The sequence below is a fragment of the Porites lutea genome, chromosome 12 (assembly GCF_958299795.1).
Source record: "Porites lutea chromosome 12, jaPorLute2.1, whole genome shotgun sequence".
In the NCBI taxonomy this organism is placed as follows: domain Eukaryota; kingdom Metazoa; phylum Cnidaria; class Anthozoa; order Scleractinia; family Poritidae; genus Porites; species Porites lutea.
Genome location: NC_133212.1, coordinates 22,966,035 through 23,035,470, shown reverse-complemented (window position 1 = coordinate 23,035,470; position 69,436 = coordinate 22,966,035). Strand labels below are relative to the sequence as shown.

The 69,436-nt window shown below is 38.6% G+C and overlaps 5 protein-coding genes and 5 long non-coding RNA genes across 10 annotated transcripts in view; 3 read left to right on the top strand and 7 right to left on the bottom strand.

Annotated features, from left to right (window-relative positions):
- The first annotated feature begins 2,544 nt into the window (after positions 1-2,544).
- Positions 2,545-9,805, top strand: LOC140954101 (armadillo-like helical domain containing protein 1). The gene is made up of 14 exons (XM_073403503.1): positions 2,545-2,638; positions 2,845-3,036; positions 3,939-4,007; positions 4,227-4,308; positions 4,759-4,843; positions 5,290-5,378; positions 5,937-6,044; positions 6,602-6,809; positions 7,315-7,387; positions 8,164-8,209; positions 8,294-8,377; positions 8,744-8,821; positions 9,289-9,370; positions 9,611-9,805. The coding sequence occupies exons 2-14, from the start codon at positions 2,846-2,848 to the stop codon at positions 9,628-9,630; spliced, it is 1,215 nt and encodes a 404-aa protein (XP_073259604.1). The 5' UTR covers positions 2,545-2,638; position 2,845; the 3' UTR covers positions 9,631-9,805.
- Positions 9,806-12,412: 2,607 nt separating this feature from the next.
- Positions 12,413-22,977, top strand: LOC140953906 (uncharacterized). Its single transcript, XM_073403282.1, has 15 exons — positions 12,413-12,633; positions 12,882-12,929; positions 13,681-13,759; positions 14,263-14,342; positions 14,981-15,052; positions 15,386-15,450; positions 16,067-16,173; positions 16,832-17,347; positions 17,669-17,729; positions 18,032-18,167; positions 18,731-18,886; positions 19,470-19,562; positions 20,017-20,109; positions 20,208-21,606; positions 22,306-22,977. The coding sequence occupies exons 1-15, from the start codon at positions 12,511-12,513 to the stop codon at positions 22,530-22,532; spliced, it is 3,255 nt and encodes a 1,084-aa protein (XP_073259383.1). The 5' UTR covers positions 12,413-12,510; the 3' UTR covers positions 22,533-22,977.
- Positions 22,978-23,561: 584 nt separating this feature from the next.
- Positions 23,562-25,938, bottom strand: LOC140921523 (signal recognition particle 19 kDa protein-like). The gene is made up of 5 exons (XM_073371526.1): positions 25,886-25,938; positions 25,720-25,795; positions 24,852-24,923; positions 24,615-24,723; positions 23,562-23,786 (listed from the first exon to the last, which is right to left on the bottom strand). Exons 1-5 carry the CDS (start codon positions 25,921-25,923, stop codon positions 23,638-23,640), a joined length of 444 nt encoding a protein of 147 aa, XP_073227627.1. The 5' UTR covers positions 25,924-25,938; the 3' UTR covers positions 23,562-23,637.
- Positions 25,939-26,074: 136 nt separating this feature from the next.
- LOC140921299 (centrosomal protein of 78 kDa-like) lies at positions 26,075-34,620 on the top strand. Its single transcript, XM_073371291.1, has 18 exons — positions 26,075-26,499; positions 27,561-27,642; positions 27,777-27,873; positions 28,069-28,141; positions 28,755-28,858; positions 29,248-29,422; positions 29,893-30,006; positions 30,405-30,469; positions 30,614-30,726; positions 31,239-31,331; positions 31,528-31,579; positions 31,780-31,867; positions 32,096-32,136; positions 32,324-32,401; positions 32,587-32,646; positions 33,020-33,092; positions 34,057-34,153; positions 34,428-34,620. The coding sequence occupies exons 1-18, from the start codon at positions 26,238-26,240 to the stop codon at positions 34,531-34,533; spliced, it is 1,773 nt and encodes a 590-aa protein (XP_073227392.1). The 5' UTR covers positions 26,075-26,237; the 3' UTR covers positions 34,534-34,620.
- A 1,190-nt stretch (positions 34,621-35,810) lies between these two features.
- LOC140921443 (voltage-gated potassium channel KCNC1-like) lies at positions 35,811-39,815 on the bottom strand. Its single transcript, XM_073371439.1, has 2 exons — positions 38,706-39,815; positions 35,811-37,200 (listed from the first exon to the last, which is right to left on the bottom strand). Exons 1-2 carry the CDS (start codon positions 39,282-39,284, stop codon positions 36,250-36,252), a joined length of 1,530 nt encoding a protein of 509 aa, XP_073227540.1. The 5' UTR covers positions 39,285-39,815; the 3' UTR covers positions 35,811-36,249.
- A 1,574-nt stretch (positions 39,816-41,389) lies between these two features.
- On the bottom strand, positions 41,390-43,152 carry LOC140921748 (uncharacterized). Its single transcript, XR_012164037.1, has 2 exons — positions 42,919-43,152; positions 41,390-41,562 (listed from the first exon to the last, which is right to left on the bottom strand). It is a non-coding gene; the product is annotated as an uncharacterized lncRNA (long non-coding RNA).
- A 4,359-nt stretch (positions 43,153-47,511) lies between these two features.
- On the bottom strand, positions 47,512-49,268 carry LOC140953548 (uncharacterized). Its single transcript, XR_012167464.1, has 2 exons — positions 49,035-49,268; positions 47,512-47,678 (listed from the first exon to the last, which is right to left on the bottom strand). It is a non-coding gene; the product is annotated as an uncharacterized lncRNA (long non-coding RNA).
- Positions 49,269-53,787: 4,519 nt separating this feature from the next.
- LOC140922137 (uncharacterized) lies at positions 53,788-55,547 on the bottom strand. Its single transcript, XR_012164078.1, has 2 exons — positions 55,314-55,547; positions 53,788-53,954 (listed from the first exon to the last, which is right to left on the bottom strand). It is a non-coding gene; the product is annotated as an uncharacterized lncRNA (long non-coding RNA).
- A 4,358-nt stretch (positions 55,548-59,905) lies between these two features.
- LOC140953522 (uncharacterized) lies at positions 59,906-61,662 on the bottom strand. Its single transcript, XR_012167461.1, has 2 exons — positions 61,429-61,662; positions 59,906-60,072 (listed from the first exon to the last, which is right to left on the bottom strand). It is a non-coding gene; the product is annotated as an uncharacterized lncRNA (long non-coding RNA).
- A 4,123-nt stretch (positions 61,663-65,785) lies between these two features.
- The window catches only part of LOC140921589 (uncharacterized), a 3,903-nt gene continuing 252 nt past the window's right edge, over positions 65,786-69,436 (bottom strand). The window contains exons 2-3 of the long non-coding RNA XR_012164027.1: positions 66,822-67,054; positions 65,786-65,938 (exon numbers count right to left, since the gene is read on the bottom strand). This is a non-coding gene — a long non-coding RNA (uncharacterized lncRNA). The remainder of the gene's footprint in view (positions 65,939-66,821; positions 67,055-69,436) is intronic.

Here is a 69,436-nt window from a genome sequence, read left to right as displayed (position 1 = left end):
AATATATGAAAAAAGGTGTAGTATTTAATCTATCATATTTCCTTGGATACAGGTTGGGGTGGGCAGCAATAAGTCAACATCTTGTCAAAACAACCTCAGAATATGTTTATTCTTAGATCACTTTTATAGTTTTCAAAACCTTAAATCGAAAACATAGATTTTCATTCAGTCAAGCTTACACAAAATGAAAATTTTGCTTTAAAATTAAAACCAATCAGTTATTTCCTTTGTTTCTTCCAATATATATTTTATGATAATTACTAAGAAAACCTACAATAATTGAACTTATTACCACCCTTTTGTTCACGGAGCAAGATGGATAAAATCGCGACAATGAAGGTAACAACTAACAATGTTGTCCTAGTTGAATTTAGCTTCCTTTGGACCTTTTCACCTTTTTCTACTAGCCAAAGTTGAACAATGCTCCTATATTTACTCTTAATTTAGGAGATTTAAAGATTAGACTGACCAAATTTAAGCAAAGAGAATAAATAATATGATCTCAAAATTAAGTCTTCAAACTCGAACTCATGTAAATGACTGACTCATTAAATGTGACTTTCCACTACGAAGCGTGGACCAAGGAAAGTTGGTATTTTCATGAAACACAATGTTGTCTGGTGCAGTTTGGGTGGTGCTCAGCTTGGGGATTTTTATTTTGTGTATGGCAAAAGGAGGGAGTGAAATTAATCGCAAAACACTCAGCGCATACATAAGCCCTCCCACAGATATTCAAGTAATTGCTAGTCGAAGTCCATGGCTAGTCATGTCTTCTTTAAGATTTTAGATGCTGAAAACTTTTGAAGTTTGCCGATGGTTTTCAAAATATCTTTCGCCGGAAAGGAAGGCGTACTTTTTCATTTGCAGAACTATAAATAAAAAAAAAAAAACATATTTGGTTTCATGCACACAGACATGAAGTGGACAAGCTTGATATTGTTCAGGATAAAAAAAAAAGTGGGCGAGATCGCAAACTCCTCAAGGAAGTGATCACACACTTACGAGCAAAGGTTCACCAAAATCACAAAACTACAGAAATGAAGAACCCAGTCAAATAAAATGACTCATTTTATACCCTCGCTCATTCAATCCTGAACATCAGTATTTCTTGTTACGCTGCCTTAAATTTCGCTCAAAATACAGTCCAACGCGGTTTTAGCTCGCGCTAAAGAGCGCGAACCCGGCTACCTTTTGAATAATGGAAATGACAGAAGCTTGACCTATGATGTTCCTTAAAGAAACCAGTTCTCTAAAGAGTGACTGTATCATCAATAGTTCACTTAATTAAGGGTGAGTGCAAATCTTTATGCTTATACTGGTTTTCAGTGTCACGCCACTCAAAATAGATCAAAATTAAAATCAAGACCGTTCAATAGATAAATCCGAAATCTGGGAAATGAAAGAAGGTAAATATACAAAGATCCTCGCCAAGATTCAGGTCAGAAGAATATTTCGTATACGAGATATCCCAAGAAATGTTTTACCCAAACTTATAGAGATTCCCGGGGAGGGGGGGGGGGGGGGGCACTTTAGGAATTTCTGGGTGGGGATGTGCCGCTGGGAGCCTGGAACCCTTAACCTTTACCAGGGCTAGTTCAGCTGAATTTTGCTACCCTATACTAGAGTAAACTCCCCAAATCCCTAAAGTAGCTGCGTACCTAGTCTAGATAAAATCTTCAACCAACTGATCAGTTTCCTGAAAAATGATACCCTATTCTAGAGCCAAACGCTCTGATTTATATTCCCTATCCCAGAGTAAACTGCTTGAAAACCATACCCTTCACAGCGGCACATACCTATATAGACCATATATGGCAGTACACCCCCCCCCCGGGTAGAGATTTGTATGGAGACGCCATGCTGGTGCTTACCTGGATGAGCTCCAACATGGCTGACGGAAACCAACAGAAACATCTGTTGCCGAGTTTTGCTACAAAAGTGTGAATTTATTCTTCGAGAAACTAAAAAACATTAAAGTAATACTTTTTCTAATACATGAACTGTTTAGATAGCAAAATTTTCTGAAATAAGTTATTTTTTTAACCTACATGACAGCTCTCTTGGCCGTCATGTAAATGCCGCGTCACGCAAAAGCTTAGAAATTCAAACGTACTCAATCACAAAACCAAGAACCGTTTCGAAGCGAAAATTTGTACGAAAATTAGTTTTGAGCTGCTGTAATGCATCGTGAAACCAAAATTTTGGTAGGATCCATAGTTTTTAAGTGTGAATTTTAGTGACGTCATGTGAAAACCAACAATAAGTACGGGTTGGCCATCTTCCATTAAAGTAGGATGAATCTGATTCTATGGCTTTGTTCACCCTTAACCAGATAGTATGAACACCTATCCGTTATGAGAGAAAAGCGCAGAAAGCTTTTTTCCTAGTACCCTTTCCCTTTCCCCTTCGTATCTTGAATCCTGAAGCACTGAGAACGAGGTCACCAGGAAACGCGGGACTGGACTCCAAAAAGACTCGAGATCTATTTATCGGTACACTATAGGAATCATATATGAACTACTTACCTGCGTAGTTACCATTGTCTACCATTGTCAACAAATATGGCGGGCATTGAACCAAGAGCATGATCCTAGATTTTTTTTGTATTTTGAACACTTTTTAGAGGATACTTTAGCGGGTAAGATTAGTTGGTAGTTTCAATTTTAACTCTTATTCATATTTTTAAAATTTATTCCTGTAGTTTTGCAAGCGTCAGCTTTGACAGCCACTGAATCCCAACTGTTTAGTTTTAATCGCAGCCAAAAAAAGCTCAAGCTTTTATTTTTTATGTCAACTTGGCCGATCAGATCGCAATATTAAGAATGATATTTTGAATATCTTCAGAATGAAAACAGACCAAGCTGCTGTAACAAAATTACTTCAACAATGGGACCATGGATCAAAGAGTGTACGTTCAAAAATTCTGCAAGATTTTATCGCTCAAAACCAAGGAAAAACTGGCCCAGAACTGGAACTTGAATTTGCTCATGCAGCAAGTTTGTTTCTAACAAGGCTGACAGCATGGTTACGGCTAACGTATCCTTTACAAGTCTAGCGTTGGTATTGATAAGTTGTTAATAGGACATACGCACACATCGAGGGATGCAACAGGGTGCCCAGATAATCAAGATTTCTTTTTTAATTACTGTTGAAATACATTTAGTTTCAATAGACCGATTTCGATATGTTAAAATTCAAACGTGGCTTCTAGGCTTGGGTGAATAAAATGCATGAAACAACATGAAGTTCAGGAATTAATAAAAATTATTTTCCTTTTGTTTCATTTACCCGAGCCTTGTATCCAAGTTTGAATTCCAGTATACTGAAATTGGTCTTTTGCATGCCAACTACCTCTTGTGTTATAAGGTCAAGAATCGAAAGTTGATTGAAAATTAAGATTTCTACAAAGAGTGTTGTTGGAAAAATGTTATCAGGGTGCAAAGAAAGTCATTTTTGCAGTTTTCCATTTGAGCAAACTGAAGCTAGCACTTACCGGTACTAGCCCAAACTTTATTTTAACTAGCTCCAAAAACTTTTTTACGAGTAGAATTGATTTCACAGTTAAACTGTAATTGCATGTCAGTAAAGTTAAGAACAGAATTTACTAGCCTGATAGCAAAATCCACTAGCCCCTGGCTATCCGACACTACTTTTTTGCATGCAACGTCATGCAAAACTAATGTTAACCATTACCCTTAGGTCCTCACAGGTTAGTGTACAGTCAACTCCCTCTAAGATGGACACCTTGGAGACTAATTCCATGTGTGCTTCTTAGAGAGATGACCATCTTATAGAGAGTCAACTAAAAGGAGTAAAGAAAGGCAGCAATTACTCTAGGTGTTCATTTTAGTGATGTGTCGGTCTTATAGTGATGTCCATTAAGAGAACACTGACTAACATTGTTAATATCCTTGATGTACTTTCTTGCACCACAAAAGTTACATGCTTGGGACGTGTGTTCAGTTACAGCTTCAAGCCATCACTATTTTTGTTGGCTCATCAAGTGGGTGAGTCTGTCTCTACTGTCTTTTCTATATCCCAGGGAGAGTACGCAGGATTTCAAGCGATGGGGCTGATCAAATGGGGGCAAAAATCAAAACCCCAAAAAAATCCCTAGGGCTTCCAACAAAACACCAAAAAATCTCTGGACCAAAAATTAGCCCCCAAAATATTCCATGCCGAATTTCCAAGCCCAGAATAATGTTTTTTGTTTTTGTTTCTTTCAGGCATAAATTTTTGGCAGAGTTCTTGGAAGTTGGTGGAGTTTTAACTGTTCTTGAAATTCTTGGCCTTAAGCAGGCAAAGGAGGTAATATTCTTTTCCTCAATGTATATAATGTTCAAGCATGGATCCAGGAACTCAAGTGACTGTTTTTAAGTATTGCGAGCACCAAAGGGTCTTTAATTGAAGAGGCTCTAGGTCTTGCATCCCCAAGAAAGTTTTGTAAATTTTAACACTTGCAATCATCATTTCATTTTACTGTCAACAATCTAACCATTAAATCTGCACAATGGTTGAAACCATTCTTAGACTCTTTGCCTGATATATTAATTTACATAGAGAAACCCTAAAATGTTAATTAATATGGTGTTAAACTGTCTTACATATGCCGAGAATAGCAAAGCTAAAATTCATGCATTTGCAGAAGTCAAGAGCACTTCCAAGCAAGGAAAGAGCAAAGAAGGTTTTTCCTAGGCTTACCAAATGTTATCTTTGCCTTACTGTGTAGTTTTCTTACTTTCACATGTGTACATATAGGAAGACAAAGCCCAGGCATTAAAGGTGTTGATGTGTGTCTCAAACTCTGGGAGAAGATACAAAGAACTCATTTGTGAGAGCTTTGGTAAGGGACGTGTAAGAAATCCTATCATATAAATATGCAAATAGAACGAGCTTGATATTCCAGACATTCTGGTAAAACTCGTGAAGATTATGATGGATAAAAACTGCCTGGCATTGGAGGGAAGGTATAGAAGATGATCAAGGAAACTCGGAAAAAGTGATCTGTAAAAGCTGCTCCTAGAATGTAACTTCATTCCTTACAGTATCACTACCTTTTACAGAGACCTTCATTCACTTTAACTGAAAAGTTTAGACTCATGGAGATTGCAAATTATGTAAGACATTTGCTTGCCAAATATTAAAGGAAGAGAAAGAAATGGGGCATTATTGGCCCCCTCCCCAAAAAATAAAGCCCCTCCCTTCCCCCTCTTCCTCATAGATCTACTAATGGATTTGCGATCAGTGATAAGTGAGAGTGATCATGCTCTTTTAAATATTTTTTCCAAGGTATCAGGGCTGTAGCTGAATGCTTGGCAAAGTCAAATTCAGAGGAGACCCAAGATTGTGCCAGAAATTTACTACAACAACTCGCTAGTGTAAGGAATTTTCAGTTTTTATGTTCTTGAAATGGCCAATGTTAATGCAGTGTAATCTCTGTGCCTTGACCTCTTGTAAGCAACCACCTTTTACAAGTAATCACCTAAGGATCCAAAAGAGCAAAGTCAGTTTTCCATTGCTAAAGCACTTTAGTCAAAACCTCTTGAATTATTTTGAAACATTAAATGTTCCAAAATAATTCAAGAAATACTGGTACAAGTGTAAGCATATAAGTATAAGTACCAGTACCTAAGATGGTATTGAAGATGATAATGATGATTTTCAGACAATGAGAGCAAAAATCGTGTCATAAAGATAAGCAGGGTTGTCGTTAAGAGCCGGGGGCAGGGCATTTCCTGTTGCTATTGATGAGTGTGGCCCCAGGCTACTTTTACCGGAAAATAGAAGAAAAATAGAACCAAAAGAAACCCCTAGCTGTTTGATTCCCTGCCTAAGTTTTGTTGTATTTACCCGGCAACTTGAAATCTTAGAGACAACCCTGATAAGTGACTGTGATTATGATTATGATGATACGTGATAAAGATAATTTTTTCTAGGGAAACCCGAAATATGAAAGTCAAGTTTACAAAGCACTGATTGCCTTGTTAAAGTGTGTGTCTCCAAAGGCGCAACAGATGGCTGCTCAAACACTGAGAATAGTTCAGGTTGGTGTAGTCATCCTTAAGTCACTTCTTTTAAAGGTTGTAAGCTTCAGTAGTAACCAGTTTCTTATTCCATCAAGAGATATTGGTACTTCATCAAACTTACATGCCATAATAATAAAATCTAATGTGATTACCAAACATAAAAATTCTCTATAAGAAGGAATATGTTGAGAACAAAAGACGTTGGACAAGAAGCACTATCTAAACCAGCACTAGAAATTTTAATTTCCTAAAGGAATGCAGTCTTGGTGGGGACCAGTCTTTATTAATTTAAATTGATTGGCTTTTCATTGTCAACTCCCTAATTGAGACCAAAATATGGAGTTTCTACCACTAAAGGAGGCAACTAGCATCCTGTCACTTTTTTTTGGAGTTATGCCTGACCCCAGGAGATTATTACTGAACAATATTTTTGAAGTGGCTTACAAGTATAAATAATCGCATTACTTTAAGGTAAAGCATATTGTCATTTGTCAAGAGATCAAGTTTCAAGTTCAAGTTTATTTTTTATACACATGACCACATATTACTCATTAAACTATTTATTACCTTACCAGCCTGTGGTCGGAGCAGCAAACCCAACCATCGTGGAACCTGTATTGATGCTTTTAAGATCCCTGCACCTGGAAGTTCAGTATGAAGCCTGTGAACTCATCAAAGACTTAATGCAATATGATGTACAACACTCTCTGCTAAAAGGCTTAGTGGCATTACTAAAACCTACCAAGGATGAGATCAAAGACAGTTCAGAGACATCCTTCACAGGTTCGATGCGTGATCTGTACCTGGCCCATGGGTGTCACTTTGTGGCTGCCTATAAAATTATATAACCTGGGGTAATCTGCAGCTGTACAGTGAAATATCTACATTACTCTTTTACGTCCCAAGAGGGATCAATGTCAGTTTTCTCCTAACACTGGGAAACTGCCCACCTACCCCTCCCCTAAGCAAACATAAACAATTACTTCTCACTTAGGGCAAAATGATGGCTTAAGGGAGGGGTAGTTGGGTAGTTTCCCAAAAACCTAAATTGATCCAATTGTGGCTCAAAACTTATCTGATATGTGACACTCCACTTATGAGATCAATGAAGCTAAGCCTCAACTCCTTTACAGAAATCATGCCAATTTTCTCCCAGGCAATTGAAAAATCCTAGGCTTTTTTTCATATAAATCAAATGCTGGGCACCCTGGATTTCACAGGCTCAGAGCACTGGGCTTGATCCTTTCAAATTTTGACCACATAGGATACTTTTCCTTTTCTCTGATAGATCCTGATGCACCACAGCTCCAGGCCCCACTCCCTGTGTTTGTACAGCAGGCAGCAGCTGCTAAAATGATTGGGTGCGGCAAGTTATTTATAGTCGTAGTATAATAGTAATGTTGGTGATGGGGCTGAGAGTGGGGGTGGAAAAAGGAACTGTAGGGACAAATTTCCTTCATCTTTAATAAATCTGTAAGGAGATTAATTGCCTTCATTGCAGATGTTACCTAACCCCGGTTAGTAACGTCTGCGAAGCAGTGCCGATATTCTTGTTCTGTGCCCCCAACGGACTCAAACAATTACCGGAAATGTGTTTCAAATTTCCCTTCAACCTGATTGGCAAATTGACAATGGCATTTTTAACAGGCCAATTATGGCACGTACTCAAATCCTGGTACACAGGTGGGGAGCCAGAACAAAGATTTTGGCGCCGTTTTGAAGACGGACTTAACCAGAACAGTTTGGTTCCCTCTGTGGCACAGGCTAGAGATTTCCTTAAAGTTATATGGTACAAAAATAAGGTAATGCAGTGAAAGGAGATTTCTAGAATTTGTCTGCTGGTCAAAGGAAAACATGGAGACAAACTAGCATACCAGTGTATTGGGTAAATTCTTGAGTAACGTCAGATTGAATGTTTTTTTCTAAATTTATTTCAGTTAGTACTTTTAGTAGGGAATAATGCTTGGCTTTTTTATGTTGTATAAAATAACTAGAGGGAAACCGAACTAAAACCTGAGAATTCGTGTTAACGGAATCTGGAAAATTATTGATACAATCGCCGTGAGGCACTTTATTATGTATTTTACAATTTTTTCTTTAGATAATTTTGTATTGATTTTTATTACTTTCTTTTCAGAATCCTGGCTAAAGAGTCAGCAAAAACATCAGAAAGTCTTGTTCAGGTAAAAACAAAATCGGTACATTAAACATTTTTCTGTCAGTGCGAAATGTTTTTTCGCTAACGAAATTATTTGATTTCGTTAAAGCTACGAACTGTCCATGGATTGTTGTTTGCTATGGGAAATACGCTACACGCTGACAGTCAAAGACAATCAGGAATTGCTTTGGAGGTGGGTGTGGCTTTTTACTACAAGATCTCAACTCCCCTCGGGGGTAGTCAACAACGTTGTATACGGGGGAGCTTCGCCCTGGGGTCTAACCCCTTATCCTTTTATATACCATTTTTGGCAGGAGAGGCACCCCTTTCTTATACCCTCTATAGACAAATGGTACCCCTTGCGGGTGGAGCCTTCCCGTTTAGGCCATTATAGGGAGAACCACTTGGGCAACATTCTTACAACATTTGTTGTGAATATCAACTACCTTTCTTCGTCATTTAGTACAAGATCACTTTTTATAACAACAAGGAATATTTTAAGGGAGTGAATATGTTTGTGAAAAGTACATGACATTACCGATGTACTATTTTTCTACAGTTTTTCGTGCGATCCTTTCCTCTGGTGAATGATCGAGTGCGCGAAGCCCTTGGTGACACATTTTACGAAGAATTCATGGTACGTCTTGAAAATTTGAAAGGCTAGACCGTACATAGCTTGTTCTAGGTGTTCTGATAGTGGGGGCGGCGCGAAGAAAAGTGTGTAGGAAAAAAAAAACAGTGTAGGCGATGGGAGGTAGGATGAGAACGTCCTTTCACGTCCGTTTTTCCGCTTTTTTTAATCCGCTATCTTTTGCGCGACACTCTCCACTATCTGAACGCTTGAAATTAGTATACTGTTTTGTGTGTGTGGCCTGCGAGCGTGACACACAGGTCCTCGAGTGGAAACGGGAAATTGGTATCGGGGAATACGAGAAGGGCACGCGCGTATCGCGCTCGATTTCTCTTCTTCTCGATTCTTCGACTCTTTGAAAGTCTGCCACGCAAGGTTATTTAGATTGTCTTTTTAAACTTGAAATATATAAAATGTCGTATAAAAGACGAAGAAAATAATAGCTTATTTGGTTTTTATTTCCTTTCATCCAGTCGCATCCAGACAGCATGTACGTAAATATGACAGCTATACAAGCGGATGTACTAGTCTCAAACAAAGTCAATATACCTGGAGGTAAGTTAGCGGCTGAGCGGATAGGCAGCTGTACCGGTAGCTCCCAAAGATCACCCAAAGTCCGGCGGCAAAGAATTATTCTACCTAATTTTTTCTTCGTCAAAACAAACGAACCTATATTGACGGGCAACGCCTTACCGACAGTGTTTTTGTTTGTTTGTGTGTAAATATTCCCCTCTTTGTGACGACTAGTGTTAAAAATTTTGCTTACATTGTTCTTCTTTTATTTCTATCCCTCAGTTATCGAAACCAGGGAATAACTTGGTCTTGGCTCGTCAGTGGAAAACGGGAACATCGTGATGTGCGAGTGGTGTCTTCACGTTTCTTGTTTGAACTTTGTGTGGAAAATTATAAACACTACTCAACACGGCAGCACTATTTATCACATAAAATGTTTGTAAATTGTATGTTTTGAATTACAAAACGAAAACAGGATTATTGACCTTATTACTTTCTCCAGGCTTTTGTCGCTTAGAAAAGTAAAATAATAATAATCATGATAATAATAATTATGATAATAATAATAATAATTATAATAATAATGATAATCATGATAATAATAATTATGATAATAATAATAATAATTATAATAATAATAATCATCATCATCATCATCATCATCATCATAATGATTTTCAAAAAACCATACTTTATTAAACTCTTCTCAAATTGAAAATTAAATACAAATTTAGTATAACTATAGTTCAAAAAGACTTCTTGGTGGGCTGGTCGTTTTCAACAGAGCAAATAATAACAACTGTCTATAAACTAAAAAATGAAAATTTTCTAATAATAATAATAATAATAATAATAGTAATAATAATAATAATAATAATAATAATAATAATAATAATAATAACAAGTACAATCAGAGGCGGAGAGCAAGTATCGTCGACTGGCCAGTTATCGAACTATTGTGGAGTCGACAAGGTCGAAAGCTCAATGTTTAAACTTGAAAAGAATTCAGTTTTTGCGTTTGCTTTTCCCAAGGACCTTCCGTTGAGAGTTGCCTGTGAAGTGTAGGTTCCTATACACCTGTTACAGAAACTAAAGTGTTTTGGTTTCGTGCGCAGGACATGTATACCTTTTCTCATTTGTTCAACATTTATCGCTTTCTTTTTCTACAAACTACCAGCAGCTCCATTTGGTCGGAAATTTCCCTTAAATTTACGTCCGTCTCCCGTTCCATTGGCTCTGTTTTCACCCTCACACCTATTTCTTCATCACAGAGGGCATTTCTGCGTCCGTTTTCAAAGTACCTTCTAATTTTCCGAAAGAAATTTCTTTCGCCTTCTTCAGAAAGAGTAGTATAACTTGGCAGGGCTGTACAGGAGATTTGTGTTTCGTCGTGATCAAACCAAAATGGCTGGCCGACATGTGCTGCGATTTCATTGTTGTCCAAAAACATGTGAGCTCTGGGAATAACGTTATCTGAATATATACTTTCGGGACGTGTATATTTAAAGCGCTGCCAGTCGCCACCGTGTTGTGATGGAAAATCATAACTCCCCTTCACTATCTCCGTGGATTGTTCTTGTTGATTAAGATGACGAATTTTTTTGAAGGCTGGCTGACCATCTTTCATATCATCCTCGCTTTCCCGTTGAACATCCGCGCTGTTCATTTCTGAGTATGGCTGACTGTGATCGCAGAAGGACGGAAAATTATAATTAACAGTTGTTATTTTCTTCATGTTTATCCACTGCTTCCCCAGTGAAACAGACTGCCAGCTCATTCCCTTGTTGAAAAATGATGCCCGTTATCTTCTACCGAACCATCACCATAAGTCTCGCGTCTGGCCTGATGTCCTTCACAAAAAACACAGGAAAAAATAAATACGAAGAACCTTGCAAGTAATCCACTTAAAGCACCTCGCTTGTCGAACTCTGATGATTATGACAATTTCACTGCTATCAGTAACTACTTATAAACGACCTTAATTAGAAAAATATAACTTCGAACTGAAGGCCTGCCGGATACAGTTTAACTGATTCTGAAAGTAGAGCATGATATGATAATCACTTGATTAACATTGTAGCTGAAGTACGTCACACCTTAACTTGATTCTACACTACTATTGGCTTAAAGACTTTATTGACACTTGTACAATAGGCGGTTCCGAGTTCCGAAAACCCTCACTTTTAATATAAGGCCTGGAGTAAAACCTTTGATGTTAAGGCGAGCTTTATTTGCATCGGAATAAAAAAAAAATGTTTTCAAATCAAAACTCTAAAACAGAGCTGGCTAAGGGCAACTCCCAAGTAGTAGGCACAGACAATTGTTTTCCTTTCAGCAAACTACGAAATATCAGAATACTGCAGACCAAATTCGCCATTTTGGAGCAGTTTATTTTTTAGACGTCTCCTGTCCTTTGTTGCGAGCAACAAAGTAAAGCCTGAGACGTCTACACACAGGCAATTACATAGTACTTTAACTAATATGTATTTTTTTCTTTGATTTTGACTTAATAGCCCATGATTGATATATTAAAATTCTCACATGACTCCCTGGTTTTCTGGTGATTTTCAGTCTATATTTGGTTTGGTTGTGCTTAAGTCTCTTCTGGAAATGACGAGACAATCGAGTCGTGGAAAAATTTCCAATTTTATCCCTAAAGCCTCGGAGTCAGAATTTTATTTTAGAATTTTATATATCGAACGTGGGCTATTACAGTTGCCTTTTAATCATTAAAAAAAGGAAAACACAACAACAAAAAACAAACAAACAAAAAACATGTAGACTAGCAGCAGTATCAATGATGCGTTCACTTCACTCTTGTTTATTTTTTAACGTTACTAAGATGGAAGATGTTACCTGTTCACCTTACTGCGAGCAAGCCCCTCTTATGTCAGCGTAGGGGTGGGGAACAAGGGAGGGTCGAAAGAGCTTGGTTTGCCGCCTGGTTTGCAGCCTTATCACTAAAATTAAAGGCACAAACCTAACATTTCACAGCAAATAATTATTAATAATAAGAAAATAGAAACGTTTTTCCTGAAATGCCACAAGGAATCCTTCCCATTCAAGCTGCCTTAGTCCACTATCAAACAACGGGACAACCGCGCGAGGGCAAGTCGGCCTCGTTTCTGATCTACCCACTGGAGACTGGATTCTACTTGGACGGCGGGAAATCAAAAATAAATATGGCGACCAAAGGGTTTCTCGTTGGAGATCACAGCATTCGTCCTCGACGTGCTGTGAGGTACGTAGCCAATAAACAAGCAAGTAAAACGACAAAAAGAAAGAAGAAGAAACCTGAATGGGATGTGAGTAGAATATATGTGAGATACATAAGATATGAATTCATAAGTTTACGAAAAATTCCGTTCTTGGGCGGATTTTATATAAGCACAAGCTTGCTTAAGCTTATATTATTAAAAGCTCCTTTGCTTATTTGAAGATCGATCAGTACGCTAGTAGATTTTCCACGGTATTAGTTTAAGATCTTATGTAAGTTATTGTTAAGCCTACAAGAAGTAAGCATGCGTATATATTCTGTATGATAATTTTTCAGAATACAGTAAACGACCTGACTGTGCACAGGGCATCCAAGGAAGAACAGGTAGACTATGTTTCTTGTTATAGCTGTAATTGGCAAGGTTATATTGCTCTAAGAACCAATTTTTTTATATCAGAATTTCTCCTGACTAGATTTCCCAAAAAGCTTTTAATACAAAATTATGTATATTAATACGGAAGCCTCTTCGGTGAGTACGGTGTGTTAAATAATTTGGTTATTTGATGCTTGTTTACAGCCAACCCAAGTCAAGTGTACCCCCCAAGATTACGTTAATGAATTTATTATCCAAAAGTTGAATCCGTTGGTAGTTGTAGATTTCAGATTCATGTCTCCATTCTTGCTTGCGTAATGAGCCGTGAATTCACATGCGATTCAGTTACGAAATTTGTACCAGCTAAGTTTCCCTGAATTTGACATAAATGTCTTCTATGAAATTTAACCCATTTAAAGATTTTCAATCTGACCAAATACAGAGAAGTTCTCGTAAAATATTCACTGTTCAGTACGCATGCAGGAATGCTGATTTGAATTTAACACTAGTCATGGGAATGACTAACGGATTCATTTTTCAAATAATCAATTCATCAATAGAATCTTAGGGGGTACGCTTGACCTGCCTCGACTGTAAAATAGACTAATACTTTTAATGTTAATATTGTATTCTTCTCCCTGTCCTGAGATGACAAGTGCTACTAACATCATTATAATTATTATGCATGTAGGATAAGGAGCAACCTGTAAATTTAATGCGTAAATCTGAAGATAATTATTATTGATGTCTTTGTTTTTGAAGCTCAAAAGACATGAACTTCACAAATCCAAGAATACAACAAAAGTGCTGTTGCAAGGGCAACTCAAAGACTCAAGCCTAGGTAAGGGATTATGTTAGTGAAAAATCCACTTATTTACTATTTGGAGGGTAACAGCTAGCCTGAGAAAACAGCTGATATTTCATGAGGCCACCTCTGGATTCCCCGCGAAATAACGTCTAATAAACGAGTGCAGAAATTCCATACTCATGACGCGTCATTACCCAGATCTGGGTAGTGCTTCTGATTGGCTGAAGCAAATTTCTCACATGACACGACCAGTCAGAAGCACTACCCAGATCTGGGTAGTTAACTTTATCAATCTGGAATTTTTGCAAATGTTTCTCCGGCGTTACTTCGCGGGGAAACCAGTGGTGGCATTACTAAATGTCAGCTGTTTTCTCAGGCTCGGTAAAAGCTTTTAATAAAACCCTTTTTTTTCAGATGATCATTTACTTACGTTGTAGATAAGTAATTTAATACCTTTTCTCACACGTTTGTAGAGATTTTGTTAATTTTTAGTTTAACATGTAATATCAATACGCATTTATCCTTTGTATTCCCAGACTCCACATTGCAGACTCCTGATTCAGTGGAAAGACGTAAACTTGCAATCGTTCAAGAAGTTTTATATGGCCATGACAAGGTTAGCCTGAGAAACAGCCAACATTTCATGATGCCACCACTAGTTTCCCCACAAAATGATGTCTGAGCAATGACAGCAGAAATTCCATACTGGTGACATGTTACTACCGAGATCTGGGTAGTGTTTCTGATTGGATGAAGCAAATTTCTCTTGTGACATGACCAATATTATTGGAATCACTAACCCAGATACCCAGGTAGTAACAGGCCATCAGTATGGAATTTCTGCAGTTGTTGCTCAGACGTCCCTCTTTACAGACACCCACTTTTATGAGGTGTAAAGGCTTTCTTTCCCCAGGGACAAAGCAAACTGTCCACAATGAGGTGTGAGTATTAAAATACACCCACCTCATTATGGACAGTTTGCTTTGTCCCTGGGGAAAGAAAGCCTTTACATTTTCTATAAATTCAACCTGGACAACTGACACCCTGTTAATATGGACACTTTGTATGGCCCTGTCAGTGTCTATATTAACAGGGTTTGACTGTATTTTGTATACTAGTCACATAATTATGAGGGATGGGTGACTATATCTGGTATTAATAATACACTTATATTATTACTTGGCTTTTTATAAACAAGGTTTCCTCATGAATTTCTCATACACTGTAACTTATTTTTCCTTTAATGTGTTTTAGTTTCAGGATGTGCTCACAGAGTCAGATAAAGCCATGTCAGTTGTTAAAGATTTGTTTGGTGATGACCCTAAGGTAATTTATATGTTGTAGTTAATTTTTTATCTCAGGTAATTTTTGTTTTTCTTTTTTTTTGGATATGGTAAACTATGCTATAAATGAAGTTGAAACAAAGGAAAAATAAAAATTACCTGAGATAAGAAATTAACTACAACATATACACTCATGTTCACCTAACAAAAAGTATTTTGTACTACGCCAATAGCCAGACCAAATAGACGTGCTAATGTGGAATCTCCCTTGACTGAATCTTTGATTTAGCTGGCATGTCGTACCATTCTTGCTTAATATTTCATGATGGTATTGAACTAATGGTGTTGAGACTTCACTTGCTTAATTCAATTGCAGAAATACATGGGATTTCCTAATATCACTGCTGCCCCATCTCATGTTTTACGTGGCAAAGAAAACAGGTACCCAACCAAAAAATGTAGCAGTTCCATCGTTACTGATTAAGCTATTTAGATTTTCTTTAATTTATTAGCAATCATGACTTTATCCAGCCACTGTTTCTGTAGGGCAGTTGTAAATCATTTGACACATGCTAATCTATGAGTTTAGCCCATCAAGAAAGAGGAAGGGTTCTTGGAAAATTTCCTTGTTTGAAATTGAAAAGTTTATGCTCTTGTTCTTAAATCAATCTGATGGTCTGTAACATCCAGCCTGCATCGCAGATGAATTTAACCCTGGTTTAATAGTAATGTCTGTGAGGCAGTGCTGATATCCTTGTTCTGGTCCCCAACGGATTCAACAAATTACCAGGACTCAGAGTGCATTTCGAATTTCCTTCCAACCTCATGGGCAAATCAATAATAGCTTTTTAACAGGCCAATCATGGCGGGTACTCCAATCTTGGTACATTGGTGGAGACCCAGAACAAGGATTTTGGGGCTGTTTCGCAGATGGACTTAACTAATGTTTAGTTTCTTCCTGTGGTGCAGGGTAATGCCGTCCAGAGAGTTGACTGCTTTTCTTTTTGTTTTTCCATGATCATAGTAAATAAATGCATTTTTAATTCACTCTTTATAGGTTTCCAGTGGCTGAGCCTCCAGAAACACCAACTCATCTGTCCATGTTGAGTGATTCTGTCATGCGAACACCAGCATTGAATGAGCTTTCAGATGACAACAAAGAAGGTGAATATAAGCACTATTGTTAGCAAACAGACAAAATAAATAAAATAAATTATTTAATAACACTTTAGAGGGCTTTCTTATAGTTGATCGCCAAACCATCTCACCTCTTTTTATCTTACTGCACTTCTCTGTCTAATTTTTCCATCTCATAAGCCAAGGCTAGGGCATGGTTGCCACAGGTCAGGAAATGGTGTGGGAAAAAAATTCTTCAAGCTAGCCAGGTCAGGGAATTTTACTCCAAGTCAGAGAAAATTTAAATCTTTGAAAAAATATCCAGTGGATAAGTATTTAGGAAACCAATATTGCATTATCCACTGGATAGATTTTTATCCAGTGGCGCTATCCAATGGTTGAACAACCAGGGCCAGGTGGAGAGGATGGCAGTGAGGGAATGGTCGAGTCCATCATCAGGACTAATTTGTTAAATTGTTAATTCAGTTGGTCAGGGAAATCTTACATTTGTCAGGAAAAAGGCAGGGAATTTAAAAAACCTCTGGCTATGGCAACAATGCACTGGGGTGAGAAACAATATTAAAAGTGACCCTTCAAACAATATAATTACATGTACTGGGCAGTTTTCTCACTCTGCTGTAGCTTAAACAAAACATTAAAGTGACTATCAAATTTATTGTATATATTTTTACATTGCTCTTTTTAGATGATGAAATGGCACCAGGAACACCAAATTCTCATGAAATGCATCAAGCAAGATCTTACTTCCAACCGAAGCTGGATCTTCAAAGATTTCAGCAGTATGTGGCTGAAGAACAGAGTAGATATATGGAACAGCCTGAACAGCCTCATTTAAATGGATGTGGCCCTGACCACGTGGCATTAAAAGAGCAAGGCTCTGACCATCTGGCACTATATGGGCATGGCAATGACCATGTGACAGGACATGACAGCATGTTGCCTGGCTCGGCTCAGGACAAACCTGATATATATCCACATGCATCACAACCATATTGTTACCCGCAAGGAGCTGTAACTACAGTTGGTACAATAACAAATGACCAGGCCTTTGGCGCTTTCATAACTGGGCATGGCACTGACCATGTGGCTCCACCTGGCAGCGTGGCGTCAAGAACTGATCATGCTAGTCAGCAAGCAACTTTTCTCAGCCAGGAATCAGTGGAAATTGTCGCAGGATCAGGGCCTAGTGTTGTGAATCCAGGTACAGCTAGCCTTTATGTAGCATGTCACCCTACTTTCTTTTCTTGGAAAAAAAAATAATAACGACAACAACAATGACAAAAAGCTCCTACAAATTTTCCTTCCTTGTCCTTTTCACTTCAAGGATCAATATTTATTATGGAGACTCGAAATGTAGTGACTTTTGTTTCATGGGACAAAATTGTAATCTGTTGCCACTCAAAAGAGACCAACCACTCAAACATCAGGTTATCTCCTCTAGTACTATTCAATTTTTTTTAGTATTTTGTGTAAACTGAAACTATTGAGGGATTTCACTGAATCTTGATTATGTTTATTATAGTGTCCACTGCAGAATCAACTTCAAGCAACAGCTTTCCACCCAACTCAAGACCTTCATCCAGGTAATTAAAACCATGACTGTGAATGCTTGAAATGCGAAACACCAAGAAAACACTGTGAAAATGAATTATGTCCACATTGTCTACCCCTGGTTGGTCTTCTTTGCTGCCACTTGGGCTGGGGTCAAGTTGGCAACCCCAGGTTTAATCAGCTGATAGTTGTTATGCTTGCACTCAATTTATACTACTGTAGCTGCACATTATACACCTGATTCAGTTGTGCAACGCCTAGCTGTAATTTAGAGAGCATTATGGTTAAATCCTGTTTTTCTCGAAAATGGTCTTAAATTTATTTGTTCTTATAGTCACACAGAAATAACTGAGCAAAGGTCCAGAAAAATTGAGAAGGCAGCTACCAGTGCAGTGAGTCACAAACCACCACTGAATTCTTCAGCAAGTGCAGGTGCAACTACCTTACGAAGTCTTGATGACTTAAAAAAGGTGAGATTTATATAGTACACTGTTTACAGGTAGCCAGTACAACACCTGAAGGAGAATCATGAGGTTATTCGACACCCAGCCGAGAAATAGTTGGCATGGGTTCTTTTATGTCCCACTGACAAGAGCCAGATAAGATTAAGTGAAAGTGCTGTGAGAATAAAGGACCTACTTTTTTTGGTCATTATCAGAGAAGACTAGTCAGTGAAAGTCTAACCGATTTGCACATGTCATTACAAATGCAGCACTTTCTTTTCAGTTATTTAATATAAAGACCCTGAGTGTTGGTCTGGCCGGGGTTTGAATTATTACATAAAATGTATGCGATATGATGATAGGGCATGATTTCATAGATTTTTCATAGAGTGTCAAGTTAATGGTACTATAATGGCCTCTAAGGTAAAAAAAGATTGCTTTCATAAGGTTAAAAATGTTCCAAAAGGAAATTTAGTAAAACCGGAGGTTTCCCCCTTTTTTTACTGAAATTTTTAAGTCATCTTGAGGTGAGAGAAGAGTTATTTTTGTAATATTGAGGTTCAGAGAGTTCGTAAAATCTCCTCTGACAGATGGTGGAACAATTGGAAAATGAGATAGCAGCGTACGAAATGGAAACAGACCGAACACCAACCCATGTTCCCACATCGTCTGGTTCTGGATCCTTCAGTGGATATACAGCTTCACTCATCACTGCTGTTACCAAGCTGATGGGTTATTTGAAGGAGGTACAGAATGTTTTCTTTATCAACAGGGGTTTGATGGGTTATGGAAAACCGGTAAAGTAATCACGTTTAATAAATTCATTTTCCAGGCCTGGAAAATCATGGTATTTAATTGCCACTTCTGGAAAGCCATGGAAAATAAACATTTTGTTTGCTAGATAAAATACTGCAGATGTCGAAGCAAGGACAATGTAAGATCAAGAGGAGTATTTAAACAGTGCGAACAGCATGCATTTTGGCGGGCACCAGTCTGTCAGAGTTTGTGTCTGTTAAACTGAAAAAATACCCTCTAACTAAGTTTTCAAAATTTTACAACGTGACAGTTAAACCTAAGATCATGGAAAAGTTGAAAAGTCATGGAAAATCATGGAATTTGAATATCTCAAAAGAGCAAACCCTGATCCAGGTTAAATGTCAATTGAAATTAAAATGAAAACATTGCCATGTTTTGTTTTTTTGTTGTAAGTATATTTTTGGGGTTACTCCCATGCATTGGTTAACCTCTGTTTTGGAAACAAGGTAGTTGTTAGCTCTAGATTACATGTGCCCTTCATTATATGCAAAGTATTTTTTCTTTTTCTTATAGAGTGAAATTCAACGTAAAGCAGAAATGATCATGAGAGAGCAAGTACTCCAGGGTTTTGAAGAACAAAGGGTTTTGGTCGACGCCTTGACCAATGTAAGTATTTCTATCTTTGTGGATGGACCCTCCTAAAATTTAAAGTATTCATTACCAGCAGGTCATGTTTAGTTCTACAAGCACATTCAGCAGGATTTTGCAGGTTTTTGTGGGACCTCAGCCTAGGTTTGATCTAAGACCATCCACTTGATAGGGCTTTGATAAAGTTCTTCACACTTATTTAACAAAATGTTGCCTCCGATCCAATATCACTCAATCTCGGCTTTATCCAAGACTACACACTCCATACATGGTCCAGGGTCCTGCTAACTCAATTAATGACTCAATGAGCCAACTACAATAAGGTATTGGGGAGCGTAGAGTCCATTATCAGGACTAATTTTTGAAACTGTTTATTCCATTGGTCATGTCAGGAAAAATCATGGAAAAGTTAGGCTGTCTGGCTGTGGTAACCATGTAAATGTGATCATTCATTCTTTTCTCTCCTATGTAGGATATACTTCACACTCAAGAGCAAAACTTGGCCTTACAACAAGAACTTCTGGAGTACAGGAAAACCACAGATGAACAGCTGCAATATTTAAAGGTACTATTTGAATGTAAATGCATTTAATAGTTCACCATTCACCAATTGACTTTCACATGACTTGGAGAGAGTTAAGTGGTATTTCATTTTATTTCCAGAGAGAACTCTTTGCTGTTCTGAAGAGCCATGAATATCAGGAATTATCAAGCAGTATAAACACGCTGTATAACTTGAACCCTGTGACCTTGAAACGAGGGGCCTTAGATCAGGCCAGTGAAAATCATAACTTGGAGTACCTGCCTAGGGTTCCAATGCCCTGGGCTCAAAATACTGGTCAACAGCCTAACCTGCATGGAACAGTTACATCACAAGGGTCTTCTCAAGGACACAACCAGCCACAATACAGTCACAGTGACACTATGAAACAACCCTCATTCATTCCACTTGCAGATTCCCAGGGAACACACTCATCATTGCAACAAGTTAACCAGTCCCAAAATCACCATCTTCCTCTACAGTCAAATGTTCAAGTCACCACAGGGAATACAAATGACCAACAACGTTTTGTACCTCCAATGTCAGTTCCTGATCATGAATTACCCCATAATGGACATGCGTCTTTGGTATACAACAATTCTGTTCCACCTAGCACCATGCATTATGGAGTGACTAGTAAAAACCAGCTAAGTTCAAACATTGTCATGTACCCACCCAGCCAGGCTCCCTTGTCTGTGCCCCAAATGTCTATACCTAGTGTTCCCGGTGAAAGACCTGTTGTTTTGCCTGTAAGAAATCAATCAACTCATCATAGTAGTGTGGCTGTGCCCTTGGCAATGTCAACGGTCCCTCCGGTAAGAAATGAATCTACCTCACTTGTTAGTAGAAGTGAAGGTGTGGGCACAGCTCCCTCTGGAAGAAGTGAACCGATGCAATTTGGTGGCATGGAAACGTCCACTGCTTCTCAACCAAGACAGGAATCAGTCCCTACAAGTAGTATTGCAGGGGTCTCAGCAACGCCCGCAACTCTTCCTTTGGGAAACAAACCTGTACATGTCACTACAGTCACATCTACAGCTCCTTTATACAGTTCTCATCAGCATCAACCAGGGCAATCTGTCAGCAGTGCACTTTTGCAAACACAGGTTGGTAAGGCTGTGTCAAGGAGCTTGGAGCCAACACAACCATCAACTATTTCACAAGGAGTCAGACTCACAACTGTGTCTGAAGCAGTGCCCCGTATTGCAGCTTCTGGGCCAGGGCATATAGTGCAAGCTGTCACTATACCACCTGGTAAAACATCTCATGCACTACATCAGTATCAGCACCAGCCTTCACAGCAAAATTATGCTGAGCCATCTGTAAGACCACAACATCCACTCAAGCCCAATGGCTTTGCACCATTTTCTAGAACAACAGCTGGGAGTCTCCCTGCTGGTCATCAGCTACGTGAACGGCTTCAGAACCTGGCAAACAGGCAGAAGAGTCTGGCAGTTAAAGGTGACCAGAATGTTGGCAGTTTAGTGCCAACAGGACAGGGAAAGGGAGAAACAAGAGAAGGTAAAGTGCAAGGTGTCCATGATCTTTAAAATTCATTTACGGCCAAAACTGTTTGACCTTGTTCAGCATTGTGAAAGTACACCAGTAGATTTTGTTTAGTCCATTGTTAGTCTTGGGTATTAAAAAGTCTGCTGTCACTGAGATTTCAAGTCGCAGCTCGTGAAATCCTGCGTGGCTCCGCAGGCTAAGTTGGCAACTATTTGCAGGTCTATATACAATTGATGGGTGGGGAACTGAACATTTTAGTTCAATTTTCTTATTGTTTCTGATGAAAGTAGCCAGGGGCCATGCTTGTAGAAGCCAATAGAAATCCCACCCTCCTCCCTGCTTAGTGATAGCCCTGAGTCTTTTCTAGTATTCTTTTAAAATATAAAACATAAGACCAGAACCAGTGCTTACTCAGCGTCTCTTCACCCAGGTAAAAAAGATGGGTACTGGCGACATTACCCTGTATGTTGTGGAAAACCCTTAACTTATCAGAATTCTATCTGTATCCAAGAAGCAATATCTCAAGTTGCAACAATAATTACAGTCACAGAACATGTTGTAATATCTAGCTACGTGGTGACCCTGTGTGAGTGCACTCTTGTTTCTAGTTGGCTTTTTTGTTAACAAACTTCTCTATTGTTCTCAACATAGCCCTGCATGCAGGTCAGTATACATTTCAAGTAATAAAAGACTTTTGATTTCCCCTTTCAGTGCAACAACCACGCCCAAGTTCCCCTCACGTTCACTTCAAGGAGCCTCCAGTTGCTGGTGAAGGGCATGACAGTGCAAAAGAACATGGGAGAAAATCTCCTATGGTATCACCCATTCCACACAAGAGTGCTGTTGCAGCCCAGAGGTCAACTGTACCTTCTGATAACAGGGTTGTGGTGAACCTTCCTAATGCCTGGTCAGATGTGTCATCAACAATCTCACTGTAAGCTACATGTATGCTGACCAAGGACCAAGGGACAATCCCCTCTTCTAATGACCCAATGACTTAAAGTACTCCTACATCCAAACAGGATGCACCTTGCTTGTACAGTTAAATACAAACCACGAAAGTAGCCGTTCAGTAATAACTTTCGAAAATATACTGGATACATGTATATAAAAATCACCAAGTCTTATTATACACTGTATGTATAGAACTGCCAGACAAATAAAAAATTTAACTATACACAAGAAACTGTGATGATCCTTTTTACATTCACACATCCATGTGCCAGCTTCAACTCAGAAACTTAACAGATGGCACTAGCAGTACAAGTTAAGTATCTTTTTGTAATAACATATTCATTGTTGACTGCCAAAGAAAGCAATTACTAAGAGACAGATACATTAAGCTTTCTCTCTGAGGTCATGTAGACAATGACACAAAATGATACTAACGGCACTAGAGACAATTTGTTAGCGCACTAATGTTCATGTATTTTACATGTACCTCCCAATAATGAGAATTCATCTTACAAAGATGGCAAATTCACTGTACCCAGGGTTCTCCCAGTGTTGAAAACTCCTTGAATTTTAGGGAGAGTCATTGAATTTCATTTTTTCTTGAAAAGTCATTAAATTTCTGTGCAAAAAGTTGAAAAGTCCTTGAATTTTCTTCAATTTTTTTAAATGCCTCTTTGTTGTCCAAGACCCGGAATACAAGTCAGAGCTCAGAGAAGTTAATGGTGGTTTACATAAAGCGTTTTTTTTTTGTACGTAAGATTTTACTATCAATAATTTAAGATCAGTGAACTGAAAAATATAGAGAAGTTGATGGAGCAAACACTTTAAGCCTTTAAGTCCTGTTAGAATGGACTGAGAATGTGCATTTTTGTATAATCTGTGAAATTACATCCCTTGTAGATGGTCCTTCAAAATCAAATGTGGTCCTTGAAAAAACCTTTAAAAGTGGTTTCAATTTTTTATACGATCCCTGGTACCCTGTACCCCTCTTTTCAAAGAAGACCACTCTATCATAATTCAAACATAAGTTTTAATTATAATTTGGGTTTTGAGAATTACAGTTACATGTATTGCATGATTTTAATAATATTATTTCCCTTTGCCTTTTTTCCCTTTCTTTTTCTTGGAGCTTGCTGCAGTTCCTGGCTGTTGGCTGGAACTGTCACTTTGTGAAGACTTGGTTTGACGACTCTTCAGCTTTGGGATCATTTCACCAATGAACTGAAATAATGCTTTTCCTTTACAAAGAAATATTATAAATAGAGATAATGTTAAGAAAATTTACATTCAGTGATCAAAAACATAAATACTAAAACTGTAGCAGTCATGATGGTGGGCAGGTTCTGGCAATGAGTTCCATAGTTTAGGTACGGCAATTAATGAGAACGACCAACAGCCATAGCCCTTCAACTTAGCTATTGGTACCATTAGGAGTTTCTTCTGTAGAGTTGCAACATTTCTGTTACGTAGGAAGTTGCTAACCCACGTAAAGCTGTAGTCATAAGAAGATTTTTTTTCAGATTAACAGCTTGGCTGTGTCTCCATTTTTTAACCCATTGGCCAAATTATGTCTGGGTAACTGATGAAAGACTCCATCACATGAAAAAAAAATCATGTCTCTAGACTGCTTAAAAGTCATGGTTGCTGTTTACAAAAGGTTTTAAAAAGATCACCGCAGCTGCATGTGAAGGGCCTGGCAGATGTGCAGCATTGGAACAAAACCCTCTTCCCTGTCCACCCTCCATTTTCAATCTTGCTCCAGACAAATTGTATCACCAGCACAAAAATATAGCTGTTTTGCCGTAAATTGATTTAGAAAAATATGAAAATGTGAGAACACCTTGAGTTGCCAACAGGGTTGAATCTATGACTTGTTAAAGATCAGCACCCTGGCCAACTGAGCTACACAGAGAGACTTATGACCACACATACTTAGTGTTTTGTCTGGCTGTGTGCTAGAGAAAAAGGCAAACAAATGCTGATATGGAACTAGTGATGGGGCTGCAATAATTATCTTAAAGTGCATGTACATGTAATCTACACACTATAACAAGTGTCAACCTTACTTGACTGAAATTTTTCGTTGACGAAGCTGCTGTCACTGTTTTTTAATTGCACTCTCACCCGACCTCTGCACATGGCATCTTTAGCACTGTCTCTGGGATAATATTTGTTCTGAGAAAAAAAAAAATTAAAACAACAAGATGTACCGTAAATCAGATGCATCAAAATATTTTACTTCGACTAACTAGGCAGCTTCAAGACTGATCAGACTTTTGTGGTCACTCAAAACTTAACATTACCTCGATTTCACAGTTTAGACCTTGACTTTGGCAGACATCCCTTATTTCATGAACTGTTGGGTTATCAGCTGCCTGTGCAGATGCATAAAAAATATTGTATTTATAAATTGATACTAATCAAATTACCAGTAATTCAGCACTTCAGATCATTAAATGAACATGTTAACAACAAAAATAAATCCTGTTCTCTTCAAATACTAATTATATAATAATTTTACATGGTAGTAAAGAGTTAACTTTCATTCTTTTAGCATCATATATTTGGCGTCAATATAATGAAGGGAGTAAATGCTACTTGAACTGGAAAAGAGAGCAATAATGGGGGTGCAACAATGTTCTTTCAAGTTTTCCTTGATGTGACCATTCAAGAGAAACCTTTTTGCTTACATTCAAGGTAAGTAGCAATTTATCACAGAATTTAGAGAGGACATCTGTTTCAGCTGATTTTCGCCTTGCTTGTGTCTTACATAAACAAGTGAGTATTACTATCAATAAATATTAACTAATAATATATAATATTATTATTACAATAAAAATTTTATATTATATTTTTCATTTTGCTTACAAGTACAAAGAAAAAGCCATATGTAAAGACAAGTGTTTGAAACTGCCCCAATTTCACGCATCGGCCTTGTCCAAGTCAAAAAAACCAAGTGACTCTGTCATACTAACACTAGAACAATAGAGCAACAGATGTGATCGGCGAACTGTTCAGCTGTTTTTTTTGTCAGCCAATATGTCGACTTTTTCCAGTCACAGTATAACGCTAAAGTTAAGGAAAGGAAAAAACGAAAAGTCACCACTAGGTGTATAACTGAGAAGAATCTGCGTGTTCTTCCCCACGTTTATTGAATCGAACCTTCCGTACCTTAGTTTTCGGAACACGTCGACCTTGTTCAACGGTTCTTCGACTATTTAAGTATGCCGGGTAAACTATAATCCACCTGAAATAGGAAACCTTACAAAATCAATACAAATGAACTAACAAGGTCGAAATTAGGAAGAGATACTGAAGAGAACACATCGAATCTTACCTTTCTTTTAATGAAGGATCGCTGCTAAGATGCGCCATCTTGATAATATTTGATACACTTCTTTTGTCATACATGACGTACTACAGCTGCATTTTGTACCGCTGACCGAAAGGATTCTGTGCTCAGACTTGAGCCCGCGTTCCCTGTCAATAACAAGAGAAGGAAATCGAAAGGAAAACCGTTGATAGTATTATAAAGAACATGGAGTTTTTCCTCGATCTGTTTTGTATCTTTTGAAACATCGATTAGCTGCTGGAAGATTATAGCTAAAGGATTTTATCCTGGTTTTAATACAAGGTGAACATTTGTGCGGTTCACTTTGATTATTGGTGGAAAGAAAAGGGCGCCAATTATGACTATGATTGAAACAGTTCGTCAGCGGCAGAAAAACTCCACAGACTTCGCGTCTTGCTACGATAACCTTTGCGCCTTGCAGAACTCTTGCCCTCTAGGATCGATAACTGCAAATCTTGATGAACTCACTATTGATTGCAATGCTGATCGAATTCGGCATAGTGACTGGACACCGATCCTGAACGCTCTGAAAATCAATAAAACTTTGAAAATTGTGGCCTTTAGGAGCTATTGGCAGCAAACACTTTATCCAGACGGAGGTAAGATTACTGATGAGTTTTGTTTTGTTCTTTCAAAGCAAGATACCGGTTTTACCAATACCGGTACAGTCAAACTCATGGACATGAAAGGGGCAGACACCAAGTGCAAGTATCCGCTTTACATAGGTGTCTCTATTATAAAAGGCTGATTTTCACTGGCGACTGATTCGAAGTTGGAATCTTAAGGCCTAGAGGAGTCATATTAAAAAGAGTGCTTTTGACCGAGTGAAAATAAAAAAAAAAATTGGAGTAAGTTGTAAGCCGAGATATAGGCTTGACAAAATTGGAATCAGGAGAATCAGAACTCTTCTGTTATCTTCCAACTCCACCTATGAATCTGTTGTCTCTTACAATTTAGTGAAGAAGCAGAAGCAGAATGATAAACCAATTATTATAGTGCTAATTCCCACACTTTGTGATTGGTTAAGTTCTTCCTCTTCTGCTTGCGCATCTCACCGCCTAGTTTTCACTAGACTTAAAGTGATGCAGTCGAAAGGGTAATCAGAATGCAGTATTCATAAGATCATAACGCTCTATGCTTCTGCTTATGATTCTGAATCTGATTCTGTCCCTTGTGAAAATCAGCCATCAGATGACATGAAGTTGGCTTAACTTCAGAATACCCAGCCACTTTTTTGAATGTACACCTCTCTTGAATAGCAAAGTGCCTACTATATTATGCCTCATTCTTTAAAGCATTCTGACAAGTAGCTGGGCATTTCTAAGTTGCTCCTAAAAGAGATTTGACTTTATTGGTTTCCTTAACCTGGACTGTATGTGTGTACAGTGTATATTCACTTCCAGTCAGATAATGGGGCATGGAGACGGTAATAGGATGTGATCTAAAAGAAAACAACACGACTGGTAGGCAGTGGTCAACATTCACAGACAGATATTCACTGTACTTTGTTGATTGGTGGAAGAAAAGTTCACTGTCTTATGTTATGTCATGTGACCTTAATAATAGCCAATGACAACGTGCTTTTGTGGGAAAAATTTATTCTGTGTTCACTGCTGTGATTACAGTTTGCACTTACTAGTGACTTTCATGTGGCTTTAAGAAGTTTCAGAACAGCGTTTACAAGCGTTGAGGAAGAAAGCTCCAGCAATTCGCAGCAAGGATGTCACTTATCGTGTCTGCAGGTACACTGTTTCACAAAACCCTAACTAAACAAATAAATAAAGAATTTAAACTGTATAATTATTATGAATAATATGAATATTGTTCTGAGTCATTTATGTGTATAAAAAGTCCTTGCTCAATTTTGAATCTTCAGGACAATAAAAGAATGCTTATGTGTCACTGAAAACCTGAATAAGATCACTTTTCAAGGAATTCCTTTGCGAGAAAGAGACCTAGCTTGTTTGGCAAAGGTAACTGCTATGTTTTTCAATTTTGTTTAAGAAATGATATGAATTATTGCTTTTGGAATGAATTGTCCTTTAACCTTTGAAGTCCAGACATTTGGCGTAAATTTACTTTTTAATACTTTGAGTACATTTCAGTGTCATGTATCTTCCTTAACAATATGCTACATGCATTTTCTAACCTGGGCTTTTTTGTTATAGGGTATTACAAAAAACAGAACTTTACAACATCTGTCACTAGAATTTTGTCAAATTGGGGATAGTGGTGTTGACAGTAAGTGAAAAAATACAATGTACTTACATGTACCAGTAAATGGCTTATGGTAGCTTTTTAGATCAATTGCCAATAAATTAATTGCCTGCAAATTTATTTCTAGTAGGGTTTACGTTACACTGAATGGACTTTGTTCTAGCAGTGCCTGGTAGCCCTGTATGCTGCCATGGGCACCCTGTTTTAACAAGGTCAAATCACTGTTACCTACAATTTGTTTTTAAACCACAGCCTTAGTGAAGATGGTAAAAAGTGCCTATATACTAGCCTGAGAAAACAGCCGACATTTGGCAACACTACCACTAGTTTCCCCGCCAAATGACATCTGAGTAACGAGTGCAGAAATTCCATACTGATGACGTGTCATTACTAAGATCTGGGTAGTGCTTCTGATTGGTTGAATCAAATTTCCCATGTGACATGACCAATCAGAAGCACTACCCAGATCTGGGTAGTGATGCATCATCAGTATGGAATTTCTGCGCTCGTTACTCAGATGTCATTTGGTGGGGAAACCGGTGGTAGCATTGCCAAATGTTGGCTGTTTTCTCAGGCTACCTATATACAACATGTAGAGCTGTATGCACTAATTAATTTTTTTTCTGTTATCTTGTAGTTCTTTGCAATGCGATAAAAAATAATACATCTGTAATAACTGTAAACTTCACTGGCTGTAGTCTTACATGGAGAGGAGCCGACACCCTGGCTAAAGTGATACGGGTAATTTTTATTTATTTTATCTATTTCTATTTCATTGCAGTGTACTTGTGTCGTCCACAGTATGTGAGTAGGGGCTGACCGACAACCACCCTTTCACTCAAGTTATTGGCCGGTGTAAAAAATTTACAAAAATTCCAAATTTCTATTTTTTTTTTCCATCCAAAGAAATATAGTACTACACTGTATGCAAAGTTCTACCGAAGAGTTAGAATAATTATTATTTAATCACAGACTTAATAGTTAGATCACTGTGACAAGTTATCCTGCTATAAGTTGGTCTAAGACTGAAATGGTCACAAACACATAATCAATTTACACCTTGCATTGCCATTGATTTGTCTCACCAAATTCAACATGTTAACCACCATTAAAAACATTCATCATTTTAGCATCAAGCCACAAGACGTCACAGTGTTGCATGGCAAGACAGCCTGCGATATCGCCGCCCAGATCTGGATAGAATGCCTGGAGTTCGCCGTATAACAGTTTGTAAAAATCCACTTATCAATGATCGTGGAGCTGAGCTGATAGCTGAGGCATTAAAAGATGACCTCTGGGTCAAAGGTTAAAATTCTTTAAAATTTAAAATTTCGATTTATGTAAAACAAAAGATAGTGAGCCAAAATATTGTTTTGATTATGTCACCTGAATATTAATCTGAAGCCTCCTTACAAAGCTACAACTGTGTGCAGTCATTGCCCTCAATGCTTAATATTCCTATATAGCATTTCAAGACTGACAAAAAACCACTGAATACAATAAATTGATTAATAATTACTGACAGTTGTATCGTAGGTACCTCCAAGTTTTAATGGCTATTTGTCTCAACATACATGTAAATTTGAATGGTATAGCTATGGGATTTGAGAGACATAAACTAGGGGGAAAATAGCTTTCGACGCAACTTGACCAGCAAAGTTACTGCCCCGGGCTATCATGCTACACTTATAACTAAAAAGATGCACCAGTTATGGTCCCTTTGATGTAAATTCTATTAATTTTGATACCCTATCTTACCTTCCCTACCTGTATAGCTTTAGACATGCAACAATGTGGTATCTCAACTGAGGGAGCGATGACCTTTCAACCAGTGCTAAAATTCAACTCCACAATCACTGTATTGGACCTCAGACTTAATCCTCTAATTGGTTAGTGCTGTGCAGCCTGTTGTCTTTTGTATTGTATTTTATATCGTAATTTTGTTGACCCACAAAACACTTACTAGGAGTTCATAAGAACTCATTTAAATGCTGTGAAAGGTTTGAACCCAGGAGTTCAAAAGTAGGCTGAGTTTGATCGTCTGGGTGAACGAATGGGTCCCTGTGTTCTTGATCAAATTAACATTAATTTTGGAAATGTTTGTTTTTGACAAGAGGGTAAAACTGGACTACCTGGAGAAAAACCTCTTGGAACAAAGGAGAGAGCCAACAACAAACTTAGCCCATATGCAAACAAGAATCAACGCATTTGCAATGTTATCATTTAAAAAGCTTTTTGTTTTAAAGTTTTCAACAATGTCCTCCTAAATTTTCTTGTTTTTGCACAGAACGAGAGGTTTTTGGATCACTGATGGAGCAGCTGATGATAAACACAGGAGACACTGAATTAGAAGTAGGTGAATGATTGTTTTAAGGCGTTTCCTGTTTGCTGTGAATGTGATTCTTAATCTCATTCTTATAAATGTAAGCAAAGTTATAGCAAAGAGTGCTAAAGAAAAAAAAATGTTTTAGTTATTTTTCTGTTTTCTTTCTTCAGTATCCCTGGCTGGTAATTCGTGAACCAAAACCTGGAAGAATCAGACCACGTAAACGAGGGGGACCGTTTAAAGGTAAAATTGCGACTTCACAACATGGACACCGACCAGGAAGGTGAGTTCTTCCTTTGACAAACAGTCCAGTTATGGCGTAATGGCAGATATTGATTTTGCAGATGATAAGGCCTGCCGTTTTCATCTGTGATGTGGACCATTAACAAGATAATGTATTTGGGGCATGTCTTTGACAACATGAAAAATGTTTTTCTAGCCTGTGTAGCTGGTGGTTTTTTGGTGTGCGTTTTTCTTTTGTGTTTGATAAAGTAAGAGTTTCAGCCGCGTGAAAGCTGAACCGAGGAAAGAAAACAATGGGGGAGGGGAGAAGGCAGTGAGCCTTGTCCCCTCACACCTCCCCCTTTCTGTTTCTACCTCAGTTAAGCTTTCACGTGGCTGTAACTCTTACTTTGTGAACAACTAAAGAAAAAACACACCAAAAAACGGCCAACTATGCAGGCTAATGTTTTTCTTGCAGCTAGGTTGATGGGTTACCTTAATGTTTTAAATAGTCAAATGAGTTTTGTTACATGTAGATGCTATGAAAATGATCATCCATTTCTTTCCTCAAAGAGTTGGCTTGTCCAAAAATGCGTCTGTAGTATCAAAAAAGTCTTCTGCTGGTTTCATTCCATGGAGAACAGCTGCTAGAGTAGGGAAAAACAGGTATTTACATGGAGAAGTATTTAGCTTTTTTCCTTCATGTACCACAGGGACACTTACCATTTTCAATGCACACAGTCAATCTGATTGTAACCCGTAGAGCAACTCAAGTGCTATTTTTTGCATTTTTCAGTTGAGTGAATGGAAGGTTAGGGTTATTTAAATAAACTGAACAATTTTCTTTCTTTCTCATTTTCAGACACAAACTCGGAAAAGAGGTTGCACAGAGAGGTGTTCCTACCAAAAAGAAGGTATTTTTTTACCTGATTTCAGATTTTTCTAGATAGCATAAAGTAAACGACTCTATACAATTGTTGTAAATCTGTTTTTTGGTGCTCTGATCTCAGATCAGTTTGGATTACTTTGGCCAAAATAGGACAATAAAATTTTACCTTGTTCTACCTCATCTGTACTGTAATCGCAGTTAAGTTATGTTTCCTATTTACTACAGCTCAAGACTGCTGCAAGTAAACCACAAGCTACAAGCTCACCATTATCAAGCGAAGAAGATGAACCAGCCAACCGCACCAACGGCACAGGTATGCCCTGGGAATGAGGTCTACACTAGCATCATCACTAGCGTCTAATAGGAATTGTCACGGGTGAAATCGTTGCAGGCAAAGTTTAGAGCATGAACAAAAGAAAAGAAAGAAACTCTGCAAAAATACCAAACCAAAACGAGCAAGGAACTCGGTCTAGTGGCAGGATTGATGAATGCTTATAGAAATGAACTCCATAAATTCTTATTATATTTTATTTTATTTCAGAAAGTTCAGTTGACAATCACGAAAAGTTGAAGGAGATGCAGGTAAACGTTTCAAATTATTATAATTTTTAATTACTGCCCTGTGAATTGTGCCTGGGTAGAAAGTATTCCTAGATATTGCTACATTATTGATACAACAGAAGTTAGCCTGTGGCACAAGCTCCCCCCCCCCCCCTACCCTTAACTGGTAATCTTTAATGCAGACTAATTTTCTTTTTTCCATGCATAGTTTGAAATGGAGATGCTTAAACATCGCCTTGAAGATGAAAGTCGAGCGCGTGCCACAGCTGATTCAAGGATACTTGAAGTAGGTGGACTTCATTAAGTTTTAGAGGCAACGGTATTTGTCTCATTTTCGTCGTACAAAAATTCATGTTGAATTTATTATTCTGAAAAATAATAAAGATTGTTTTTCTGCAAAATCATTTTGTATTAGATGTAAAGCTCTTTCTCATCTTGTTGTTTGTTTCTATTCCTATCGCGCCTGTGTAGCTGCAAGTGGAAAACAGAAGATTGCAACAAGAGATAAGGTTGCTTAAGACAAAACAAACGGCAAGTTTCAGCTCTACAATTACTGTACTTATTAATAGAGTATTACTCCTCCCTGGCTCTCATCAAGAGCATAATTATGCTTTCATTTAATTGCCACACTTCAGGAAGTTATTCATAGACTGAAAATTTAGGAGCACTATGTACATCATGATAAACAATACCAATGGAAAGTACACATGTAATGCTCAGAAGCTTTCATTTGAATGGTCACACTAAAAGATTTCAGATTTCAATACCAGACGTAAAAACGCTTCCTTGCGCAAGACAACAAACCGTAAATATCATTGTAGGATTAGAAAAGCTGATCGTGGAATGACTTTGCAATGAAAAGAAGGTAGAATAATCGCAGAAATTTTGTTCTCCTTCCCTGTAGTTGCCGCCCAGTCGACCCATTTCGTTTAATGATCCTTTACTGAACACAACTTTTGACCAACCTAAAACTGGAGGTAAGTGCAACTTAAATTTCCCCTGGCTATTATAAGGTCTAAGGTGAATACGAAACTTTTGAATTTAGAAATTTTCAGATACTCTCTTTCTAAGAGATTCACAAACCTACTTCGACCTTTGACAAAGCAAGCGGTCACAGGATTTCAACTACAGATTAAACAGCATAGTTACAAATACATACCGTAAAATTCCGAAAATAAGCCCTGGGGCTTATATTTTTCAAAGGCCCTTTTTGAGGGGCTTATTTTTGGAGGGGCTTATCTACGGAGGGAAATTTGCGTTTCAAAATCGATTGGGCTAACCTTATAAATGGAAGGAAATTTACCGTTTTTGCTTTTTTTCTTTGTATTTGAGCGCAATTTCCAAGTACAAGCACCCGGGGGGCTTATATTTGGAGGGGCGATTTAACGGAGGGTTTTTTGCGTTACGAGTTTGGGGGGCTTATATTTGGAGGGGCTTATTTTCGGAATTTTACGGTATGTAATCTTTTACTGCATAAACGGCACCTAAGAAGAGTGCTTTTCAGTATCTTTTACAGCGCATGTCGAAATGAAGTTAGTAGTTGTTTTGTTTTTGCTTATCAAAGCCCTCTGACTGACAAGAACGTCTCTTGCCATGTTTTCACCCAATCAGAATTGAATCGACAGCCGCAGCCTAAAAAGGATTTAAAAAGAACCGGAATTTCATCGTTGTGTTTTCACGTCTTACATAAAACGTCACGTTACGAATTTTTAGGTCACAGTCGTGCAGTGGACGTTAAGGAAATGTGCCAAAGAGCGCGATGCACGTGCAGAGCTGTTGTTTTGCTGATACAACCATTTTTTTTTCTTTTTTACGTTCTCATTGCCTTTATCGTCATGGTTATAAGCTGCACGACTTGAGTATAAGCGAAAACTGCTCATCCACCTTACTGACCGCCTTATGGGGTTTATTTTCTAACTATCTCACATTATTTCGTTCTAGGAGCCAAAACTATTCTTGAAGACGACCGAGTGCTAGAGAGCATAGAAGCGTCATTCAGGCAATTTCATAGTTTCCTGGATCTCCTGAAAGGCTCCAAGTTAGTACAATTTACTTTCTAGAGCGTTAATGACCATTTTTAGTCTTTCATTCCATCAAGGGAAGAGTGTTTGACCAATTTCCTGTAATGTCCGACGCTGTTTACGTTGTCAGAACACAACATCCAAAAGCAGCAAAAGACCTTTACATCATTAAGCATTGGCCGCGAAAAGCCCTCTGCTTGAGCCTTGGAGAAGGAATTGGCAATTAATCACAAAACAAACAACAAATAGAAAGTCCGGTTTGTGAGCCTTTTTTATTTTTATGTCCTTTAGGTTCAGTGATCTGGCGCATATTCTTGGTGAAAACAGCCGCTTACCCGAGCCGGACAATGGTCTTTCCCCCATCACAGAAGAATCTTTGTCAAGCACAGCGAGATGACAAATATTTCATAATTTTATTAACTCTTATTTTATTCTTTTTAATGCGTGCTTCTTTCCGCATGCAATTTTTGTTCCTATGGTATAAACGTTTTGATTATCTCTTTGCGTTGATACTAATACTGTTAAACATCGTATTTTATTTCATGCAAATTCTGAGTGCTATTAAATGGAAGATTATCAACCTTTTACCATTGCTATGATTTTTGTAGTTAACGCAAAACCTCAAGTAAATTGAGAGGCCCTTAACCCTCATTTAGTATACAGGCTATACGTAATCCCCTCCTTTCAGTTTCCAAAAGACTTACCTGATACTAATTTTCCGTTTGTAACCTAAGTGATTTGTCTTAAAGAGGGCCATTGTTTAAAGGCCGCAGTGGTACACCCCTGCCCAAACTTCCCTAAGTGTCCCCCCGCCCCCCTCCCCTCACCCCATCACCACCAAACTTCCTTGCGTACTATCAGGGATGTTTGTGGAATGCGGGAAGGTATACAGTAACATTTTGCGTATAAAAACCTACAGTTGACGCATGAAATTGTACATCATCAAGTTGTATTAGCCTTATGTCGGGAAGATGGCTATCTGAGATGGATCCTCTAGCTAGATCTCTAGATCTCTTGGGCAGAACAAACTAACACTAGTAAGGCCTGATCACGAAATGACTAGCAAGCGACTGCTTACGTCCAGGGGCTGAACGAATAATAACAGAGGTAAGAGATAAACGAGAAATTCATCTGCCTAAAGTAAAATCCACTATTGGCCAGTCTACCTTTAAATTCACTGGAGCAAAGGATTGGAACGAGTTACCTAATGAATTACGGGTTGATGGCCTAACTTTAGGATCTTTTTAAAGAAAGACATTTAAGTATTTGCAAGAACAAGACAAAACACAGCATACATGTAGATTGTAGATTAATTGATTTTAATTTTTTAACACCTTTTTTATTGTAAATATTAATCTTTCCGCTTTTTTACTGTGTACTATTTTTTTTTTAATATTTTATTACTGCACATAGGTTTAGACCAGCTGTTTTTTCATACTCAGCTGATCTACTCTTTTTTTTTTTGCAGTGTAAATTAAGTATTTATTTCTTGTTATGAACCTACAAGGATACAGGATATATCTGGAAAGTAATATGTAAGTTTGGAATCTCTGTACTGCCTCTTTACTTAATATTCATTTTATTTTGCATTAGTGGTTCCGTAAAGGCAGGCAACTTAAAGACGCTTGCACTTTGTGTATCTCAACGTTAGTAACACTCATATTAAGTTCGCTTTGTTTTCTTTCAGATGAATGCTATCTGGAGCACATCATGATCCTACTTTGTGCACTATCACCTGTCTTGAAAACCTACTGTGATGAATTTTCTGTCCCAAAGAGGGCTAGTACCCTGTCAGGTAGGTTGTGAGGTTTACTCTCTGTGTGTAATCATTAGGTGTGACCTACAAAGAAGTTTTTCCCTGGGTTCTGTCATTGCTTTTGTTTATTGAATAGCTTCTCACTCCCAAAGCCTTAAGAATGTTTATTATAAATAGGGTGAGTTCATTGTGATGATCCGGATCAGGATTAGTTACCAATCACTCGGATCATCGCACGTCATAGGAACCGACCAATCCACCCTGGGAAAGGATTCATCGGATAATTTAATATCACATGATCCGAGTGATCTCGGATCACTGATCTCGTTCCGGTTAATCTGCCTAAGGAACGCACTTTTAAACCTCATCTGCCAGGGTCTCGGTTTGTTGGTTTTGTTTGGGTGTGTAGGTCATTTCCATGGCCTGACTAGCTCGACTTGCGAACCCTGATTTTCTGATGGGCCTCCTCCGATACTGTGAAGACGTTTTCCGCTTCTTGCTCGAACGACCTACGAAAGACTTCCCGTGTAACTTTCCATTTTCTTCGGCTCCCGAGCCACTGCGTCTGCGCGCCAAACGCTTGTACATCAAATTGGCGGGAACGTGAGAGAGTGTCGGCATCTTTGTCGAGCGACGAGGTTGCTGAATACGCGTGCGTGCTTGCATGTAAAAGTAAGAGAAATTGCTACCAATCACTGATACCGGAAGTGCGATGATTATGACGCCGCATATCGCGCACATAGCACCGATTATCTTTCCTACTTTGGTGACCGGAACTACGTCACCATACCCTAGCGTAGTGACTGTAACAATTGCCCACCAAAAGGATTCTGGGATGCTGGGAAACTTTTCGCTGTTGGTCTCGTTCTCTGCGAAGTAAATCATACTGGAGAACAGAATTATGGGCACGATGAGGCTTATGAAAACCAGTAACAACTCGTTTTTACTGGACATTAGTGTGTGAAAAAGAACTTGGAAGGAAAACGAGAGGCTGAAAATACGGAAGATTCTGAGCGTTCTCATTACAACCAACCATGAAGTTCGTGTTGTCACGTGGTACAGTGAGAGATAGAATGGCAACACAGCCAGTAAATCAATCAAGTTCATTGGATTGCGAGCGAAGCTTTTTAAATCTGGGCAAAAAATGAGACGAAGGAGGAACTCTGCCGTGAACCAAATCGATGTCATGGTATCCAGAGTTCGCAAGACCTTAATTGTAGTTTTGTGTTCTTTGACAGTTGCCATGGTACCCAGACAGAATTGCGTGACGGAAATCATGATAAAGAGACTTGTTAAGCCAATGAAAACCTGTAAAAGAAAATCTTACTCTAAGTGTTATTGTAAAAACGTTTCACTGTAAGACTTTGAGCCTAAGAATAGCTTCAGTTCAGAACATTGCATTTCCCCAATTTTAAACAGGCGCAATACAAAGAAATTGTCATAACTTTTGTCAAAGAATGCCGTAAAAGATTATTTGAGAAAGCATGCTCGAGTTGTAACTCGACTGAATTCAGTAGTCTAACTCTCCCAATTGTTATTTTTCAAGTCAGCGTTTTGGTACTAAGAAGTTGCCTTTGTACGTTTGTTGTTTTTGGTCTGTTTAGAAAGAGGACTTGGTTTACCTGATGCTTGGTGATCGATTGGGCGACGTTGTTCCATTCAAAATGTAAGTAGCGTGTTAATATTGCGGTGTTAAAGGCCTTAAAAAGGGTGAATCAAATATGCCAGAATTCACGGTTTTAATTATAATACCAATCAGTTTGACTTTTGATTTTGTAAAAGACGCTTCCGTAACTGACAATCAACGAACAATGAGAGCAGTTTCAATAGAAGGTTAAAATTGTCAGGTGATCGGTGATCTTTTGAAGAAAATCACCTGCTTAGATTTCGTGTAATTTTGTTTAAGAGCAAAAAAAAAAATGGACGGGGGGGGATATGAAAATACGCATTTTTGTTTACGACGGGAGAGAAAAAATAGACCCGAACATAGTATTTAGGAGGGTGGAGTCGAGATAGCTATGTTGTTTTTTTCATTGAAGCAATCGGATTTGTGAGCAGCAACAGTATGAAACACAAATAACACATTATTTACCCGCCCTTTCCATAGTTTTAGATAAATACGTAAAATAGCGCCTAAAGGCATTGCCCAAAATAATAATCGCGCCGAGTCAATATTTGATTGATGCTTTTGTACTAATGTCCCACAACATCACGTATAGCAAGAATTATTTTTCTCGATAAAATGGTTATAAAGTGTAAACAAAACATTTATTATCCGAAACGGTCAAAGTTGAAACACGAAATAAGGTTTAGTGAGTTCCGAAAGGCATGATCAAATCTCGTTTTTATCGAATAACAATGGCCTTACGGGCCCTGTCTACGCGAGTCCGGACATTTTTGAAACCGCATATTTTTTTTACACGGTTAGGCCACGTATGAATGAGCGAATTCACTGGATGCAGGTGGACGCAAGAACGATGTGTATAAAAAAATATGTGGCCTGATTAAATGTTACAAACAATTTATCCCAGCGCTCGAGTGATCTGTTAATGCTCTACGCCTTTTACTGGGTAATAAGTCGGCTTTGTCTAACAAATTTTAGCAACGAATGTCCACTTTTCTGAGTCAATTCTCAGTGACCCCCTTGTTTAAATCAAAGCTTGGAAAATATATAAACGCTTTTTTGGTCAGTCATTTCCCAGTACCTTGAATCAGACTGTTATCTTGTTGCTTTTATCAGACAAAATCTGGTTTCTTTGTTATATTTCATACGAGTGGATTTACGGAATTACTTTTAAGTGAAGTTCGTTTACCTTAGCTGCTATTGAAGAGCGTGGGTCGTCCAACAAAGACCACACTTTTGGCCGAAATCGTCTCCATCTTTCCCACAAATTTCTGTTGAGAACTGTTTCCGATCCGAACAAGCTTACAATAGTTCGCTTTCGCTCTACTTGTTTAGCTTCTTCCCCAGATGATCGTCTGGCGCTGTCGAGATGAAAAGTCTTTAGCGTCTCTTCTGTATTGATCTGCCTTTTGTACAACACCCAACAGCAAGGCTCAATGTCACGGTCGTTAATTCCCCAGTAAGATAGTTCCTCTTGAAATAGCGCCGAACATACATCCACCGGACAGTGCAGTTTACCGATGCGATAGTAATTCAACACCTCGGAAAAGATACGAGGGTGTCGGTCGAAAAAGTATTCGCCCAGTACAGGGTCGTAATCGGGGCTGTTTGGGTGGTTTTCTGCAATCCACGAGAGACGAGTATCGGGTATGTTTTTTAATGTCGTCAAAAAAGTGTTATGTCTAAAACCACCAACGTTGATGGTTATTCTGTCATTTCGTAAAACGTCCAGCATTGAATGGCTGACCGTAGAGATTTTGCCAGCCATTTTGTTGAAAGGAAGTGTCGGAAAATTAGTACAGAATCCACACAGAAATCTGGCAATGAAAACATCAACGTCAAAAGCCAAGTAAGGTTAGCTTTGCGTGGTCATTTGAAGACCACATAGTGCTTCGAAAATTAGAGAGCGTAGATGAGTACAATTTCCCTTGTGTCGAGATCCAAGGTGGCTTCTCCTGACAAAATTCGTTCGAGGAGAGTTAACTGTTTGGAGTTGATCACATGCAGCGAAAGTTTGAATGCCACCAAATCTTGGGTGGATCACTTTTAATTAAAGATGTCCCGGGGATGGTACAATGCAAATCAGCTGGGTGACGTATTTTTTTGAAGGAAAACTCTTTTCACGAGTGTTTGTTTATATTTTAACCATTGAATGCCGGAATAAAAGCGGTTCGAAGGATGAAAGAAGGGCTATGTTCATTGAAAATGCAAACGGCGGCAATTATCCCTGTAATTATTTCAGCTATTAAAGCCCATGTAGGCGAATAATGTCAAGTCAATATGTGCTCAATTAAACCAAATGCAGTTTTGAATTTGTTTTTTTCGCTTTCAATGTTCTTAGACCAAACGGGTCATCTGGTGTGGTCCATTCGCGCCTACTGCTTTCTGCCGGTTTTCAAGTGTATGTAATTTATTAATCAGAGATCACTGCTTCATTAAACATCAATATTGCTTAAAATTTCGATTCAGAATAAAGAGAATCCTTGATTTGGTTTTGAATTTTAACATCTATTGTGTGACACCTCTTCTTCAGTTAATTTTTTTGTGGGGTCATTTATCTTAAGTAATTTAAAGTCGATGTATTTTGGGAAGTCGATACGAGCTTAGTTAAAAACAATTGCAATTTAAATTTCAATTCCGTATCTTTGTTTTGTTTTAAACATTAATTTTCAATCTGGCCGGGTCAGGTGAAATCGGTTTTTATCAGTTCGTTGATTAGCACTGTCGCATGACAGTCCATCCCATATTCAGGTGTATTATATTTTTGCGTCGTTTGAAGCATTACTTTGATTTGGCAAAAGAAGGCTAAGGATCGATCATTCAGTAAGCAGAGTAAGTTCTAAATCGTGGCGCCTGGTGAACGCTGTTAATCGGTCCATTTTATTGTACATCTGTCATACAATTTTTTTTTACTCTGATGAGACATATGTGTGTATTTTTGGTTTTAGTAAAACCGGCGAAAAATGGAACTAATAATAATTAAGCACCCCAGAGGCATACGCGCCCCAAAAAGTCAGTCAGTGTAAATACTTGTTGATAGATAGATTCTAATGTAACAGTTACAGCATTATTTGTTTGCTCTTGATCATTCACGCACAATGCTTCGTTCAGGAAGTTGTCAAAAACGACAGTTTGGTAGATGCCGCCATCTTTTTTAATTTACCCTCGTAAAATTAGTATAAAAGAATTTTAAAACTTCAGCTTTTTTCAGTTATTTTTCAGCGATGATATTTTTTGGCATATCGCGCCGCGGCTCCTTTTCTCTTGATTCGTGTGCGGATATTAGTAGACTGGGTACAAAGTGTATACTCGCGAAATTGAAAAGGGCAGTCTGAGAACTAATTTAATTTGCGCTTCTTTGAAGCATCGTGAATGAAGCTTTCAAAGCGGAACGTTCCATATGTGTGGTTAGTTGCAATTTGCGCCAAACTAAGTGAGAAAAAATTCAGATTTCATGTTTCTGACCTATGATTTTGTGACACTATGCTTTCACTTCAAGCAAATTTTGGATAAACACTTCGGACAGTCAGCTGAACGATTCCCAGATTTGGGCGAGGCGCTGTCATTTACGAGCAACACAGTTCTGTTCGAAAAGTCTAAAAGCGTAAAAATGACGCAAAAAAATGTAAGTTAGCAATAAAAATGATAATAATGATTGATAATTCTGAATAAGTGTCCATTGCGGCTTTGTCCCGGGGAGGTGCTCTTTCATGTAGTTTTCGGTACGTAGGTATCTTAGCCGACCCTATTTCTTGTTACAGTGAAGGGAATTCACTCATTACAATACATGCTAACATTCTTTATTGCTCGTTTTTTTCAGTATTAAACTAGCTGATTTATCGAGTTCTTGTTACAGTGAAGGGAATTCACTCATTACAATACATGCTAACATTCTTTATTGCTCGTTTTTTTCAGTTTTAAACTAGCTGATTTATCGAGTGTCGTTTCTTAACTAACAACGCTGGTAAATTCTTGAACCATTTAAGTTCCTGCCTGAGCTGATTTTGCTTGAAATTTTCATTACTTGTTCACTTCATTTTTTTTAACTGTAGAGTAAACAAATCAAGATTTGTTAAGTAGTGAAAACCTTTACAGAGTAAGTGCGAAAACAAATCTGAAAGCCTAAACCACTCACTTCTAGAGTCAAAAACTGAGTCTTCTGTTAGTTGCAACTGACCTTTTTATCGATACGGCGGCCATATTGAATTAATTAGATTTAAGGAGTATTATGGCATGTCCAGGGGGCATGAGCACGATCTGATGTACTCGCTCAGTATTTACGCGCGCTTTTTGGGGCCAATTTTTCTTTAAGTCTTCCTAGAAAAAGAATGTAATGGGAAAAAAAGATCGTTTTTCCGTGTTTGGATGTAATAATGATCGCCTTTTTCCCGAAAAATACACAATGAATTTCTCTTTTTGCCCGAAAAGCGCGCTTAAATACTGCGCGAGTGCCCCCTGGGCATCCCATAATACTCCTTAAAACTAATAAACTCAATATGGCCGTCGTATCCTTGAAAAGGTCTATTCGATTATTTGTGTATGGTCTTTGAAATTAAGGATGCAGCCACCGTGCCGTCAACAAGCAATAGGGGGTGGGTCCGCAATGCGTACACAATGACTAAAGTCTCTTTTCTTGATTAGCTGGACCCGCATTTACTCCCTCGGGTGCCAAATTTGGGCCCTGGCAAATCGAATCGTGTCAATCGACCTTTAAGGCCTGTCTACAGGGAGGGAGGGTAACCCAGCAAGAGGGACTAGCATGCATCATGACTTTCGACCATCCACACGCGCACAATTTTCACTTGCAACATCCACAATGTGTTGTAGGAATGTCGCGGGTCTAATTTACACGACACTATCTGTCGTGAAGTCATGACGCATGCTAGTCGCGCACGATAGTACACGGTTTTTGGTAGAATTTGGAAGTACCTGATGCAGTTGTTCAGCTGGCGGACGTGCACAGCTGGCGCGCACTTTGAATTTCGGAGGCACGAACTTCTAGTGGGGTCCGGTGGTATTCCTCCCCCGGGAAATTTGTAAAATTGGACTCTCTAAAATGCAATTTCCTGCGTTCCCCGAACCGGGATTGGTAACCGGGAAGGTATTTTAAGGCGTTAAAAAATGCTCACAAAAAATAAATATTTGACTGATTTGGCAATCATAATTATGTGTATGACAGGAATTATCTCTTTTTTTTCAATTGTATGCATTACATAATTAAGTGAGTAGGATAACGGTCAAAGTCTTTCTTTGGTTAATAAATGGAAAAAAAAACGATTTGCACACTTAAAAGAATAGTTATTTCGTGTGTTAACGTTACATGTCAAAAAACCGGACGTTGCGTCCGGCGTCCTGCCCGAAACGAAACCCCTGACGATAGTATAAGTAAGCAAAAATCGTACCGTGTAAACCGGCCTTTAGTCAGTCTTGTTGTAAACACAGAACGCCGAAACAAATTCACCTCCTGGCCAAGTAGTCCAATTTCTAGCAAATATATTGTACCTGTAGTACATTGCATCAGGTTTCTCTGGTACAAATCCTTCGTCGCAAGAAAGCTGGCAAATTATTCCCGCAATTAGTTGCATGCAACTTAGGCTTCCATTGCCCACTGGATGTGGAGGGAAAGTGCGAAAAGTGGCAACTGTAGGGAAATAAAAGTTTTTAAAGGGGGTTTGTCATGAGGATGTAGAGTTATAAAAAAAAGGTATAAAACAAATTTCATAAGGAAGCCCAAACGTTGATCATTTTGGGGCTGTTTTGTTGTAGCCATAACATTATTTGAAAAATTGGCCCAATTTTTTCACGTTTCAATCCACCTTCGTCCTTGCCACCGTAGCAGTAAGCGATGAGAAACATTTTCAATGCCTAAATATTGTCTTAAATAACAAAACGGGACCATTATTTTTGGAATTCAATATTGATGTCGGCTAAGACACTTAAGCTCTTTAAAAAGATGGCAAGTGGGGTGACCCTTTGATAACTTTTAGGTGATGTTAGCAACGCCGGCAAGGTTTGCCGTGGATCAATTCTCGTGAATTCAAAAAATCGATAAATCAATCCGCGGGCCTTATTACATCAATGTATCTCAGGCTACAATACATCGGATAACTTATCCTGTCGACATGAAAATACCCCTCCCCTAAGCCAACATTAACACTTACTTCTCGCTTAGGGCAAAATGATGGCTTAGGGGATAGGTGGGTGGGCGGTTTCCAAGAACCCTAAATTGATCCAAAGGGTTAAATAATGAAAATATGATAAATATGGAAGTCTGAATATTGAATATTGAGGTTTGAATTTTGAATATTGAAGTTTGAATACTGAACATTGATGTTTGAGTATTGAATATTGAATACTAAAAACGAAGTATTCCGCTTCCATCCCCGAGAACAAAGTAGTACTTTTTTCATTTTTTATGTCACTGGCTTTGCTATTTTACGAAAAGGAATTCAAATGAAATACATAACAGAACCTAGAGAAAAAAAATATGAAGTGTACGGAAAACAAGGCAGTGAAAATTTAGTTGATATCAGTCTGCAAACTCATTGGATTAATGCACGCCTTTAAACTCGATCGGCAAAGTCAAGTTATAAAATCGTACAAAGTAATTTCAGTATTGGAGCAGCACGTTTGTCATATGTTACTGTTTTGTAATGCAGTGTGTGGATGGTGCTTGTAAGAATCTAGCTCTTAACAGACCATTCAAATGACAATTTTGTAGTGTAATGCCTTTTTGCATGCCTTGAAGTTGTTTAAAATTGGTTTCAATCCGAGCTTTTCTTTTAACTCATAGAAAATCCCTTTTTAGTCTCGCTTGCGTAAGCAGCGAGACTCATAATCTGCAACGCGTTTTTCGCCCCCGGGGGTAGTCCCTTATATAGGCTATATAGGTAGAAATTGCGATGGTCGGGTGTTGTAAAATTTCACTGTGTGTCTTGTGATGCGCATGCGATTTATTTTCGGCGATGTTTGAAATGACGTGCCATGTAAATCACCTTTTCGATATCTGGAAATGATGTAATTTCTCTGTAATCGAGGCCCTTGAATTTTCGTGTATTTATACACGCGTATAGCCTGCTACTGGAGAGGTATTTTTGGTCGTCGCTAACACGTGCACTAAATCAATTCAGAAACAGATAAAAAGTATCGACGTCGATAAAGTAAAATTAAACTTTCCGTGCCTTTGTCAACGTCTTAGTTTTGCTTTGCGTTATTTTCCTCACCCATATGTGTTGTCCGCGACTGTGCTCACACAGTGTGTGGCTCCTCCTAAAATGTTCTGCATTTGGTATAGGACTTAATGGAGCCGAAACCAATTGTGGAATTGCAAGCATTTTAGGCATCCTACTGATGAACAGTTGGGACACGTAGATATATTTTTTAGCAACTACTATAATTTGCAGTCTGTCTACTTTGAATTGAATTGGACTTGGAAAATCGTACTTTGTCATCATAATAATTTCATATTAGCTTCGAGTTTTGTTACGAGAACTTAAACAGTACTTCCAAGTCGCCTTTTGCATTGTTGATGATCTTTTTATTATCGTTGCTTTAAATTCACCATACTATAAGAATTTTCTAGATTCATAACTTCTCAAGGTGTTCATGATCACGATTTAAATATTTTGTAACAGAGACATAATGGTAACAGTCACAAGATGATAACAGGCGGAATATCTTACCAAGTGTCAGTCCGACAGCCCAGCAAAACAAAAGAGTCCAAAAAACATAGGGTTGCTTCATAACTCTTCGAGGTTCTCCGTTCAGCAACTGTAGTCTCTGACACACCTCACTAGCCGCTGTGCATATTTATTACAGCAGATTCACAGGCGGCTCAAGCGCATTAGATGAACGCGGAAGTGACTCTTGCTTGCGAGCGGTGTTGTGTTACAAAGAGTTTTTTAATAAAAGGTTGCATGGGATGTAAACGGTTTTCGTAAAAAGAGAGAAAAAATGTTATGTTTTTAAATAAAATCGACGTACCTTATTGCTTTGTTGTATTCTTTGTTGTTTGCCCGCGTCTCAGGCCGTAATTGCCCAGACACTAAAAATGCGTCGTGACGTCAAAGTACTGTATGACATCATGGAGGACACCATCAATTTGCAGCTCGCTAAGATCCACGTGCGGTCCACGGGCGAGTTAGCGCTGTTTTGGTGTTGCACTGCTAAGAAAAAGACAAAGTGTCTCTTGGCAGTGGAACACCAAAATAGCGCTAACTCGCCGAAAACGCTTCAAAACTGTCCGATACGCGGGCAAACAACAAAGAATACAACAAGGCAACAAGGTACGTTGATTTTATTTTAAAACATAACATTTTTTCTCTCTTTTAAGAAAACCGTTTACATTCCATACAAGCCTTTGTAAATAACAGTTTGTCACACAACACCGCTCGCAAGCAAGAGTCACGTCCGAGTTCATGTAATAAGCTTGGGCTGCCTGTAATAAATACACAAAAGCTAACCGAATCCACAAATGCCCATTTGTCCTGAACATTTAACCGATAATATAGAAAGCAAATACTTCCGCTCTGCGCTTAAACGACGACCTTACAGCAAGATGATCTATCCGGCAAAAGAAAGAATAGGCCCGGTTCGGGGGTGGGGGGGGCACTCACTTTCATATAAGAGGCTAATTGGGATGTGCCGCTGAATGGGGTCGAATTTTCGCGACTGGATTGACTATAATGGCGTTGCATTTTCAATAGAGTTACTAGAATGGGGTCGCACGTTTTCGGATTTTTGGGGTAAGAGAATTGTTCATATTTACGGTTAGCAAACGTACCAGATATTTGTACTGTAGGTAAAAAGAAAAGTGTTCTTCATTCAATTTACAAAAAAAAAAGTTCAATTCATTTTTTTAAGACCTGTATTTAAAGGATTGATAAGGTAAATATATTGTTTAAAGATTACGTAGCTCTGTAAGTAGACACGAACCAAGACAGCGTATGATGGCCTTGCTTGTCTGCTGCGCATACTCGGTACGGCGACGACAAATTGATTATAATAAACACCATAGTCTCCTTCGCAGCGTTGCGTGACATCCAAAAAACGGCTGCAAGGGAGACTTACACCACCACCACTGTACATGTACATAGCATGTATTATTTGTAACAGTCGGCTTCCCATAACTCGAACTTTCAAGGGAAATGACAAGATATGCCTCTCAAACAAGCAAAGAACCGCTGATTAAATCTTAAAATGTTCAACTCTGTTATTAACGTCTTGGTTACTGTATTGTTGATAGATAGATTGTAATGTAACAGTTACAGCAATATTTTTTGCTCTTGATCATTCACGCACAATACTGGTTTCGTTCAGGAAGTTGTCAAAAACGACAGTTTGGCAGTTGCCGCCATCTTTTTTAATTTACCCTCGTAAAATTAGTAGAAAAGAATTTTAAAACTGCAGCTTTTTTCAGCTTTTTTTCAACGATGACATTTTTTGGCATGTCGCGCCGCGGCTCCTTTTCTCTTGATCCGTGTGCGGATATTAGTGGACTGGGTACAAAGTGTACTCGCGAAATTGAAAAAGGCAGTGTGAGAACTAATTTAATTTGCGCTTCTTTGAAGCATCGTGAATGAAGCTTTCAAAGCGGAACGTTCCATAGGTGTGGTTAGTTGCAATTTGCGCCAAACTAAGTGAGAAAAAATTCGGATTTCATGTTTCTGACCTATGATTTTGTGACACTACGCTTTCACTTCCAGCAAATTTTGGATAAACATTTCGGACAGTCAGCTGAACGATTCCCACATTTGGTCGAGGCGCTGTCATTTACGAGCAACACAGTTCTGTTCGAAAAGTCTAAAAGCGTAAAAATGACGTACAAAAATGTTAGTTAACAATAAAAATGATAATAATGATTGATAATTCTGAATAAGTGTCCATTGCGGCTTTGTCCCGGGGAGGTGCTCTTTTATGTAGTTTTCGGTACGTAGGTATCTTAGCCTGCTCCGACCCTATTTCTTGTTACAGTGAAGGGAATTCACTCATTACAATACATGCTAACATTCTTTATTGCACGTTTTTTTCAGTTTTAAACTAGCTGATTTATCGAGTGTCGTTTCTTAACTAACAACGCTGGTAAATTCTTGAACCATTTAAGTTCCTGCCTGAGCTGATTTTGCTTGAGATTTTCATTACTTGTTCACTTCAGTTTTTTTAACTGTAGAGTAAACAAAACAAGATTTGTTAAGTAGTGAAAACCTTTACAGAGTAAGTGCGAAAACAAATCTGAAAGCCTAAAGCACTTACTTCTAGAGTCAAAAACTGAGTCTTGTGTTAGTTGCAACTGACCTTTTTATCGATACGGCGGCCATATTGAATTAATTAGATTTAAGGAGTATTATGGGATGTCCAGGGGGCATGAGCACGATCTGATGTACTCGCTCAGTATTAACGCGCGCTTCTTGGGGCCAATTTTTCTTTAAGGTTTCCTAGAAAAAGAATGTAATGGGAAAAAAAGATCGTTTTTCCGTGTTTGGATGTAATAATGATCGCCTTTTTCCCGAAAAATACACAATGAATTTCTCTTTTTGCCCGAAAAGCGCGCTTAAATACTGCGCGAGTGCCCCCTGGGCATCCCATAATACTCCTTAAAACTAATAAACTCAATATGGCCGTCGTATCCTTGAAAAGGTCTATTCGATTATTTGTGTATGGTCTTTGAAATTAAGGATGCAGCCACCGTGCCGTCAAGAAGCAATAGGGGGTGGGTCCGCAATGCGTACACAATGACTAAAGTCTCTTTTCTAGATTAGCTGGACCCGCATTTACTCCCTCGGGTGCCAAATTTGGGCCCTGGCAAATCGAATCGTGTCAATCGACCTTTAAGGCCTGTTTACAGGGAGGGAGGGTAACCCAGCAAGAGGGACTAGCATGCATCATGACTTTCGACCATCCACACGCGCACAATTTTCACTTGCAACATCCACAATGTGTTGTAGGAATGTCGCGGGTCTAATTTACACGACACTATCTGTCGTGAAGTCATGACGCATGCTAGTCGCGCACGATAGTACACGGTTTTTGGTAGAATTTGGAAGTACCTGATGCAGTTGTTCAGCTGGCGGACGTGCACAGCTGGCGCGAACTTTGAATTTCGGAGGCACGAACTTCTAGTGGGGTCCGGTGGTATTCCTCCCCCGGGAAATTTGTAAAATTGGACTCTCTAAAATGCAATTTCCTGCGTTCCCCGAACCGGGATTGGTAACCGGGAAGGTATTTTAAGGCGTTAAAAAATGCTCACAAAAAATAAATATTTGACTGATTTGGCAATCATAATTATGTGTATGACAGGAATTATCTCTTTTTTTTCAATTGTATGCATTACATAATTAAGTGAGTAGGATAACGGTCAAAGTCTTTCTTTGGTTAATAAATGGAAAAAAAAACGATTTGCACACTTAAAAGAATAGTTATTTCGTGTGTTAACGTTACATGTCAAAAAACCGGACGTTGCGTCTGGCGTCCTGCCCGAAACGAAACCCCTGACGATAGTATAAGTAAGCAAAAATCGTACCGTGTAAACCGGCCTTTAGTCAGTCTTGTTGTAAACACAGAACGCCGAAACAAATTCACCTCCTGGCCAAGTAGTCCAATTTCTAGCGAATATATTGTACCTGTAGTACATTGCATCAGGTTTCTCTGGTACAAATCCTTCGTCGCAAGAAAGCTGGCAAATTATTCCCGCAATTAGTTGCATGCAACTTAGGCTTCCATTGCCCACTGGATGTGGAGGGAAAGTGCGAAAAGTGGCAACTGTAGGGAAATAAAAGTTTTTAAAGGGGGTTTGTCATGAGGATGTAGAGTTATAAAAAAAAGGTATAAAACAAATTTCATAAGGAAGCCCAAACGTTGATCATTTTGGGGCTGTTTTGTTGTAGCCATAACATTATTTGAAAAATTGGCCCAATTTTTTCACGTTTCAATCCACCTTCGTCCTTGCCACCGTAGCAGTAAGCGATGAGAAACATTTTCAATGCCTAAATATTGTCTTAAATAACAAAACGGGACCATTATTTTTGGAATTCAATATTGATGTCGGCTAATACACTTAAGCTCTTTAAAAAGATGGCAAATGGCGTGACCCTTTGATAACTTTTAGGTGACGTTAGCAACGCCGGCAAGGTTTGCCCTGGATCAATTCTCGTGAATTCAAAAAATCGATAAATAATCCGCGGGCCTTATTACATTAAGATATCTCAGGATACAATACATCGGATAACTTATCCTGTGGACATGAAAATACCCCTCCCCTAAGCCAACATTAACACTTACTTCTCGCTTAGGGCAAAATGATGGCTTAGGGGATAGGTGGGTGGGCGGTTTCCAAGAACCCTAAATTGATCCAAAGGGTTAAATAATGAAAATATGATAAATATGGAAGTCTGAATATTGAATATTGAGGTTTGAATTTTGAATATTGAAGTTTGAATACTGAACATTGATGTTTGAGTATTGAATATTGAATACTAAAAACGAAGTATTCCGCTTCCATCCCCGAGAACAAAGTAGTACTTTTTTCATTTTTTATTTCACTGGCTTTGCTATTTTACGAAAAGGAATTCAAATGAAATACATAACAGAACCTAGAGAAAAAAATTATGAAGTGTACGGAAAACAAGGCAGTGAAAATTTAGTTGATATCAGTCTGCAAACTCATTGGATTAATGCACGCCTTTAAACTCGATCGGCAAAGTCAAGTTATAAAATCGTACAAAGTAATTTCAGTATTGGAGCAGCACGTTTGTCATATGTTACTGTTTGTAATGCAGTGTGTGGATGGTGCTTGTAAGAATCTAGCTCTTAACAGACCATTCAAATGACAATTTTGTAATGTAATGCCTTTTTGCATGCCTTGAAGTTGTTTAAAATTGGTTTCAATCCGAGCTTTTCTTTCAACTCATAGAAAATCCCTTTTTAGTCTCGCTTGCGTAAGCAGCGAGACTCATAATCTGCAACGCGTTTTTCGCCCCCGGGGGTAGTCCCTTATATAGGCTATATAGGTAGAAATTGCGATGGTCGGGTGTTGTAAAATTTCACTGTGTGTCTTGTGATGCGCATGCGATTTATTTTCGGCGATGTTTGAAATGACGTGCCATGTAAATCACCTTTTCGATATCTGGAAATGATGTAATTTCTCTGTAATCGAGGCCCTTGAATTTTCGTGTATTTATACACGCGTATAGCCTGCTACTGGAGAGGTATTTTTGGTCGTCGCTAACACGTGCACTAAATCAATTCAGAAACAGATAAAAAGTATCGACGTCGATAAAGTAAAATTAAACTTTCCGTGCCTTTGTCAACGTCTTAGTTTTGCTTTGCGTTATTTTCCTCACCCATATGTGTTGTCCGCGACTGTGCTCACACAGTGTGTGGCTCCTCCTAAAATGTTCTGCATTTGGTATAGGACTTAATGGAGCCGAAACCAATTGTGGAATTGCAAGCATTTTAGCCATCCTACTGACGAACAGTTGGGACACGTAGATATATTTTTTAGCAACTACTATAATTTGCAGTCTGTCTACTTTGAATTTAATTGGACTTGGAAAATCGTACTTTGTCATCATAATAATTTCATATTAGCTTCGAGTTTTGTTACGAGAACTTAAACAGTACTTCCAAGTCGCCTTTTGCATTGTTGATGATCTTTTTATTATCGTTGCTTTAAATTCACCATACTATAAGAATTTTCTAGATTCATAACTTCTCAAGGTGTTCATGATCACGATTTAAATATTTTGTAACAGAGACATAATGGTAACAGTCACAAGGTGATAACAGGCGGAATATCTTACCAAGTGTCAGTCCGACAGCCCAGCAAAACAAAAGAGTCCAAAAAACATAGGGTTGCTTCATAACTCTTCGAGGTTCTCCGTTCAGCAACTGTAGTCTCTGACACACCTCACTAGCCGCTGTGCATATTTATTACAGCAGATTCACAGGCGGCCCAAGCGCATTAGATGAACGCGGAAGTGACTCTTGCTTGCGAGCGGTGTTGTGTTACAAAGAGTTTTTTAATAAAAGGTTGCATGGGATGTAAACGGTTTTCGTAAAAAGAGAGAAAAAATGTTATGTTTTTAAATAAAATCGACGTACCTTATTGCTTTGTTGTATTCTTTGTTGTTTGCCCGCGTCTCAGGCCGTAATTGCCCAGACACTAAAAATGCGTCGTGACGTCAAACTACTGTATGACATCATGGAGGACACCATCAATTTGCAGCTCGCTAAGATCCACGTGCGGTCCACGGGCGAGTTAGCGCTGTTTTGGTGTTGCACTGCTAAGAGAAAGACAAAGTGTCTCTTGGCAGTGGAACACCAAAATAGCGCTAACTCGCCGAAAACGCTTCAAAACTGTCCGATACGCGGGCAAACAACAAAGAATACAACAAGGCAACAAGGTACGTTGATTTTATTTTAAAACATAACATTTTTTCTCTCTTTTAAGAAAACCGTTTACATTCCATACAAGCCTTTGTAAATAACAGTTTGTCACACAACACCGCTCGCAAGCAAGAGTCACGTCCGCGTTCATGTAATAAGCTTGGGCGGCCTGTGTATGAACGCGACAAGCTGCACGGTTTTCGATTTTAACAGCTTTTCACCTGTGACGTACTAAAAATAAATACACAAAAGCTAACCGAATCCACAAATGCCCATTTGTCCTGAACATTTAACCGATAATATAGAAAGCAAATACTTCCGCTCTGCGCTTAAACGACGACTTTACAGCAAGATGATCTATCCGGCAAAAGAAAGAATAGGCCCGGTTCGGGGGGGGGGCGGGGGGCACTCACTTTCTTATAAGAGGCTAATTGGGATGTGCCGCTGAATGGGGTCGAATTTTCGCGTTTGGATTGACTATAATGGCGTTGCATTTTCAATAGAGTTACTAGAATGGGGTCGCACGTTTTCGGATTTTTGGGGTAAGAGAATTGTTCATATTTACGGTTAGCAAACGTACCAGATATTTGTACTGTAGGTAAAAAGAAAAGTGTTCTTCATTCAATTTACAAAAAAAAAAGTTCAATTCATTTTTTTAAGACCTGTATTTAAAGGATTGATAAGGTAAATATATTGTTTAAAGATTACGTAGCTCTGTAAGTAGACACGAACCAAGACAGCGTGTGATGGCCTTGCTTGTCTGCTGCGCATACTCGTTACGGCGACGAGAAATTGATTATAATAAACACCATAGTCTCCTTCGCAGCGTTGCGTGACATCCAAAAAACGGCTGCAAGGGAGACTTACACCACCACCACTGTACATGTACATAGCCGTGTATTATTTGTAACAGTCGGCTTCCCATAACTCGAACTTTCAAGGGAAATGACAAGATATGCCTCTCAAACAAGCAAAGAACCGCTGATTAAATCTTAAAATGTCCAACTCTGTTATTAACGTCTTGGTTACTGTATTGTTGATAGATAGATTGTAATGTAACAGTTACAGCAATATTTTTTGCTCTTGATCATTCACGCACAATACTGGTTTCGTTCAGGAAGTTGTCAAAAACGACAGTTTGGCAGATGCCGCCATCTTTTTTAATTTACCGTCGTAAAATTAGTAGAAAAGAATTTTAAAACTGCAGCTTTTTTCAGCTATTTTTCAACGATGACATTTTTTGACATGTCGCGCCGCGGCTCCTTTTCTCTTGATCCGTGTGCGGATATTAGTGGACTAGGTACAAAGTGTACTCGCGAAATTGAAAAAGGCAGTGTGAGAACTAATTTAATTTGCGCTTCTTTGAAGCATCGTGAATGAAGCTTTCAAAGCGGAACGTTCCATAGGTGTGGTTAGTTGCAATTTGCGCCAAACTAAGTGAGAAAAAATTCGGATTTCATGTTTCTGACCTATGATTTTGTGACACTACGCTTTCACTTCCAGCAAATTTTGGATAAACATTTCGGACAGTCAGCTGAACGATTCCCACATTTGGGCGAGGCGCTGTCATTTGCGAGCAACACAGTTCTGTTCGAAAAGTCTAAAAGCGTAAAAATGACGTACAAAAATGTTAGTTAACAATAAAAATGATAATGATGATTGATAATTCTGAATAAGTGTCCATTGCAGCTTTGTCCCGGGGAGGTGCTCTTTTATGTAGTTTTCGGTACGTAGGTATCTTAGCCTGCTCCGACCCTATTTCTTGTTACATTGAAGGGAATTCACTCATTACAATACATGCTAACATTCTTTATTGCACGTTTTTTTCAGTTTTAAACTCGCTGATTTATCGAGTTCTTGTTACAGTGAAGGGAATTCACTCATTACAATACATGCTAACATTCTTTATTGCACGTTTTTTTCAGTTTTAAACTAGCTGATTTATCGAGTGTCGTTTCTTAACTAACAACGCTGGTAAATTCTTGAACCATTTAAGTTCCTGCCTGAGCTGATTTTGCTTGAGATTTTCATTACTTGTTCACTTCAGTTTTTTTAACTGTAGAGTAAACAAAACAAGATTTGTTAAGTAGTGAAAACCTTTACAGAGTAAGTGCGAAAACAAATCTGAAAGCCTAAACCACTCACTTCTAGAGTCAAAAACTGAGTCTTGTGTTAGTTGCAACTGACCTTTTTATCGATACGGCGGCCATATTGAATTAATTAGATTTAAGGAGTATTATGGCATGTCCAGGGGGCATGAGCACGATCTGATGTACTCGCTCAGTATTTACGCGCGCTTTTTGGGGCCAATTTTTCTTTAAGTTTTCCTAGAAAAAGAATGTAATGGGAAAAAAAGATCGTTTTTCCGTGTTTGGATGTAATAATGATCGCCTTTTTCCCGAAAAATACACAATGAATTTCTCTTTTTGCCCGAAAAGCGCGCTTAAATACTGAGCGAGTGCTCCCTGGGCATCCCATAATACTCCTTAAAACTAATAAACTCAATATGGCCGTCGTATCCTTGAAAAGGTCTATTCGATTATTTGTGTATGGTCTTTGAAATTAAGGATGCAGCCACCGTGCCGTCAACAAGCAATAGGGGGTGGGTCCGCAATGCGTACACAATGACTAAAGTCTCTTTTCTTGATTAGCTGGACCCGCATTTACTCCCTCGGGTGCCAAATTTGGGCCCTGGCAAATCGAATCGTGTCAATCGACCTTTAAGGCCTGTTTACAGGGAGGGAGGGTAACCCAGCAAGAGGGACTAGCATGCATCATGACTTTCGACCATCCACACGCGCACAATTTTCACTTGCAACATCCACAATGTGTTGTAGGAATGTCGCGGGTCTAATTTACACGACACTATCTGTCGTGAAGTCATGACGCATGCTAGTCGCGCACGATAGTACAGGGTTTTCGGTAGAATTTGGAAGTACCGGATGCAGTTGTTGAGCTGGCGGACGTGCACAGCTGGCGCGAACTTTGAATTTCGGAGGCACGAACTTCTAGGGGGGTCCGGTGGTATGCCTCCCCCTGGAATTTGTAAAATTGGACTCTCTAAAATGCAATTTCCTGCGTTCCCCGAACCGGGATTGGTAACCGGGAAGGTATTTTAAGGCGTTAAAAAATGCTCACAAAAAATAAATATTTGACTGATTTGGCAATCATTATTATGTGTATGACATTAATTATCTCTTTTTTTTCAATTGTATGCATTACATAATTAAGTGAGTAAGATAACGGTCAAAGTCTTTCTTTGGTTAATAAATGAAAAAAAAAAAAAACGATTTGCACACTTAAAAGAATAGTTATTTCGTGTGTTAACGTTACATGTCAAAAAACCGGACGTTGCGTCCGGCGTCCTGCCCGAAACGAAACCCCTGACGATAGTATAAGTAAGCAAAAATCGTACCGTGTAAACCGGCCTTTAGTCAGTCTTGTTGTAAACACAGAACGCCGAAACAAATTCACCTCCTGGCCAAGTAGTCCAATTTCTAGCAAATATATTGTACCTGTAGTACATTGCATCAGGTTTCTCTGGTACAAATCCTTCGTCGCAAGAAAGCTGGCAAATTATTCCCGCAATTAGTTGCATGCAACTTAGGCTTCCATTGCCCACTGGATGTGGAGGGAAAGTGCGAAAAGTGGCAACTGTAGGGAAATAAAAGTTTTTAAAGGGGGTTTGTCATGAGGATGTAGAGTTATAAAAAAAGGTATAAAACAAATTTCATAAGGAAGCCCAAACGTTGATCATTTTGGGGCTGTTTTGTTGTAGCCATAACATTATTTGAAAAATTGGCCCAATTTTTTCACGTTTCAATTCACCTTCGTCCTTGCCACCGTAGCAGTAAGCGATGAGAAACATTTTCAATGCCTAAATATTGTCTTAAATAACAAAACGGGACCATTATTTTTGGAATTCAATATTGATGTCGGCTAAGACACTTAAGCTCTTTAAAAAGATGGCAAGTGGCGTGACCCTTTGATAACTTTTAGGTGATGTTAGCAACGCCGGCAAGGTTTGCCGTGGATCAATTCTCGTGAATTCAAAAAATCGATAAATCAATCCGCGGACCTTATTACATCAATGTATCTCAGGCTACAATACATCGGATAACTTATCCTGTCGACATGAAAATACCCCTCCCCTAAGCCAACATTAACACTTACTTCTCGCTTAGGGCAAAATGATGGCTTAGGGGATAGGTGGGTGGGCGGTTTCCAAGAACCCTAAATTGATCCAAAGGGTTAAATAATGAAAATATGATAAATATGGAAGTCTGAATATTGAATATTGAGGTTTGAATTTTGAATATTGAAGTTTGAATACTGAACATTGATGTTTGAGTATTGAATATTGAATACTAAAAACGAAGTATTCCGCTTCCATCCCCGAGAACAAAGTAGTACTTTTTTCATTTTTTATGTCACTGGCTTTGCTATTTTACGAAAAGGAATTCAAATGAAATACATAACAGAACCTAGAGGAAAAAATTATGAAGTGTACGGAAAACAAGGCAGTGAAAATTTAGTTGATATCAGTCTGCAAACTCATTGGATTAATGCACGCCTTTAAACTCGATCGGCAAAGTCAAGTTATAAAATCGTACAAAGTAATTTCAGTATTGGAGCAGCACGTTTGTCATATGTTACTGTTTGTAATGCAGTGTGTGGATGGTGTTTGTAAGAATCTAGCTCTTAACAGACCATTCAAATGACAATTTTGTAGTGTAATGCCTTTTTGCATGCCTTGAAGTTGTTTAAAATTGGTTTCAATCCGAGCTTTTCTTTCAACTCATAGAAAATCCCTTTTTAGTCTCGCTTGCGTAAGTAGCGAGACTCATAATCTGCAACGCGTTTTTCGCCCCCGGGGGGTAGTCCCTTATATAGGCTATATAGGTAGAAATTGCGATGGTCGGGTGTTGTAAAATTTCACTGTGTGTCTTGTGATGCGCATGCGATTTATTTTCGGCGATGTTTGAAATGACGTGCCATGTAAATCACCTTTTCGATATCTGGAAATGATGTAATTTCTCTGTAATCGAGGCCCTTGAATTTTCGTGTATTTATACACGCGTATAGCCTGCTACTGGAGAGGTATTTTTGGTCGTCGCTAACACGTGCACTAAATCAATTCAGAAACAGATAAAAAGTATCGACGTCGATAAAGTAAAATTAAACTTTCCGTGCCTTTGTCAACGTCTTAGTTTTGCTTTGCGTTATTTTCCTCACCCATATGTGTTGTCCGCGACTGTGCTCACACAGTGTGTGGCTCCTCCTAAAATGTTCTGCATTTGGTATAGGACTTAATGGAGCCGAAACCAATTGTGGAATTGCAAGCATTTTAGGCATCCTACTGATGAACAGTTGGGACACGTAGATATATTTTTTAGCAACTACTATAATTTGCAGTCTGTCTACTTTGAATTGAATTGGACTTGGAAAATCGTACTTTGTCATCATAATAATTTCATATTAGCTTCGAGTTTTGTTACGAGAACTTAAACAGTACTTCCAAGTCGCCTTTTGCATTGTTGATGATCTTTTTATTATCGTTGCTTTAAATTCACCATACTATAAGAATTTTCTAGATTCATAACTTCTCAAGGTGTTCATGATCACGATTTAAATATTTTGTAACAGAGACATAATGGTAACAGTCACAAGATGATAACAGGCGGAATATCTTACCAAGTGTCAGTCCGACAGCCCAGCAAAACAAAAGAGTCCAAAAAACATAGGGTTGCTTCATAACTCTTCGAGGTTCTCCGTTCAGCAACTGTAGTCTCTGACACACCTCACTAGCCGCTGTGCATATTTATTACAGCAGATTCACAGGCGGCTCAAGCGCATTAGATGAACGCGGAAGTGACTCTTGCTTGCGAGCGGTGTTGTGTTACAAAGAGTTTTTTAATAAAAGGTTGCATGGGATGTAAACGGTTTTCGTAAAAAGAGAGAAAAAATGTTATGTTTTTAAATAAAATCGACGTACCTTATTGCTTTGTTGTATTCTTTGTTGTTTGCCCGCGTCTCAGGCCGTAATTGCCCAGACACTAAAAATGCGTCGTGACGTCAAAGTACTGTATGACATCATGGAGGACACCATCAATTTGCAGCTCGCTAAGATCCACGTGCGGTCCACGGGCGAGTTAGCGCTGTTTTGGTGTTGCACTGCTAAGAAAAAGACAAAGTGTCTCTTGGCAGTGGAACACCAAAATAGCGCTAACTCGCCGAAAACGCTTCAAAACTGTCCGATACGCGGGCAAACAACAAAGAATACAACAAGGCAACAAGGTACGTTGATTTTATTTTAAAACATAACATTTTTTCTCTCTTTTAAGAAAACCGTTTACATTCCATACAAGCCTTTGTAAATAACAGTTTGTCACACAACACCGCTCGCAAGCAAGAGTCACGTCCGAGTTCATGTAATAAGCTTGGGCTGCCTGTAATAAATACACAAAAGCTAACCGAATCCACAAATGCCCATTTGTCCTGAACATTTAACCGATAATATAGAAAGCAAATACTTCCGCTCTGCGCTTAAACGACGACCTTACAGCAAGATGATCTATCCGGCAAAAGAAAGAATAGGCCCGGTTCGGGGGTGGGGGGGGCACTCACTTTCATATAAGAGGCTAATTGGGATGTGCCGCTGAATGGGGTCGAATTTTCGCGACTGGATTGACTATAATGGCGTTGCATTTTCAATAGAGTTACTAGAATGGGGTCGCACGTTTTCGGATTTTTGGGGTAAGAGAATTGTTCATATTTACGGTTAGCAAACGTACCAGATATTTGTACTGTAGGTAAAAAGAAAAGTGTTCTTCATTCAATTTACAAAAAAAAAAGTTCAATTCATTTTTTTAAGACCTGTATTTAAAGGATTGATAAGGTAAATATATTGTTTAAAGATTACGTAGCTCTGTAAGTAGACACGAACCAAGACAGCGTATGATGGCCTTGCTTGTCTGCTGCGCATACTCGGTACGGCGACGACAAATTGATTATAATAAACACCATAGTCTCCTTCGCAGCGTTGCGTGACATCCAAAAAACGGCTGCAAGGGAGACTTACACCACCACCACTGTACATGTACATAGCATGTATTATTTGTAACAGTCGGCTTCCCATAACTCGAACTTTCAAGGGAAATGACAAGATATGCCTCTCAAACAAGCAAAGAACCGCTGATTAAATCTTAAAATGTTCAACTCTGTTATTAACGTCTTGGTTACTGTATTGTTGATAGATAGATTGTAATGTAACAGTTACAGCAATATTTTTTGCTCTTGATCATTCACGCACAATACTGGTTTCGTTCAGGAAGTTGTCAAAAACGACAGTTTGGCAGTTGCCGCCATCTTTTTTAATTTACCCTCGTAAAATTAGTAGAAAAGAATTTTAAAACTGCAGCTTTTTTCAGCTATTTTTCAACGATGACATTTTTTGGCATGTCGCGCCGCGGCTCCTTTTCTCTTGATCCGTGTGCGGATATTAGTGGACTGGGTACAAAGTGTACTCGCGAAATTGAAAAAGGCAGTGTGAGAACTAATTTAATTTGCGCTTCTTTGAAGCATCGTGAATGAAGCTTTCAAAGCGGAACGTTCCATAGGTGTGGTTAGTTGCAATTTGCGCCAAACTAAGTGAGAAAAAATTCGGATTTCATGTTTCTGACCTATGATTTTGTGACACTACGCTTTCACTTCCAGCAAATTTTGGATAAACATTTCGGACAGTCAGCTGAACGATTCCCACATTTGGTCGAGGCGCTGTCATTTACGAGCAACACAGTTCTGTTCGAAAAGTCTAAAAGCGTAAAAATGACGTACAAAAATGTTAGTTAACAATAAAAATGATAATAATGATTGATAATTCTGAATAAGTGTCCATTGCGGCTTTGTCCCGGGGAGGTGCTCTTTTATGTAGTTTTCGGTACGTAGGTATCTTAGCCTGCTCCGACCCTATTTCTTGTTACAGTGAAGGGAATTCACTCATTACAATACATGCTAACATTCTTTATTGCACGTTTTTTTCAGTTTTAAACTAGCTGATTTATCGAGTGTCGTTTCTTAACTAACAACGCTGGTAAATTCTTGAACCATTTAAGTTCCTGCCTGAGCTGATTTTGCTTGAGATTTTCATTACTTGTTCACTTCAGTTTTTTTAACTGTAGAGTAAACAAAACAAGATTTGTTAAGTAGTGAAAACCTTTACAGAGTAAGTGCGAAAACAAATCTGAAAGCCTAAAGCACTTACTTCTAGAGTCAAAAACTGAGTCTTGTGTTAGTTGCAACTGACCTTTTTATCGATACGGCGGCCATATTGAATTAATTAGATTTAAGGAGTATTATGGGATGTCCAGGGGGCATGAGCACGATCTGATGTACTCGCTCAGTATTAACGCGCGCTTCTTGGGGCCAATTTTTCTTTAAGGTTTCCTAGAAAAAGAATGTAATGGGAAAAAAAGATCGTTTTTCCGTGTTTGGATGTAATAATGATCGCCTTTTTCCCGAAAAATACACAATGAATTTCTCTTTTTGCCCGAAAAGCGCGCTTAAATACTGCGCGAGTGCCCCCTGGGCATCCCATAATACTCCTTAAAACTAATAAACTCAATATGGCCGTCGTATCCTTGAAAAGGTCTATTCGATTATTTGTGTATGGTCTTTGAAATTAAGGATGCAGCCACCGTGCCGTCAAGAAGCAATAGGGGGTGGGTCCGCAATGCGTACACAATGACTAAAGTCTCTTTTCTAGATTAGCTGGACCCGCATTTACTCCCTCGGGTGCCAAATTTGGGCCCTGGCAAATCGAATCGTGTCAATCGACCTTTAAGGCCTGTTTACAGGGAGGGAGGGTAACCCAGCAAGAGGGACTAGCATGCATCATGACTTTCGACCATCCACACGCGCACAATTTTCACTTGCAACATCCACAATGTGTTGTAGGAATGTCGCGGGTCTAATTTACACGACACTATCTGTCGTGAAGTCATGACGCATGCTAGTCGCGCACGATAGTACACGGTTTTTGGTAGAATTTGGAAGTACCTGATGCAGTTGTTCAGCTGGCGGACGTGCACAGCTGGCGCGAACTTTGAATTTCGGAGGCACGAACTTCTAGTGGGGTCCGGTGGTATTCCTCCCCCGGGAAATTTGTAAAATTGGACTCTCTAAAATGCAATTTCCTGCGTTCCCCGAACCGGGATTGGTAACCGGGAAGGTATTTTAAGGCGTTAAAAAATGCTCACAAAAAATAAATATTTGACTGATTTGGCAATCATAATTATGTGTATGACAGGAATTATCTCTTTTTTTTCAATTGTATGCATTACATAATTAAGTGAGTAGGATAACGGTCAAAGTCTTTCTTTGGTTAATAAATGGAAAAAAAAACGATTTGCACACTTAAAAGAATAGTTATTTCGTGTGTTAACGTTACATGTCAAAAAACCGGACGTTGCGTCTGGCGTCCTGCCCGAAACGAAACCCCTGACGATAGTATAAGTAAGCAAAAATCGTACCGTGTAAACCGGCCTTTAGTCAGTCTTGTTGTAAACACAGAACGCCGAAACAAATTCACCTCCTGGCCAAGTAGTCCAATTTCTAGCGAATATATTGTACCTGTAGTACATTGCATCAGGTTTCTCTGGTACAAATCCTTCGTCGCAAGAAAGCTGGCAAATTATTCCCGCAATTAGTTGCATGCAACTTAGGCTTCCATTGCCCACTGGATGTGGAGGGAAAGTGCGAAAAGTGGCAACTGTAGGGAAATAAAAGTTTTTAAAGGGGGTTTGTCATGAGGATGTAGAGTTATAAAAAAAGGTATAAAACAAATTTCATAAGGAAGCCCAAACGTTGATCATTTTGGGGCTGTTTTGTTGTAGCCATAACATTATTTGAAAAATTGGCCCAATTTTTTCACGTTTCAATCCACCTTCGTCCTTGCCACCGTAGCAGTAAGCGATGAGAAACATTTTCAATGCCTAAATATTGTCTTAAATAACAAAACGGGACCATTATTTTTGGAATTCAATATTGATGTCGGCTAATACACTTAAGCTCTTTAAAAAGATGGCAAATGGCGTGACCCTTTGATAACTTTTAGGTGACGTTAGCAACGCCGGCAAGGTTTGCCCTGGATCAATTCTCGTGAATTCAAAAAATCGATAAATAATCCGCGGGCCTTATTACATTAAGATATCTCAGGATACAATACATCGGATAACTTATCCTGTGGACATGAAAATACCCCTCCCCTAAGCCAACATTAACACTTACTTCTCGCTTAGGGCAAAATGATGGCTTAGGGGATAGGTGGGTGGGCGGTTTCCAAGAACCCTAAATTGATCCAAAGGGTTAAATAATGAAAATATGATAAATATGGAAGTCTGAATATTGAATATTGAGGTTTGAATTTTGAATATTGAAGTTTGAATACTGAACATTGATGTTTGAGTATTGAATATTGAATACTAAAAACGAAGTATTCCGCTTCCATCCCCGAGAACAAAGTAGTACTTTTTTCATTTTTTATTTCACTGGCTTTGCTATTTTACGAAAAGGAATTCAAATGAAATACATAACAGAACCTAGAGAAAAAAATTATGAAGTGTACGGAAAACAAGGCAGTGAAAATTTAGTTGATATCAGTCTGCAAACTCATTGGATTAATGCACGCCTTTAAACTCGATCGGCAAAGTCAAGTTATAAAATCGTACAAAGTAATTTCAGTATTGGAGCAGCACGTTTGTCATATGTTACTGTTTGTAATGCAGTGTGTGGATGGTGCTTGTAAGAATCTAGCTCTTAACAGACCATTCAAATGACAATTTTGTAATGTAATGCCTTTTTGCATGCCTTGAAGTTGTTTAAAATTGGTTTCAATCCGAGCTTTTCTTTCAACTCATAGAAAATCCCTTTTTAGTCTCGCTTGCGTAAGCAGCGAGACTCATAATCTGCAACGCGTTTTTCGCCCCCGGGGGTAGTCCCTTATATAGGCTATATAGGTAGAAATTGCGATGGTCGGGTGTTGTAAAATTTCACTGTGTGTCTTGTGATGCGCATGCGATTTATTTTCGGCGATGTTTGAAATGACGTGCCATGTAAATCACCTTTTCGATATCTGGAAATGATGTAATTTCTCTGTAATCGAGGCCCTTGAATTTTCGTGTATTTATACACGCGTATAGCCTGCTACTGGAGAGGTATTTTTGGTCGTCGCTAACACGTGCACTAAATCAATTCAGAAACAGATAAAAAGTATCGACGTCGATAAAGTAAAATTAAACTTTCCGTGCCTTTGTCAACGTCTTAGTTTTGCTTTGCGTTATTTTCCTCACCCATATGTGTTGTCCGCGACTGTGCTCACACAGTGTGTGGCTCCTCCTAAAATGTTCTGCATTTGGTATAGGACTTAATGGAGCCGAAACCAATTGTGGAATTGCAAGCATTTTAGGCATCCTACTGATGAACAGTTGGGACACGTAGATATATATTGTAGCAACTACTATAATTTGCAGTCTGTCTACTTTGAATTGAATTGGACTTGGAAAATCGTACTTTGTCATCATAATAATTTCATATTAGCTTCGAGTTTTGTTACGAGAACTTAAACAGTACTTCCAAGTCGCCTTTTGCATTGTTGATGATCTTTTTATTATCGTTGCTTTAAATTCACCATACTATAAGAATTTTCTAGATTCATAACTTCTCAAGGTGTTCATGATCACGATTTAAATATTTTGTAACAGAGACATAATGGTAACAGTCACAAGATGATAACAGGCGGAATATCTTACCAAGTGTCACTCCGACGGTCCAGCAAAACAAAAGAGTCCAAAAAACATAGGGTTGCTTCATAACTCTTCGAGGTTCTCCGTTCAGCAACTGTAGTCTCTGACACACCTCACTAGCCGCTGTGCATATTTATTACAGCAGATTCACAGGCGGCCCAAGCGCATTAGATGAACGCGGAAGTGACTCTTGCTTGCGAGCGGTGTTGTGTTACAAAAGGTTATTTAATAAAAGCTTCTATGGGATGTAAACGGTTTTTCTAAAAAGAGAGAAAAAATGTTATGTTTTTAAATAAAATCGACGTACCTTATTGCTTTGTTGTATTCTTTGTTGTTTGCCCGCGTCTCAGGCCGTTTTGAAGCGTTTTCGGCGAGTTAGCGCTGTTTTGGTGTTGCACTGCTAAGAGAAAGACTAAGGTGTCTCTTAGCAGTGGAACACCAAAATAGCGCTAACTCGCCGAAAACGCTTCAAAACGGTCCGATACGCGGGCAAACAACAAAGAATACAACAAGGCAACGAGGTACGTTGATTTTTTTTTAAAACATAACATTTTTTCTCTCTTTTAAGAAAACCGTTTACATTCCATACAAGCCTTTGTAAATAACAGTTTGTCACACAACACCACGTCCGCGTTCATGTAATAAGCTTGGGCCGCCTGTGTATGAACGCGACAAGCTGCACGGTTTTCGATTTTAACAGCTTTTCACGTGTTACGTACAAAAAATAAATACACAAAAGCTAACCGAATCCACAAAAGCCCATTTGTCCTGAACATTTAACCGATAATATAGAAAGCAAATACTTCCGCTCTGCGCTTAAACGACGACTTTACAACAAGATGATCTATCCGTCAAAAGAAAGAATAGGCCCGGTTCGGGGGGTCGGGGGGAGCGGAGGACACTCACTTCCTTATCAGAGGCTAATTGGGATGTGCCGCTGAATGGGGTCGAATATTCACGACTGGATTGACTATAATGGCGTTGCATTTTCAATAGAGTTACTAGAATGGGGTCGCACGTTTTCGGATTTTTGGGGTAAGAGAATTGTTCATATTTACGGTTAGCAAACGTACCAGATATTTGTACTGTAGGTGAAAAGAAAAGTGTTCTTCATTCAATTTACAAAAAAAAAGTTCAATTCATTTTTTTAAGACCTGTATTTAAAGGATTGATAAGGTAAATATATTGTTTAAAGAGTACGTAGCTCTGTAAGGCTTCCCATAACTCGAACTTTCAAGGGAAATGACCAGATATGCCTCTCACACAAGAAAAAGAACCGCTGATTAAATCTTAAAATTTCCAACACTGTTATTAACGTCTCGTTTACTGTATTGTTGATAGATAGATTGTAATGTAACAGTTACAGCATTATTTTTTGCTCTTGATCATTCACGCACAATACTGGTTTCGTTCAGGAAGTTGTCAAAAACGACAGTTTGGCAGATGCCGCCATCTTTTTTAATTTACCGTCGTAAAATTAGTAGAAAAGAATTTTAAAACTGCAGCTTTTTTCAGCTATTTTTCAACGATGACATTTTTTGGCATGTCGCGCCGCGGCTCCTTTTCTCTTGATTCGTGTGCGGATATTAGAGGACTGGGTACAAAGTGTACTCGCGAAATTGAAAAAGGCAGTGTGAGAACTAATTTAATTTGCGCTTCTTTGAAGCATCGTGAATGAAGCTTTCAAAGCGGAACGTTCCATATGTGTGGTTAGTTGCAATTTGCGCCAAACTAAGTGAGAAAAAATTCGGATTTCATGTTTCTGACCTATGATTTTGTGACACTACGCTTTCACTTCAAGCAAATTTTGGATAAACATTTCGGACAGTCAGCTGAACGATTCCCACATTTGGGCGAGGCGCTGTCATTTACGAGCAACACAGTTCTGTTCGAAAAGTCTAAAAGCGTAAAAATGACGTACAAAAATGTTAGTTAACAATAAAAATGATAATAATGTTTGATAATTCTGAATAAGTGTCCATTGCGGCTTTGTCCCGGGGAGGTGCTCTTTTATGTAGTTTTCGGTACGTAGGTATCTTAGCCGACCCTATTTCTTGTTACATTGAAGGGAATTCACTCATTACAATACATGCTAACATTCTTTATTGTTCGTTTTTCAGTTTTAAACTAGCTGATTTATCGAGTGTCGTTTCTTAACTAACATCTTGAACCATTTAAGTTCCTGCCTGAGCTGATTTTGCTTGAAATTTTCATTACTTGTTCACTTCATTTTTTTTAACTGTAGAGTAAACAAAACAAGAGTTGTTAAGTAGTGAAAACCTTTACAAAGTAAGTGCGAAAAAAAATCTGAAAGCCTAAACCTCTCGCTTCTAGAGTCAACAACTGAGTCATGTGTTGCAATTGTCCTTTTTACTGATACGGCGGCCATATTGAATTAATTAGATTTAAGGAGTATTATGGGTTGCCCGGGGGGCATGAGCACGATCTGATGTACTCGCTCACTATTTACGCGCGCTTTTCGGGCCAATTTTTCTTTACGTTTTCCAAGAAAAAGAATGTAATGGGAAAAAAAGATCGTTGTGCCGTGTTTGGGTGTAATAATGATCGCCTTTTTCCCGAAAAATGCACATTGAAGTTCTCTTTTTGCCCGAAAAGCGCGCTTAAATACTGAGCGAGTGCCCCCTGGGCATCCCATAATACTCCTTAAATCTAATAAATTCAATATGGCCGCCGTATCGGTAAAAAGGTCTATTCGATTATTTGTGTATGGTCTTTGAATTGAAGGATGCAGCCACCGTGCCGTCAAGAAGCAATAGGGGGTGGGTCCGCAATGCGTACACAATGACTTAAGTCTCTTATCTTGATTAGCAGTACCCGCATTTACTCCCTCGGGTGCCAAATTTGGGCCCTGGCAAATCGAATTGTGTAAATCGACCTTTAGGGCCTGTTTACAGGGAGGGAGAGTAACCCAGCAAGAGGGACTAGCATACATCATGACTTTCGACCATCCATACGCGGACAATTTACACTTACGACATCCACAATGTGTTGTAGGAATGTCGCGGGTCTAATTTACACGACACAATCTGTCGTGGAGTCATGACGCATGCTAGTCGCGCACGATAGTTGACGACGATAGTATAAGAAAGCAAAAATCGTACCGTATAAGTCGGCCTTCAGTTACTCTTTCTTTTAACACAGGGCGCCCAAGGAAATTCACCTCCTTCTGGCAAAGTAGTCCATGTTCCAGTAGATTTAGAGTATTTATAGGATTTTGCATGAGGTTTCTCTGGTACAAATCCTTCCTTGCAAGAAACCTGGCAAATTGTATCCCAAATAACATCTATGCAGCTTAGGTTTCCGTTGCCCAGCTCTGGTGCCTTAGGAAGGTTACCTGTGGGGAAAATAAAAGTTTTTAACGAGGGTCTGTCACAAGGATGTTGTTTGTTTGGTCAATTCTGTGTCTTGCATTGCTAAGTGCCTTTACTAAAAAAACTCAAAAATCCTCCTGTAGAGGTAAGAAAAGGTATAAAACAAATTTCAACAGGAAGCCCAAACGTTGATCATTTGGGGGTGTTTTGTTGTAGCCATAACATTATTTGAAAAATTGGCCCAATTTTTTCACGTTTCAATCCACCTTCGTCCTTGCCACCGTAGCAGTAAGCGATGAGAAACAGTTTCAATGCCTAAATATTGTCTTAAATAACAAAACGGGACCATTATTTTTGGAATTCAATTGATACCGGCTAAGACACTTAAGCTCTTTAAAAAGATGGCAACATAACATAACATAAACTTTATTTATACTCGAATTTTAGAGTATCTAACAAGCTAATATCTTCGAGCTGACACTACATAAAAAAATAAGATATAAATATATCTATACATTAAATACATTATAAGTAATAATAATAATAACAAAATTATAACAATAATAATAAACACATTAAAGAAAAGAAAATACTATTTACAATTCACAATTTTAAGTTCAAGTATGTCAAGCAAAAAGAATCTACATGGAGGTAACGTCCTGTATTTTGGTCTTAAAGTCTGCCAAAAACACTGGTACGAAAAAAGTCCGGTAGTGCATTTTACTGCTTAGCTGAAAAGTAAGTAAAGGAGTTTGCACCATAGGTAGTTGTTTTAGGTTTACTAAGTGAAAGAATGTAGTTGCCACGAAGATCATAGGAAGAGGACCGGAGTGAAAACACATTCTTCACATAAAGCAGGAAAATGAGTGAAAAATAAACTCTTATGTAACAATATGAGGAAATGGCGTGACCCTTTGATAACTTTTAGGTGATGTTAGCAACGCCGGCAAGGTTTGCCGTGGATCAATTCTCGTGAATTCAAAAAATCGATAAATCGATCTGCGGGCCTTATTACATTAAGGTATCTCAGACTACAACACACCGAATTGCTTATCCTGGGCAACTGCCCACCTACCCCTCCCCTAAGCTAACATTAACACTTACTTCTCGCTTAGGGCAAAATGATGGCTTAGGGGATGGGTGGGTGGGCAGTTTCCCAGAACCGTAAATTGATCCAAAAATACTCCGGTCTGGTATGAACAACAGTTTACAATGCCACGAAGATCGATCAAGATCGCAGAAACGGCTTCGTTCTTATATGAGAACAAAAACTCAATCCGATGTGGTTTTTGTGCCGATGCAAGAGCTACCCGGCATATTATTGAAATAGCTTCTTAATAACCTTAGTTAAAGTTGCATTCTCTCTTTCCAAATGTGGCTTTTGTGTGAACACTGTTGGGACCCTCAAGAAGTGTCGGTCTTAGAGAGATTGTACAGAATAGAGAGCCTAACGCCTTTTAGAGACTCTAAGAAAGTGATTAACGCACTGCAGGAACCGATGCTCGGTGTCCATGTTAGGGAGATGTATCTTAAAAAATTGCTCGTTAAGATAGTTGACTGTTTTTCATCGTACAGATATTTTATGAATTAGAAATCACTGCAAACACACATATTCGAAAGTTAGTGTGAATACAAAGTAGTACTTTATTCATTTTTTATGTCACTGGCTTCGCTATTTTACGAAAAGGAATTGAAAGGAAATATATAACCCAGAGGGAAAAAATTGAGTTGATACCGGTCTGCAAACTCATCGGATTAAATGCACGCCTTTAAACTCGATCGGCAAAGTCAAGTTATAAAATCGTACAAAGTAATTTATTTGAGCAGCACGTTTGTCATATGCTACTGTTTGTAATGCATTGCGGCGATGGTGCTTGTAAGAATGTAGCTCTAAACAGACCATTCAAATGAAAATTTTTAGTGAACTGCCTTTTAATATGCTTTGAAGTTTTTTAAAATTGGTTTCAATCCGAGCTTTTCTTTCAACTCATAGCAAAATCACTTTTTGTCTTTTATTTAAACTGCTGTTTTCTTTTTCTTTTTCTTGCAACATTTGAAAATAGGACTTGCAATGGGTAATTCAAATTGACACTGAAGTCGATAAGAACGATTATTTCTATTATATTGTCTCTGGACCTCTGAACGAGCCATATTATCAGAAAATTAAACTTTCCGTGCCTTTGTCGTTGCAAAATTATTCAGTAACATTCGTACCTTGTCATCATCTTAATTTCATGTTAGCTTCGATTTTTGTTACGACAACTTGAACAGTACTTCCAAGTCGCCGGTTGCATTGTTGATGATCTTTTTTATCATCTTAGCTTTGCCTTAAATTCACCATACTCTAAGCATTTTCCAGGTCCATAACTTCTCAAGGTGTTCACGATTTAAATGCTTTGTATCAC

What these genes read in the sequence shown, in the direction of transcription:
- LOC140954101 (XM_073403503.1), top strand. Translation starts at nt 2,846, where the DNA reads ATGAAAACAGACCAAGCTGCTGTAACAAAATTACTTCAACAATGGGAC. An exon ending in GCCTTAAGCAGGCAAAGGAG is followed by an intron (nt 4,309 to 4,758) that starts GTAATATTCTTT and finishes GTGTACATATAG; the next exon opens with GAAGACAAAGCCCAGGCATT. An exon ending in CAAAGTCAATATACCTGGAG is followed by an intron (nt 9,371 to 9,610) that starts GTAAGTTAGCGG and finishes TCTATCCCTCAG; the next exon opens with TTATCGAAACCAGGGAATAA.
- LOC140953906 (XM_073403282.1), top strand. Translation starts at nt 12,511, where the DNA reads ATGGCGACCAAAGGGTTTCTCGTTGGAGATCACAGCATTCGTCCTCGA. An exon ending in AGAAGAAACCTGAATGGGAT is followed by an intron (nt 12,634 to 12,881) that starts GTGAGTAGAATA and finishes ATAATTTTTCAG; the next exon opens with AATACAGTAAACGACCTGAC. An exon ending in AAAGGGAGAAACAAGAGAAG is followed by an intron (nt 21,607 to 22,305) that starts GTAAAGTGCAAG and finishes TTCCCCTTTCAG; the next exon opens with TGCAACAACCACGCCCAAGT.
- LOC140921523 (XM_073371526.1), bottom strand. Translation starts at nt 25,923, where the DNA reads ATGGCGCATCTTAGCAGCGATCCTTCATTAAAAGAAAG. An exon ending in GATCCTTCATTAAAAGAAAG is followed by an intron (nt 25,796 to 25,885) that starts GTAAGATTCGAT and finishes TTCCTATTTCAG; the next exon opens with GTGGATTATAGTTTACCCGG. An exon ending in GTCTAAACTGTGAAATCGAG is followed by an intron (nt 24,724 to 24,851) that starts GTAATGTTAAGT and finishes TTTTTTTCTCAG; the next exon opens with AACAAATATTATCCCAGAGA.
- LOC140921299 (XM_073371291.1), top strand. Translation starts at nt 26,238, where the DNA reads ATGACTATGATTGAAACAGTTCGTCAGCGGCAGAAAAACTCCACAGAC. An exon ending in TGCTTAAGACAAAACAAACG is followed by an intron (nt 32,647 to 33,019) that starts GCAAGTTTCAGC and finishes CCTTCCCTGTAG; the next exon opens with TTGCCGCCCAGTCGACCCAT. An exon ending in GATCTCCTGAAAGGCTCCAA is followed by an intron (nt 34,154 to 34,427) that starts GTTAGTACAATT and finishes TATGTCCTTTAG; the next exon opens with GTTCAGTGATCTGGCGCATA.
- LOC140921443 (XM_073371439.1), bottom strand. Translation starts at nt 39,284, where the DNA reads ATGGCTGGCAAAATCTCTACGGTCAGCCATTCAATGCTGGACGTTTTA. An exon ending in GCTCTTCAATAGCAGCTAAG is followed by an intron (nt 37,201 to 38,705) that starts GTAAACGAACTT and finishes TTTCTTTTACAG; the next exon opens with GTTTTCATTGGCTTAACAAG.